Raw genomic sequence first — 72,089 nt, forward strand, 5'->3', positions numbered from 1 at the left:
CGACAATCAATATAAAAAACAAGTCTTTTTTTTTTAATTAGGGAAGAGAAAAAATGTGAATCCTAAGTAGTATTGACTCTATACTACATTTTAAACTAATTTTCCCTAAACCACTGTATTGTAACAATATTTGTCAATACTTATTATACATTGGTCATAACTTTATTTTCCAATTCTTATGACAACATATTTAATTTTGAATATATTATTCAAGTGTGGCTCACAAACACAAAATTTTCTTCTTGTTCTTACCACTTTATATTGGAAGTGATGTTGTATGTTTGGTTTTTTTTTGTTTTGTTTTACTAATTTCTAGAACCACAATAGTATAGCTTTGATAATATTTATCTAATTATCTATAGTAGTTTGACTTTATAATTATAGTCTATTTAACTATTTTTAAAATTTATCATACCATTTCCTTCCAAATTATAAACTTCTTTCTATGAAAGGTCCCACTTTGTGAAAAATACTTTTTTCTTGCTAAATCTTCAAAAGTGAAAATAATGGGTCCAAGGGAATAATTATTTTTTGATGTTTATTTCTTATCAAATTGATGAGTCATGTACATTTATAACATAACAAATAGATATATATGTGTGTGTGCACAGTTTATGTGTATACGAACCAATTCATAAAATTGGTATATATGATTTTATGCTTTTTATTTTATTGAGTTAGTAAATGATGAGTCCTCATTGTAATTGCAATATATATTTATTCATTTAGTTTCAATTGATTTTGAAAATTTTCTTGTGTGTGTGCTATATTAACATTCTTGTTTTGGATTTTTTTTCATGCTACACTTACCCATTTATTATTTCTGATCTTTATATTTTTTACATATTTGACTTATTGATATATTTGACCTTTAACAATTTATTCTTAAAAATCCATTAATTCTCTTATAGTTCAATGCTGTGGCCATAAATTACACATTTGAATTTACACAACTTTCACTGAGTAATTTTGGTTATTAAGAAATATTATCACTCCACATAATTTGTTTTGTACTTTCATTTATCTTTTTACTGGTTGTTTTTGTCTTTTAAATGTAAATTAGAATTACATTTTCAACTAGATTAAAAATATTTTATCTTTGTGTCTACATATAGTCCTGCAGCTGTATTTAATAAGCAATAAATTGTCTCTCATTCTGAAAAGATACTTAATTAGATATTATGTTCTCAGCTAGACCTGATTCACCACAGCAATGAAAGTAAATATAATTGTTTTCCAGAGATAACAACTGTTCTCATTTTTATAGTTTTATAATATACTCTAATATTTGAATTTTTTTATCCCTGCTTATATTTTTAATAAACACACTCTATTAATTGCATGATAATGGGTCCTATGGAGATTTTCAGGAGTAAGTAATGATTCTTCAATAGAGAAACTCTGACAGGAGATGTTTAATAAATAGAGCAAAAATAAACTGAAATGAATGTAAAAAGTGTGCATGTAAAAATTATTTCTTTGTTTTAGGTGACCATCTTTTTTCACTTAGTTATTTAAAAGAGAATTATTTCTCTTTTCTCACTTTTCTAGTTAGCCAATATTTTCAAACTGTGATTTTTTCAGGTAACAAAGCACCAGAATTTCATAAACTAATATACATTAAATTGTCCCAGTATTTCAGTCACCCTATAGATAAATGTTTTACCTCTCCCATAGGTTTAGCCTATCCCATAGCATATCTGGACTCTCTACTTCAGGAAAATGAAGTATACAAATTGGGTATATTGAACAGATAACCCCTTGTTGCAATATTTCTGGTAACCACACATCTGTATATTCAGAAAATACATCTCCTTCATTTTCATTGTCAGGGTCTTGACTTGTCTGTCCATCACAATATCCTAACCCTTAGTGATATGTGCAAACACGTGATTCAGGCCCAGACAATATTGCTCCATCTTTCTGGCCACAAATACTGACCCAGCAATGTGCATACATTCAAATCAGGACCACCCATTCTCTTCCTTTCGATTTTTAGAAGTTAATCTAGTTGGCAAATCAAGAAGTAACAAATTTCTCTTTCAGGTGAAATATTCAACTTAGCAAAGACTTCTGTTACTCTTCATAGTGTTTGAGAACCCATTGAATCAATATTTAAAATTAGTTGTCACATACAAATATTAATACTAATAGAAAAATCCCTAGATTTTGAAATAACAAACATACATTTTCCCATGGATTATCAGATGGAGCTGAGCCACTCCTGTGTTTCTCACCCAGGAATGGCTTTCTACCATTGGCCACCCTTCTCAACTGTACATTTTCATTTATGTGCATTAGCAGACAGGTCTCTGTGAATACTGAATTTGCTATTCGTTTAAAGAGAAGACTTTATTATGTCCTTAGTAACCATTCATATAGTTTAACTAGGGAGTGCTATTATATGTATAATGTTAAGATTTTTGATACCTATGTACAGGAAGACTGAAATTGTATATGGATTTATAATCCATTTACCAATGTACAAGAATGTGCATTCTCTTTCCTGCTTTGCTAACGTTGTCCAGTTAACTTAAAAAATATTTTACTTACCTTGTACCAATGATAAGAAATTTTTAAATGCATTTTTCTACATTTTAACATTGTGTTCTTTTTTTTTTTTTTTTTTTTTTTTTTTTTTTTTTTTTGGCGGTACGCAGGCCTCTCACCGTTGTGGCCTCTCCCGTTGCGGAGCACAGGCTCCGGACGCGCAGGCTCAGCAGCCATGGCTCACAGGCCCAGCCGCTCCGCGGCATGTGGGATCTTCCCGGACCGGGGCACGAACCCGTGTCCCCTGCATCGGCAGGTGGACTCTCAACCACTGCGCCACCAGGGAAGCCCAACATTGTGTTCTTGAACTTAATCAGTCTTTATATTAGAGTGTTTGTATCTTTTTGACAGATTATTTTTTTAACATTGAGCATATTAAATTATTTTGTATGCATATGAGAATTGTGTTTATTTTTTCTGCTACCTCATAGTATTTCATGCGTCAGAATTTGGAAGTAGCAGAGATAAAAGCACTGGATTACAAAAATAGTAAGTTGTGTTTATTATGCATATAAAAATGGTTCATTATCTAGGAGCTTTTAAACTAACAATGGAATGAGGCTCAGAGGAATATTGTTATAAGACAACTTATAGAGTGGGAGCACAGAGGCTCTTTATTATTTACAGTGATTGGTTATAAAATTAGAGCTTTCCAAGAGGTAGATAGAGGATTGGTTAAAGTGGTTACCTCATAGCTATTTGGGGGAACAGTTTGTTTTGGTTATGATTTCCAGAGGCATTTAAAAGAAGTGGTCTATGATAAGTTTTGCTTGTTGTACAGAATAAGCTAAATTAAGTTTTGCATGTATGTCTTAATTGGTTTTGCCTGCTCAGGTAATTTTCAAGTCTGGTATCTATTTGTACTTGATTTTAACACTTGGTTTGACTTCAGATATGGACATAAGGCCACCAAAATATATTTACAAGTTATTACAAAGAAATAGCTTAAGAAATAAATAAATGTGAGCTTAAGAGATTCTCTTTTTACCCATAACTTAGATATAAAGAAAGAAGAAAATATCAAACCTCAAGAAGAGATTGCTGAATTTTAACTATCACTTTACAATGCCACCACTAAGTGAACACAAAAAAATTATATGCATTCATGCTTAACAGTGTGGGCACTTAATTGTATTTAAAATGTTAACATTTAATCACACTCTGAGTCATATCATGTAGGATGACCAGTGTTCAACATATGTTCAAATTAAGATTTATCTCTCTGGAGAGTATTTTGTTCCATTTAGTTTTTAGTATCTTACTGTTAATTTATTTGGATATGTTTTGAAATTTCTCTTCTCTAATTTGGATGTTGACACATCTGCTTTTGCTATTATTTATTTTTGTTTTATGAAAGGCTATTTACCTAGGTACAGCTTAACTATGACCCTTTCATTTTTATATATTGCTTGGAATTAACTCCTTAGTCCATAGATATGTAACTATGCCATTAAAAGTTATTACTCTTCTACTAGAAAACTTTTACAGAGAGTTTTTAATTTTTAAGATATTGACAACTTTAAACTTCAAAGTTTTACTTGGGAGAAATGTTCACCATGTTTCTGTCTATTCATGCAGTTTCTAACTTTACAGAAAATAATGTGACATGAATTATAATAATTTGTTGAGAATTTGGAAAAAATAAACAATTCATTTTTTGTGAATATTTCTTAGATGTTAGAAAATATACAACTCCCATTATTTTACAAAATGCTTATGATTTATTATTAATTTTGTGTATCACTTAAAATAAAAGGTATCTTAATTAAAAAGGAAGAAATAGAACTATCATTATTTGCATATGACATGATTTTATATATAGAAAACCTTAAAGACTCCATCAAATACTATTAGAAATAATAAATACAGTAAAGTTGCAGAGTACAAAATGAATAAAAATCTGTTGCATTTATATATACTGATGATGGTATAGCAAAAAGGGAAAGTAAAATCCCATTTACAATCACAACAAAAAGTATAAAATACCTAGGAATAAATTTAGCCAAGGAGGTGAAAAACTTGGTCACTGAAAACTATGACATTGCTGAAACAGATTTAAGAAGACACAAATAAATGGAAAGATATTCTATGCTCATGGATTGGGAGAAGTAATATTGTTAAAATGCCCATAGTATCTACAGATTCAATGCAATTCTTATCAAAATTCCAAGAATATTTTTCAGAAAAACAGAAGCAAAAATTATAAAATTTATATGGATTCACAAAACACCCTGAATATACAAAGTAATCACACTCCCTGATTTTAAGCATATTACAAAGCTATAGGAATCAAAATAACATGATATTGGCCAAAAAAAGATATACAAGTTAATAAAACAGAATTGAGAGCTCAGAAATAAACCCACACATATATGGACAATTAGTTTATGATGAAGGAGCCAAGAACATAACGATGAAGACAGGATAGTCTCTTTAATAAATGATGTTAGGAAAACTGGACAGCCACATACTAAAAAATAAAACTAGACAACTATCTCACACCATATACAAAAATCAACTCAAAATGGATTAAAGCCTTGAATATAAAACCTAAATTTTAATTTTTAACCAAATATAAATTGAAAATATATGTATCTGTTCTGTCTTGTTTCCTTCTACTTAACATTTTGCTTGTGAAGTTTTCCCCAAAGTTTTTATTTTAATTATAATTTATTTTTTACCTTTATAAAGTTTTATAGCATTAATATACATAAATTATTCAACTTTCAAATGTATTGGACTTTGGAGTGTTTTCTGTTCTTAACTGTTGTGAACAACTTCACTATCAATACTCGTATACATATATCTTGGTACAAATAGACATGAATTTTAAAAAATTATGCCTGTGAGTAGAATTGCTAGGGAGAAGGTACACACATCTTAAAATTTATGATGTGTATTAAATTTCTAAGGTTACCATAAAAAATCAACACACACTTTGATGAATTAAAACAGAAATTTATTCTCTCACAGTTCTATAGGCCAGACATTCTATTTCAAGTTTTTGACAGGGCCAGGCTACATGTAAAGGTCCTAGTTGGCTATCCTTCTTAGACTCTTTCAGCTTCTGATTGTTCCTCATGTTCCTTGGCTTGTGCAGCATAACTCCAATCCGTCCTTTTCTTCACATGGTCTTCATTCTTCTGTACATTTTAATGTGTCCTTTTCTCTCATAAAAACATTACTCATTTGATTTAGAACCCACTCTAAATCCAAGATGATTTCCTCTTAAGATCCCAAAGTAAGTACATATGCTAAGCCCTACTTCCAAAGGTCCCATTCTCATGTTCTGAGGGAACATGAATTTTGGGGGGAAATATTTCAACCCACTATACTAGGTAATATCAAACTAGTTTTCTAAATTGTTTTACTAGTTCAACACATTCTAGCATGAGTTCCTTTTATTTCACAACCTTAAAACATGCATGATTTTTAAAATAATATATTTCTGCCGATATAGTGAGTGTATTTGTATGATATTGTTGCTATTTATTTTGCCTATTTTTGATTACTAGTGAAGTTGTGAAATTCCTCACATGTTTACTGTATGTTTTTATTTCATTGTTTCAGAGTTGCATTTTAAACAGTTTGCCTCTTTTTATGTTTTTTATTCTTTTTTAAGTTTTTAATTAATTTTTATTGGAGTATACTTACTTTACAAAGTTGTGTTAGTTTCTTGCTGTTCAGCAAAGAGAATCAGTCATACATGTACATATATCCACACTTTTTTAGATTTCCTTCCCATTTAGGTCACCACAGAGCACTGAGTAGAGTTCCCTGTGCTATACAGTAGATTCCCATTAGTTAAATATTTTATACATAGTAGTGTATATATGTCAGTCCCAATCTCCCAGTTCATCCCACCCCCTTCCCCCCTTGGTAACCATAAATTTGTTCTCTACATCTGTGACTTTATTTCTGCTTTGCAAATAAGTTCATCTCTATCATTTTTCTAGATTTCATATATAAGTGATATTATATATTTGTTTTCTCTTTCTGACTTACTTCACTCTGTATGACAATGTCTAGGTCCATCCAAGTCTCTGCAAATGGCACTATTTCATTCATTTTTATGGCTAATATTCCATTGTATATATGTACCACATCTTCTTTATCCATTCCTCTGTCAGCTGCTTCCATGACCTGGCTATTGTAAATAGTGCTGCAATAAATATCAGGGTGCATACATTCTTTCAAATTATGGTTTTCCCAGGATATATGCCTAGGAATGGGATTGCTGGATCATATGGTAATTCTATTTTTAGTTTTTTTAAAGGAATCTCCCTACTGTTCTCCATAGTACCAATTTACATTCCCACCAACAGTGTTGGAAGGTTCCCTTTTCTCCACACACTCTCCAGCAATTATCGTTTGTACATTTTTTGATGATGACCATTCTGACTTGTGTGAGGTGATACCTCATTGTAGTTTTGATTTACATTTCTCTAATAGTTAGTGATGTTGACAATTTTTTCATGTGTTTGTTGGCCACCTGTATGTCTTCTTTGGAGAAATGTCTATTTAGGTCTTCTGCCCATTTTTGGATTGGGTTGTTTGTGTTTCTTTTGATACTGAGCTGCATGGGTTGTTTGTATATGTTGGAGATTAATCCCTTGTCAGTCACTTCATTTACAAATATTTTCTCCCATTCTGAGGGTTGTCTTTTTATTTTGTTTATGGTTTCCTTTGCTGTGCAAAACCTTTTGTTTCATTAGGTCACATTTGTTTATTTTTTTTAATTTTCATTACTGTAGGCAGTGGGTCAAAAAAGATCTTGCTGTGATTTATGTTAAAGATTGCTCTGCCTATATTTTCCTCTAAGAGTTTTATAGTATCCAGCCTTACACAAAGATCTTTAATCCATTTTGAGTTTATTTTTGTGTATGGTGTTAGGGAGTGTTCTAATTTCATTCTTTTACATGTAGCTGTCCAGTTTTCCCAGCACCACTTATTGAAGAGTCTGTATTTCTGTAGTGCATATTCTTGTCTCCTTTGTTGTAGATTAGGTGGCCATAGGTGTATGGGTTTATCTCTGGATTTTCTATCCTGTTCCATTGATCTATATCCCTGTTTTTGTGCCAGTACCATAATGTTTTGATGACTGTAGCTTTGTAGTATAGTCTGAAGTCTGGGAGCCTGAGCTAATCTCCTTTAAAATGTATGTGTCTATCTATGTGTGACAAATACTGATAGAACTGCAAGGAGAAATAGGTGAATCCACTATCATAGTTGGAGGTTTTCCATGCCTGTCTCAGAAAGGGAAAGGTCCAGCAGGCAGCAAATCAGTAAGGACTTAGTTGAACCCAACAACAGCATCAGTCAACTGGATATAATGGATATCTACTGATTACTTCATACAACAACAGCAGAATACACATTTTTTACAAGCTCATATGGAACATGAAGCAAGACAGACCACATTCTGCGGTGTAAAACACACATAAGCTAGGGCTTCCCTGGTGGCGCAGTGGTTGAGAATCTGCCTGCTAATGCAGGGGACACGGGTTCGAGCCCTGGTCTGGGAAGATCCCACATGCCGTGGAGCAACTAGGCCCGTGAGCCACAAATACTGAGCCTGCGCGTCTGGAGCCTGTGCTCCGCAACAAGAGAGGCCGTGATAGTCAGAGGCCCGTGCACCGTGATGAAGAGTGGCTCCCGCTTGCCACAACTAGAGAAAGCCCTCGCACAGAAACGAAGACCCAACACAGCCAAAACTAAATAAATAAATAATTTTAAAAATATATTTAAAAAAACACACATAAGCTAAAGAAAGAAGTGCATATTAAATCCAAAGTAAGCAGAAGAAAATAAATAATTAGAATCAGAGCAGATGTCAATAAAATTGAAAATAGAAAATCAGTAGGAAAGGTCAATATAACCAAAAGCTGGTTCTTTGGAAAAAAAATCAATAAAACTGATAAGTCTCTACTTAGGCTAACTAAGAAAAAATAGTGATACAGACATTATTAATATCAGAAATGAAAGAGCGTAGGGCATTGCTGTAGAGTCTATGTACTTTAAAAGAAGAATAAAAGAATACTATGGACAACTCTATGACCACAAGTTTAATAACTTAGATGAAATGGGCCAATTCACTAAAAGTCACAATTTGTCAAAACTCATAAAAAAAAGAAATCGACAGTCTGAATAGACTTATCTTTGTTACCGAAATTGAATCAATAATAAATAACCTTTCGAACTACAAAGCATCAGACCTAGACAGGTCTGCTGTTGAAGTCTCCCAAACATTTAAGGAGTAAATTAGACACGTTCTCTACAATCTCCTTTAGAAGGTAGAAGCAGAGATGATACTTCCGGGGACTTCCCTGGTGATGCAGTGATTAGAAATCCTCCTGCCAATGCAGGGGACATGGGTTCCATCCCTGGTCCGGGAAAATCTCACATGCCATGGAGCAACTAAGCCCATGTGCCACAACTACTGAGCCTGTGCTCTAGAACCCTTGAGCTACAACTACTGAGCTCATGTGCCACAGCTACTGAAGCCCACATGCCTAGGGCCCGAGCTCCACAACAAAAGAAGCCACTGCACTGAGAAGCACACGCACTGCAATGAAGAGTAGCCCCTGTTCACCACAACTAGAGAAAGTCCACACGCAGAAATGAAGACCCAATGCAGCCATAAATAAATTAAATAAATAAATAAATAAATAAATAAAAAGTGATGATACTTCCTACCTCATTCTATGAAGCCAGCATTACCCTAATACCAAAACCAAAGATGCTACAAGAAAAGAAAACTTCATATCTCATGAATATAGATTCAAAAATCCTCAAGAAAGTATTAGCAAATTAAACCCAACAATGTATAAAAAGAATTATACATCATATCCAAGTGAGCTTTTCCCAATTTATGTAAGGCAAGTTCAACTTTTAAAACATAGTTGATGTAATCCATCATACCAACAGGCTAAAAAAGAAAATCACATGATCATATCAATAGATGTGGGGAAAGTATTTGACAAAATCTAACACCCATTCATGATAAAAACTCTCAGTAACTAGGAATACCTTGACTTGCAGAATACCCACAAAAACCTACAGCTAAAATCATACTTTATGGTGAGAAACTTGAAGCTTTCCCAGTAAGATCAGGTATTAGAAAAATGACATCCCCTTTCACAACTTCTTTTCAACATTATACTGGAATTTCTGCTTAATGCAATAAGACAAGATAAGGAAATAAAAAATATCAAGGAAGGAATAAATAAAAATACATTTGCTACAGATGACATGATTGTCTATGTATAAAATCTGAAAGGACTGACAAAGAAAACCTTTTGGGATGAAGAAAGGTTTTTAGCATGGTTACAGGATAGAAGATTGATATAAAATGTCGATTGCTTTTTATATACCAGCAGTCAGCAAGGAAAAATTAAAAACACAGAACCATTTACATAAGTACCCAAAATGATATACATGGGTATAAATCTAACAAAATATGAACAGGAAGCCTACAAAACTCTAATGATTAAATCAATGAAGAACTAAATAAATGGAGTTATTCCATGTTTGTGGGTAGGACTACTCAATATTGTCTTGATATTAGTTTCTTTCAACTTATTTTCTAGATTCACTTAAATTTCGATCAAAATCCCACCAAGTAATTTTGTAGATATCAACAAACTAATTCTAAAGTGTATGAGGAGTGACAATAACTTTATGGCAGTGTAACACATTCATCCTTTTTGTTCCCCCTATTAAACAAGTAATTCTACATCTATCTGCAAAGGAATGTGCTCCTGTGGGTATTATGAAATCCAGCACCATATGCCAAGGAACCCAGGAGGAGTCTTGCCCACCTGTGCATCCAATAATAGGCAGACAGAACTCAGTACAGGCTGCAGAACCAGTGGAGTCAGAAAACACCTCAACCACTCTCATTCACAGTTGGGAAAAATTTGGAGAATGCTGACTTGGGAAGATACCTATGGATGAGGCTTTGTGGAAGTCCAACTTTACTGAAGGGATATTCCAGCACAATATGGAGCAAAACATGTATAAGTATATTACACATTTGTATATGTATATATACATATACATAAATATATATATATTTGAATGCTATATATATATATATATATATATTTGAATGCAATGGAGAGAGTAAAAATGAGCTTTGCCAGTAAAAGGGAGCACTTACTATAAGCCAGGCAATCTTCTATGCTTTTTACATTTATTTACTCACCAACTCTAAAAAGAATGATTTGAAGTTGGCACTCTTATTATCTCTCACTTACAGAAAAGGACACTGAGGCAGATGTATGTTAAGTAAGTCATCGTATTCTAGGAGTAGAACTAATTTTGAAACCCAGGAAATGGGGCTTAGAGTCTTTATCCTTCACTGCCGATACTGCCTCTAATTCCAATGACAGGAAAGATAAATCACAACCCAACTACTGATTCTTCTCAAGACACAAGTTCTTAAGCTCCTGCTAAAACCTTAAAGGCCCCAAATGGACTCCATGAATAACCATTTCATAGTATTTATATGCAGAATACTTATCTACTCTTTATCTCAAAGATACACTTCACTCATTTGATCATTATTCTTGAGGTAGTGTTAAAGTATCTGAGTAGATAAGTAATGTATGAGGCGATAAAGTATTACTAAAGCAATATGCACATAAAGTTAATCTCTCCCCCCACCCTCTCTCTCCCTCTGTCTCTGTCTCTCTGTCTCTGTCTGTCTGTCTGCCTGTGTGTGTCTCTCTCTCAGATAGGTCTGGTAAAAAAGACATTTTATTTCTCTTCCAAAATACTATATACTGCTTGAGGGGAAAAATTCACAAAATTTTATAACGGATGATACAACCTGAATGCAATAATTCACATACATGTTCAGAAACCTCTAATAAATTGCAATTCCAAGAACATATCACATTCAAAGAAAATTATGTTTGAGGACACAAACCAGAAGTCTTACAGGGAGATACAGAGGAGTAGATTGAAAACATCTTGGGCTACAGTCTCAATCTCCCCTGTCACAGTCCCTTAGCCAACAAGATACAATCACAAGATCTTAGAAAGCTCACTTACCTTTACATAGTTTTCTTATCTAAAATGATAATAGTCAAACTACTTTACAGATATGTTTTAATATTTTATTAATATGAAAGAAAGTTGGTAAATATAAAAGTTTATAGGTATGTTACATAAAACTTACGTGACATACAAATGGAATGGGAAAATAAGCCCATGAGACTAAGCATTCTAGTCTAGGAAAATTCTGAAGGAAAAAGAAAAAAGTCTAATGAGGAGAAATTATCCTTAACATATATCCAAACATACACTAAAAATATAATAACTAAAACATGACCATTGACAAGGCATTTGGGGTTGGGGAGTGTGGATACCTAAATTACTCCATTCACCAAAACTAATTACAAATCAAATACTTAAAAACGTTAAAAACTACAGCCATTATAAGAAAGCATGATCATTGTTCAATACATCTCTCTCTCTCTTTCTCTCTCTCTCTCTTTTTTTTTTCCTCATCATCTTGGATTTAGGTAGATCTCACTAGGCAAGTTGCAATTTTTGAAAGCCATATTGTTTTTCAAATCTATACTATAGAAAGATGACTAACAAAGTCTAAAGAATAATGTCAGTACTAGAGAAATTCAACATGAAAATTGAAAGGCTACCTTGTTTAATATGTTTTTCAAAAATGGCAAGAAAAGATGTAACAAAATAAAAGAAGGTAATGCTTGAAGAGCAGTTCACAGAAAAACAATTATTTACAACGTGACTTAAAAACATCAGAATTGTTCTCACTGATGATTGAGTATATAAAATTAAAATGTAGATATAAAGATATTTGCTTTTTTAGATATGTAAATATTTAAAGGTATGATATATACAGAGATGGGAAGTGTGGGGAAATGAGCCCATTAATTCTTGATAGGAATTTAAATTGGTATAGTATCTTCGACAGGATCTTAGAAAAGATAATTAATTGCGAATAACATATATTTTGACATTCTTCATGTTATTTTAACAAAAGAAATATCTATCCTCCATAAAATTACATGTTTAAGTTACATGTTTAAATTACATGTTTTTTTTGACCCATTAATTCTGCATATTGAACTATTTCCTGCATTTATTATTGCACAACATGTAATATAAATCCTCCATAATCTTCATTATAGCATTGATTGAAATGGATAATACTCAGAAACAATGTATATGTCCAAAGTTATTGAAATGATTTTATAAACGATTTAATAAATACGCCTTATGAGCTGGAAACAAACAATGACTAAATGAAAATAGTATATGTTATGTGGCTTCACTTGGAAATTTTTCCCAAAATCTTATTAATTTCAAACAAGGAGAAGGCAAAATATAATATATAGTGAGATTTTATAATAAAATCTCATGTTTGATAAAAACATGATAACCCATGTTTTTGGTCACAGAATCTCTCTATATATGAATATTTACATTAAAATAGAAACAATATCTAGAAGTATATAGACTGAACTGTCAAAAAGACTCACTTCTAGAGCATGAGATGGAGTTTAAGGGAGACTTTAATGTTTACCTATCCTTCGTTTATAAAGTAATAATCAATATTCATGAGTCATTAAGAAATTAGAAAAAAAAGAAATTAGAAAAGAATACATATACATGTATGCATATAAGATATGATATTTAGGAAAATTCCCTATGAATGATTTTCTGTCTTTTAAAAAAATCTCTTAATATATCTTTTTAATTTTGTTATTCCCTCTTTACAGAAATCATTGCCTCATTGCCCTTAAGTGTTTTTTTTGTTGTTGTTTTGGGTTGTTTTTGTTTTTTTTTTTTGGTAATTATCAAACTGAAAGGGAGAAAAGTAGGAAGAAAGACAGGAAGTTAGGAAAGAAAAAAGACTGAAAGGAATTTTCCATCTCCATAGTAACACCAGTGTTTTAAAACAAACTGCTGCACAATTTCACAGTCTTAAAACTGTAAATCCCGTGCAACACGAGAAAATTGAGAATGAGGAGCTGAAAATGAGCCAAATGCAGTGAAAGGGCATGAGTTTGGTTTTCAAAAGAACTGGAGTTCCAATCTCCGGAATCGTTTTCACAACTTTGATGTGGAGGTGAGAATGGCTTCTTCACGGGAAGGTTTGAGACAATTGAAAGAAAACGTTCTTGCTAATAACTCACAGCTTGCCAGGTTTTAACCAAGGTGTTGCCCCTTTTCTCCTCTTGGAACAAGACTGGAGCACTTGTCTTAGCCACTGGGGATCTGGGATGGATGTTTCTAGTACACACCTCTGTCCATGGAAGAAACCTGTCTCTCAGATGGGATACAGAGTACCTTCACTTTCTAAATGGCCCTGGGAAGGGACAAATAGTTTCTCCCCTTAAATTAAAACTTTGGAAGGAATATAATCAGTTTTCTTTTCTCTGTTTGAGGTCCTTCTCAGCATACTGTTCTAGTATTAACAGTCTCCCCACCCTTTCCACTTCTCCACCTGCAGTTTACACTTCATAAGTACCTTCTATAGTCCCTGTGAATATCTTCATATTTAATTTAATTGTGTACTTGTTCTTGCACACAATGAGTTTTACTGTATGTCATGTGGATCTGTCATCACTCTCTTGGTGAGGGGAGAGATCGGGCAATAACCATTCATTCATCTTATGTACATGGGCATAGCTTGGAAGCTCAAAGAATGAACTATTAGGGACTTCCCTGGTGGTCCAGTGGTAAAGAATCCGCCTTACAATGTAGGGGACGTGTGTTCGATACCTGGTCGGGGAATTGGGATCCCACATGCCACAGGGCAGCTAGGTCTGCACACCACAACTACTGAGCTCGTGCACCGCAACTAGAGTCCACATGCCGTAAACTACAGAGCCCATGCGCTCTGGAGCCTGTGCGGCACAACTGCAGAGCCCACACGCCCTGGAGACTGCGTGCCACAACTAGAGAAGCCTGCACACTGCAATTAAAGAGAAACCCATGCACCACAATAAAAAGCCCGTACGCCCCAACGAAAGATCCTGCATGCCTCAACGAAGATCCCGCATGCCGCAACTAAGACACAACACAGCCAAAAATAAATTAATTAAATAAATAATAAATAAATCTTTTTTAAAAAAGAGTGAACAATTAATTGCTTAATGTGGTAGTACAAGTCTTCTCAGCCTTGGGGAAACACTTTCTCTTCATTGCTCAAAGTTAGAAAAACTGAAAGGCGGTAACAAGTGCTAAACTGGAGAGATCTGAGCTCTCCCCCCACACATGGGCAATGACTCATGGAAAGGTCAGGAAATGAATCCAATGACTGACAACTCACAGCTTTTCAGATATGATTTTGCATGAGTAGGAGACAGCAGAGCAGATCACCTGCATTAAGACTATTGATTTGTAAAACATTTAATTTGTGTATTTAGGAAAGTGTGTGCTAACAGTGTACCAAAAGGTAAACTTTATTTTCCCTGTAGATGCTGGTCAGAGTGTGAGCACTGTTGTCCCCAAATGCACCATTCCACCTCAGAAATGCCCACACTCAAACAACAAATCAAAGAAATTATTTTGCATTGGTAAATTTATTGCTTTCTTGTGATTAAAAATATGAGTTTTATGTATGTATTTGTCTATAAATTTGTGTCTTGGTATATCAGTCATAATCCACAAATTTTCCAAGAGCAAGGAGGATGTTTCCCATTTTCTATTTTTCTATTTCTTTGATGCATTTCCTATGTTTTTTAAACTTAACAAAACAACAAAGAAGTGCAAACTTATGAGTAGAGCTCCTTTTATGGAGGTTCTGAGACCCAGTTTCCAACATGGTGGATGGGGAGGGTCCCCACACCAACAAACCTTGGACAGCAGCAGTGTGTCTAAGAGTACAACTCAATTCTGACACTAACTACCCAGGCAAAGTATCAGATTCCACAGGTTAAGTGTTCAGTCCTATAAGATTTCCTCAACGCCCTAACCACTTCAGAAGCCAGTTGCAAACCCAAGCTGTTACCTGTGCTTCTGACCAATTGGCTACAGACTGGAGGTTCTATCAATCCCCTCCTTGGACTTCAGATTCCAGCCACAAGTCCAGGTTGTTACCTGTGCTTCTGAGCAGCTGGCTATAAATCAGAAGTTCCCATGACCCCCTCCTCAGGTTAGATTAATTTGTTAGAGTGACTCATAGAACACGGAAAAACATTTTACTTACTAGACCACCAGTATATTTTAAAAGGATATAACTCAGGAACAGCCAGGTGAAAGAGGTGCATAGGGCAAGCATGTTGGAAGGGCATTCTCCTTGTATCTCTATGTGTTCACTGACCCAGAAGCTCTCCCAAACCTGTCCTTTTGGGGTTTTATGGAGGCTTCATTCATAGATATGATTGATTGATTACATCATTGTCTACTGGCTATTGATTCAACCTCTATCCCCTCTCCCCTCCGCAGAGGTCTAGAGGTGAGACTGAAAATTCCAGCCCTCTAATCACATGGTTGTCCATTGGCAACAGTCTCCATCCTTAGGTGCTTTCCAAACTCACCTTGTTAATATAACAAAAGACATCTTTATCACTCTCAACACTTTGGAAATTCCAAGGGTTTGGGAGCTGTGAGCCAGGAACTGTGGATGAAGACCAACATATGTGAGAAATATATGTTTGGTCATCTGAATGACCAAACATATATTTCTTACAAGTCACAATATCACAGCTCCTAAATCCAGAAATCTACTCACCGTTTTTACTTGTATGCCACCAGGTATCATTAAAAATCAGAAGCCAAAATGTGTGGATCTAATGGGAGGATTTCCACGGGATTGTGTGATCTCTTCTTCCCTCCTGTGTGCACACAGGTGGTCCAGCCAGGTGCAATTCCTGATGTGGGAGGAAATGAAGGCATTTCTCCTGGTCTTGACCCATTCCTCTATAAATGAAAGGGGCCATGATATTTGTGCAGAGGAGCATATGGCAATGACAGTAAAACGCAGCTCTCCTGAGGAAAGACTGAGAGGGACCCTGATGGTGGTTTGGGTTTCTCAACAGCCCCAAGCTCTGGTGAAACTTCTAAACCCACAGGGGTCATTAGTACATACACTGACGTGTGCTGTAGGTATACATCACAACAAACTCTATGATCTCCCCTAGGGTCCAGACAGAAAATGAGCCCCATGAAAATTTGTCCCTTGATATGGAAAGAATTTATTACTTCATGTAAGTAAAATCAGGGACTCAATCCATTTTTGTTCTATAAACATAAATACTGATGGATCATTTGCTTCCTTCCTCTTTTCCCAAGAATTATTATGTAACTAAAAAACAACTGAGGTATAATCAGTCCCATCCCACTTGGAAAGAATCACTTTTTTTCCCCTTAGACCTACTGAAAATGGGGCAGAAGTATTCAGACACTGTTTTATTAAGACTTTTATGTATTAAAAAGAAAGAACCCATTGTCCTAGATAGTTGAAAAATTGTTTAGGTGCATCGATCAATTGAAAGTTTATTACTAATTTAAGAAAATGACAGGGACAACAATTTTGCTTTATTTAGTTAGTTAGTTAGGATTTATACTTTAGTTTCAAAACCTAACTAGAGGGGAATTGAGCAAGTATCATGAACTCCTAATTTATTAGACTGTGTATATATGACTGTGTTTTTAATGCTCTTACAGAGGCATGCCAAGGCTGAAACAGAAAACGAACAATAATAGATAAATGAATACAAATTGAGTCCCTGCAATCAGCCATGCAATATCAGAGAAAAACAGGCTAGCTTGAATCAATTGGCTAAGAGATTTATCAAAATAATTATTGGGTTCTTTGGAATACACACAGTTACAGAGTCAAGGAGTAAAAATTTACCATATAGGTAAATGTTTAGAACTTGTAGCTTTGTGGAATATGTTTTTTATACAGACATATATACATATATGTGTTTATATGCCAACCGCCTCCATCCTTCCCTGTTATAATAAAAGAGTAAATCCACAGAAGACCCCAGAAACACACAGAAAACATGCATGGAGGGGTCGGTTCTCGGAGAGCAGACAGATTTAATAAATCCCAGTGTTCCCAATTTCTCTGCCCTTTTGGGGCAATAAGTGTCAAATCACCACTGTAAATTAGCTCAGTTCCTTCTGCCTGCTGATGAAGCTATTTTACTTCCTGTTCCCAGCCAGCCCCACATATCACCCTCCTCCTAGTCCCCTTCCTTCAGGGCCTTTCCATCATGCTAGGATAGCTAGTTTAGTTAGTTAATTCACTTGACAAATCAGTCACATGATTGGGTGGTGGGGAAAATGATCAAATTAGTTATTTGAATAAATCAGCCAGTCTTTTGGTAAACTATAAACATAGCTCTGGAGAGTTACAGCTTCGGAAAAACTAATGTTTGAGAACAACTTTTTAATCATTCTTTATGATTTTAGTCATTCTTTATAATGATTTGTGCTAGAAAAAAGTCCAGCTGTAACAGAGGGATGCCTGGAAGAAAGGGAGCGATGCTGGGGACAGCAGACCAAAGACATCCTGTAGGGAGAAGAGGTAGCTCTACCTTGCAGTTAAGAGGAAGAGGGGTTCATAAAGCATGAAAGAGTCAATTTCTATAAAATTTTTATTCCATATAATTTTATATAACTTTCCCCACATTCTTAGTGAGTATGAGAATTTGCATATGGAGTGCATACAAGGCAACGCATGAGTCAAAGGTGTCGTATGGCCATAGGGAATCAAAGCTACAGGAGGCTCAGTGGAACCATTCCTGGGCACAGCAGTTCATCAAGTCATGAGAATCATTACCTCTATTCAAATTTCCTCTATTCAAATTTAGCCTTCTATTCAAATTTCCTCTACAGTTAAGCATTGATTTTATTCATTTAGAACTTGACATTAAGCTTTATGTCAGTGGTAGTCTAGTTATAAATTAATAATAATACCACTATATTACATTTCACAAAATATTTTCAGACCCAGAATTTATTCTGTCCACAAAATGTTAATCATTTATTTATTCAACAAGTATGCATTGAGTGATAACCACATACAAACCAGTACTTGAGGTGTTTGAGATATGTCAGATATATCATTATCAATAGACAATGATCCCTCCCCTCAGGATGCTTACATTCTATCCAGAAAAGGCAAAAGCAAAAATAAATAAATAAATAAAAATAAACCCAATAAATAGGATAACAATAAAATATATTAGAAGCTGATAAGTACTATATTGAAGAAAAGAGCCTCCATTGGGCCCAGTGAAGGGGAGTGGGAGGGTAAGCTCTGGGTGGTTCTGGGGTAGGTCAGGTTGTATAGTTTTGAGAAGCTGGATTTGAGCAGGCTTAAAGAAAGAAAGGGAATGAATTAAAGAAGCATCTGGGAAAAGGAAATTGCAGGTAGAAGGCACAGCTGGGAGAAAGGCCCAATAGTAGGAAGTGCCTGGTGGTGTAAACCCAGCCAGGAGGCCAGAATAGATGGAGAATAATAAAAGGGGAAGTAAGGGGAGGGAGTCAGAATCAGAGTAGGAACTTGTGCTCAGATCTTCTAGCGTCTGAGAGTTTGTTGTAAAGATTTTGGCTATAACTATAAGTTGGATGGAAGGTAGCTGCAATGGTACTACAATCTTGGGTGCTAAAAGGATCAGTCTGGCTGCCGCATTGAGAAAGGACACAGAAGTGGCCGAGGTAAAGCCAGGATTATTGTTAGGAAACTAATGTAATAACCCAGAGGGAGAGGATGGATGTTAAGACAATGGTTTTAGCAGCAGAGTGGTTAGGTTAGCTCTGGCTGAACTCTAGATATATGCTGAAGGTAGAGCCAACAGGGCTTACTGATGGACTAGATATGAGAAAGTAAAATCAGGAAAGGAGTTAGCCAGATTGTGGAGTCTTTATCCACTGGAAAAGATTCTGTGTATTGTGTATGAGTGAGTGTGTGTGTGTGTGTGTGTGTGTGTGTGTGTGTGTGTATGGAATTGGGAAGGGAAGGAGTAGGGACCATAATAGGAGATGCACAAAGCTTTGTGAAACTTGGAATGCAAGGGATGAAGAAAGATTTAAGTTGGTTTAGTAACTAACATACCTCATGATAAGATGCACATTGGGATAATAGGATTAAAGGGTGACAGTGGAGACTAAGATGTTAGCTTTCTTGGTAGGGAGGAGGCATTCGTGGGATTCCCTTTTCGCCCCTTGAAGAGGGTAGCAGGCCTGAGGCCATGAGGCTTCCTTGTCCTGGTGAATGGGTGGAGCCCCCAGGGGTGACATGATCTGAGACCAGTGACCCTGTCCCTCTTGATCCCTATGGGGAAGGGGCTCTACTGCTCTGAGTGTATGTTCTCTGTCATGACTCCTCTCATAATTGCTGGCCCTATAGTGACATGGACACTCAAGTGTTACAACAAGTTGCCATGCCTCATTTAAGCCCTGATCATGGGGAAGCATGAACTGAGACCCACTGCATGAGCCAGTTTCTACTTAGTTCATGAACAGAAAAGGCCTAGAGAATTCATGGTATATAAAATATCAACAAGAGGGATGTAAGGGTACATTATTATTACCTCTGTTTCCAAAAGAGACAAAGAGGGGAATTGTTTGTTCATGATCAAACATACATGTATCAAATATGAATATACAGAAATCTTTGTTTAATACAAGTCCCCTTCAATAAAATATGTAGAGCCATCTGGAAATACAGTTTGATAAAATTTTGCTATTTCTAAAATTATTATACTCCATAATGTTCCTCCAAATGTAAAAAGTCTGAAAAGAAATATATTAATAAATATAGAAAGAAAACTATATTAGTAATGTTATTGCAAAGTATGTGAAAGATTTTAGTCAAAGAAATCTCTCTAGATGAGAAAAGCTCCTTAAAAGTCAAGGTAGGGGAAGAGATATGGGAACATATGTATATGTATAACTGATTCACTTTGTTATAAAGCAGAAACTAACACACCATTGTGAAGCAATTATACCCCAATAAAGATGTTAAAAAAAAAAAAAGTCAAGGTAGGGTTAAAGTAGAGGATTAAAGTCTTGGCGGATTATTATCAGGATTAGGTTATCTAAATTTTCTATTAATTAATAATTATTTAGCATTTAAGCATTTTAGCATTTGGTTAGCAATTATTTATTAGACATAGATACAGAGAAAGATGGTAGCAGAGTTAGCTTTCAATAATTTTTAAGAATTTTGTTGGACATGTACAGAATATACTTTTAAAATAAGTCAAATATTATTATCATTTCATCATTCTGGTCATTTTTACATTGTATTTGAGTAGTAAAGTTGAATTTAAACCAATCATATAAATCACAACCTTACTTATTTCCCAAAACATTGGGAGGTCAATATCATTGTTCCATGTACAGGAATCATACTAAGTAGCTGAGACTGAGAGAGAGAGGTTGCTTGTTTGAAGTCTTACAACTAAGTAATGACTAGGTCAAAGAACTAGTTGAATCAGAATTCTGAGAAATTTCTACTCTAAAAAATGTATCGATGCTGTACACCTGAAACTAACACAATACTAACACAAACTAACACAAAATCAACTATGCTTCAATTAAGAAAAATGTATCCAAAGATAAAGGAAAAAGTTGTAAGGGATAAGGCATGAGGCTCAGTGATATTAGAATCAGAGGAATGAATTTCATCATTCTCAAAAATTGACCCCTGAGTGAAGAGGATTTAAAGGGTAATTGAATAGTCATAGGAATCATGAATATATAAAGGGATGGTTCTGAATATATTAATCTAGAAGGAAATGGAAGGTTAAACAATAAGGGGTATAAAGCAAGAAAAGAAGAAAGAAGCAATAAAGAGCAAAAGTGAGAGAGACAGAGACAGAAAGATGCAGAGGCAGAGAGACAGAGAAAGAGGAGAGAATAAGAGAAGGAAAATAAGGAGGAGGAAAAAGAATTACGGAGCTGATGCTAGAACAATATTGGACTGTTCTGAACCAATTTAAGAATTGCCATTTCTAATTCTTAATATATGGAAGATTGGAATGAAGAGATATTAAAAGGAATGAGACATTAAAATAAATGTATAGATATCTTTGTTTAATATGAGGGCCATTCATTTGAAGAAAACACATCAAGAAAGTATGTGGAGCCATTTGGGAAAGGAGTGGTAAGACTGCTCCATTTCTAAAATTACTATTCTATACAATCCTTGTCCAAACACAAATATTTTATATTTTCTCTTTTGCCCCTATGGGAAAATGTCCATAGTGACAAGGAATGAAGTGCTGACCTAAATGGGGACATCTGTTGAGCCTTCACATATGTATACCCTCCATTCTACTCCAGGAAACTTTGCTAGGCTTGGGGTGTATCTTAGCAACAGAATTTTAGGAAGGATCATCTCTAATGTTAGAAGCAGGGTGAAAATGACCCCTGGATGCCCAATTTTCTAACTCCACTTCTGTCATAGGTGGTAAGATAAGAGGAGCTGTGTCACAAATGAAAAAATAAGGTCGAAGAAAACCAGAGAAAAGGTGATTGAACGTGTAAATATAAGACCCATGTGTGATGTTGTAAAAGGAGATTTCACCTGCTTCATAGTCCAAGAAAATCCCAATGCAGCGAGGCCGTTCCAGGTGGAGGAGAGGAACTGATGGAGAGGCAAGGACCATGTACTCACTCCCTTTCAGTAGCCACATGGCCCAGACCCCGTTCTCAGGAGATGGTGTGGTTTCCCCCTTTCTTGACACTGTGTCTTGACAGACACCTAACCCCCATTCTGCTCTTTCTCCCACCATGACTTCCCAGTAATGCCTCCCTGATGAGAAGTTCTGCAAACCCAGGATACAAGGCCATGTGTCAAATCGCTCAGGGTTGTTGGGGACATCCCTCCATAGTTCTCCATCCTGCACACTGCGCAGGTCAGCAGTCAAGAGGAGGCTAGGATGTGCTGTGGCGGGATCCAGTTTTATGTCAACTGCAGAAAGAATTTTGTGGAACATGTAAAAGAACAGAAAAGACTGGTGAAAACTTAGGAAGCCATGATATTGAGAACTGTCACGCCATTCCTCACTCTCCCTCTAATAACTCCTGGAGATAACAAAATATGTATTTCACCTTGCAGGTCGATGAGTATATGCTTCATTGCTTTTGAGTGTATTCCACTGCTATGTCTGCATAATCCAGGACTTGTTACTGCCCCAGTTCAAACATAACCATTGATGATAAGACAAACCATGTGCATGACCATTTAGATTCCTTTTATGTCTATCCAGAGCACTTTGGAAGATCTTTGGTGCTCTTTGGAAGATCTGCATTTAAAATAAAATTTACAGCTCCCTTGGGATTTTTTTTTCTCCTCAAAGCCTATAGGAAAAATTCATTGGTATAAAATCCACCACTTTCAAAGCTATGTTACTATGGTGGGAAGAATTCTAAGATGAGCCTCATGACCTTCAGACCCTGGTGGTACTCTCATGATTCTGTTATATTATGTGACAAGAGGGAGATTATCTGAGTGGGTCTAATAAAACCACCTTTTAAAATCAGAGAGGTTTCTTTGGCTATCAGGCTGCCACCAGAAGTGAAAATCAGAGAGATTTGGATTTGATGTGTCATTGCTGCCTTTGAAGATGGAGTGGGCCACAGCTGAGGAGAAGCGTGAGTGACCCCCAACTGATAACCAGCAAGGAGATAGAAATCTCAGTCCCACAACTGCAAGGAACTGCTTTACATCAACAAACTGAATAAGCTTGCAAGTGGACTCTTCCCTGGATCCTTTAGAGAAGGCCAGCCTGGTCAACACCTTGATTTCTGATCTTATGAAATCTTAAGCAGAGATGCCAGCTGATCCCATGTGGTTATCTGATCTGAAGAACTGTGAGCCAATAAATGGATGTGGTTTTGGTAGCTAAGTCTGTGGTAATTTGCTATGCAGCAACAGAAAACTACTACTGATACTGTGAAGTCCCAGTGAGATTGATATGAAATTTTATTTGTACATATAATTAATAAATACATCTACAAATGAAATGACCTCAGTGAAGAAGGGAGGATGTAAAATATTCAGTGTCTTTTTTTTTGGTAAACATTCAAAATTAGTAAATTTCATTAATCATATTTTAATTTTTAATATACTAATAACAAATACTAATATGCTGACTGTTATTCTTATTTGTCTCTAAACCACTTCTAACCATCTTTTATTGATACTCAAACCTGAATGGGTCACATAAGTAGTACATCATCTATACTATCCCATGGAACCCCACCCTCAAGGGTGCCACTATCATCCTCATATTGTAGATGAGGAGACTCAGAGCCCAAGAGATTATGTGATTTTCCCAAATTATATGATTTTCCTGTCATAAATAATGGGAATTGAAAAGTGGGTCTCCGTGGAATTGTGTTAGGCCTATTTAACAGATTTCATGTCATCATGCATCATTCCCACTCCAGCACACTTATTTGCTCCATTTATAAGAAAATAAATCTGTGAAATAGTTGTTAATACATCTATCTCCAGTTCCTCTCCCTACCTCTTCTTTCTTAAACTCAGTTGCTCACCAAGATAGAATAATACCTTAAGCAAACTACTCCTTCTTCCCAGTGCCCCATGCATTGATAAATGATCAGTCCTTAAAGTTCACCTTAAATGACTTTTCTGTAGCACTCAACACTGTTGAGAATCCTTTTGTCCTGGGAAACTTCACTTCTCTTTCCCAAAGACACCAGTCATCATGCTTTCCCTCCCTCTCCACTGGCCTCCCCTTCTTGGTCTCCTTTGCTGTTTTCTCCTCTTCTCCTCCATCACTGCTATTCGAGAAGCCAATGGTCTCAGGATTGGGACCTCTTGCCTCTTTCTCAGATCACTTCTGATGTGTTCTGGGGCTGGCAGGCACATTGCATTCATTAAATTCCATTCATATGCTTACTAATTCCAAATATATATATATCTAGCCTAGACTTTTCTCCTGGAACTCCATATTTGTAAATTCATCTGTGTACCTGACATCAACATTTGGATATTTAACATTCATCACAGCATTGATGTGTCTAAAACCCATTTCCCTTTTTCTGCCTCACCTGCAGCTTTACCTGTCAATGTAAACAGCAATTTCATTACCCAATTCTGGAGATTTAAACCTTGGAATCATTCATGACTTTTCTCCTTCTCTGACACCTCATATCTAATCCAACAGCAGATCTTGCCAGCTTTGCCTTCAAAATACCAAGATTCTGTCCATTTCTCTGCACCTCCAGTACTACTACCCTTGTCCAATGGACAATCGTCTCTGATTGGATTATTACAACGGATCCTAACTGGCTTTCCCACATCAAGACTTCCCCTCTGTAATTTATTCTCAATAAAGCACACAGAGTGATCGCCACAAAACAGTAATCCAATCATCCTATTCCGCCATTTACAGCTTTTAACTGATGTTCTATTTCACTTGGAGGTAAAGCATTGCTCACAGTGGCCTGCCTGTTGGGTCCTGTGCTACTTGGACTTTTCTTGGCCTCCCCAGCTCTCCCCTCACTCACTCCACCACAGCCGCACAGAACTCCTCATAGCTCCTGGAATGCATCTTCCATATTTCCATCTCAGGCCTTGGCACTCATTTCTGATGCCTGGAATGCTTTCCTCGATGATCAAATTCCAAATTAGATGCCCTAACCCCAGAACTTCCAGCCACCCTTAATTTATTCTTTTTTTCAATATTCTGTATCATCTTCTAACATTCTGTGTATTTTGCATAATTTAAGCAAATATATGCAACATGAAGCTGTAGATTTGTAAGTTGATGTTATTGTTCAATTTTATATTCTAATGTTTAGAAGAGTTGCTGTCATAAAATACACAATATTTGTGGAATTGATTAGTTAATTCAGTAAAAATAAGTGGGAATATGGAGACACTGATTATGAGAGTGTAGTAACTTGCAACATTTCATGCAGTTAGTACATATTACTTTGCCCATCAGAACATTGATTAAATCATTGAACAGGACTGATAAGATGGGTTTTCTCATCATGGGACAAAGTGGTTTCCCTGTAAGTAATAAAGCCACTATTTAGCCACTGTCTGTTTTCATTACTTGGTATAAATTGAATATAAAAAAGAAATTAAAAGTATTGAACCGTTACTGTTTTAAAAAACAACATAATAGGACCAAACAAACTAATTATAACACCACAGAGCCTACAGAGAGTACTTAAATATAATTGACTATTTTTGGCTTTATTAACTATCTAATTTAAGAAATTCATCAAATTGCCAGATAATAAAATAATCCAAACCTTATATTACTTGATACACTGCAATGCTTTCATATATTGATGATTTTTTGTTTTCAAATGTTTCATTTTGTCCTCCAAACAATACAATTTTTTAGCATTTTATAAACAAGGAAATGGAGATTGATTAGAAGTAATGTTACTTATATCACAGCTAATATCACTTTCAAGCCCACCATTCTAACCAAATGTAGCTTATATGGGTGTCAGTGACTCTGATATTCTTTCAGACTATTCAGAAGTATCTCAACATTCTTTTTTTTTTATTCTGAGCACGGTGCTCTCTCCCTTCCTCCCTTATAGTTTGGCATAAACGTGTGACTCACTTCTATCAATAAAATCCTCAGGAAAGCCCTGTGTGCCACTTCGGAGTAGTGCATGATTCATCATAATCTTGCCCTTTTCCATGGCTACCAGCAACAGGAAGGAGGTGGGGCTCTGTCTGCACGGGTCCCCAGAGTGAGATTATGTGAAATTAAAGCCTCCACAATCTAGTAATCAACCTATAACATGATCTCGAAATAAAACCTTTCTGATTTTAGCCACTAAACTTTGGGTCCTGTTTGTTACTATAGCCTGACTGGTACAGTAACAAATTGCAATAAGAGCCAAATTCCAGGTGTCATAGTTCCTCGAGCTCTAAAATGCAGCCTACCTTGGAACTTTCTCAACATTTCCCTCATCCCAGGGATGCGACACATTGTCTTCAGCTCCATGGGGATGGTCTCCAGATCCAGCCGTGTGACACTCTTACTTCTGAGAAGAGCGCAGAACCCACAATTCTCAGTAGGGTTATCCACCAACCTCCCCAGCCTCTCCCAACCCATTCTTTGATTCAGAAAGTAAACATACCGGCTCAAGGCTCCTCCCGCACCCTGAAAGTGAAAGAGAAACAAGTAGGTGTGAGTTAGACCTCTGAACTGCTTTTGACAGACTGGGGACACACCATGAACATCTCTTTAGGAATTATTGGAAATCATTAACTATTAAGGTAAAACTATAAGAAACATGACTCTCAATAAAAGCTAAAAACAGGCTGTTGTTGAGTTTTCTCATGAATTTAAAATAATATAATCAGTTTGCCTCTATTAAAATAAAATCAGACCACACAAAGTTTAGGTTAATTCCTATAATATCTATTGGTTTAACTATTTTCTGAATTGATAATTCTGACATTTCAATATTTTAGTAAAGAGTTACATTCTGTGAATGCAATTAGGGTAAAAACAGATTCTAAGTATCTTCAGAATTTATTTGAGTAACAGTGAAAGGTTAGACATAAAATGTTGCTCTCAATGTCCTTTTAAGAAAACCCTAAATTCCTCATTCTTTGAACCAACATACCATGTCTAAATTACCTAAGTGGATAAAAATAGAAGTCATTAATATCTAGTAACATTTTATCTCAAAGTAGATTATTAAATAAATCACCTGCATTGCATTTCCCCTCTCCCTCTAAAAAATAGCTACCTGTTAGATTAATTTTGACAGGGCATAAAAACAGGGAAATGATTAGCTTTACTTTTCATCAGAATGACAGGCCTTGTTTTTGACCATTGCGGGTGAAATATAGCTTACTGGTACTGAGAAAGAAAGGGAAAAGAGGGTATAAAAATGAAACTAAATTATTTGAGAATATATTCCCCCTAAGATTTATAAGACATTTTAACATTTCTTCAGTGCTAATAAACGATAACTTTATATACACTGTGTTTTGAGATATGGTAAGATGAGACAATGAATATTATTGAAAATGCCAGAGTTCTTGTGTTTATTTACTGTCTGAAATTCAGAAAATTTATTCCTTTCTGACAGTTTGCTCACTAGGAAGTGGGCATAGCAATACTAATAAAAATAATAATAAAAATACTAATAACAACAACACAAGTTTTACTGATATATAGATATATTGAAGACAAAATGGGACAAATTAAATAAAAATGTTTCGTAAATGCATTCATTTAATGACCCCCCCACTCTGTAACCAGTGCTATTTATCACAGTACTTACATGAGGATAGGAATTACTTAGTTCAGAAATCCCTAAATGAGGCACTGGGGATGAGATACAATGAAGCGTGCCCAGAAAATTTCCATTGCAGTGAGTTCTATCATGATAGCATGCATCCAGCAACAACGATGACTTTCTCAATTCACTTGGGATTTAATGCCTTCAAGGAGGATTAAAAGGAAATATTTCCTTTTCCCTGTTATTTGTCTCTTTGTTCTATAATCTCAAATATAGCGTGGGCAAGCTGCATGGAGCCCAGGCAATTTCTCCCTACCACACCTGGAATAGTCATGCAATATGGGCTAGAAAATTAGCATTTGTCTTAAAAATTAACGTGCGAATTTCAAGGTGGACAATTTAAAATATTACTCATACTTTTGGTTATTGACATTTAAATGGGTTAATAAGACTTTTTTGGATTGGCCATCACTGAAATACAGCAATATCATCATCGACCGATTTTGAGGTTATAGATTGTCCTTTTTCTGTTTAATCATCTGTAAATCATTAAATTGATTTTAGTTTTAAAAATATTTAAGTTTTGTCTTTAGTATGAACTATTTTATATGATTCTCTAGGGTCCCTTCAGATTCTGATGCTAGGATTAAGAATTAAGATGCTTTTCAAGTAAATTCTAGGGTGCCCTTTCCCTAAAGATCATAAATGCTTAAGCTCTTTGTCTCTGAAAGCTGCTATTTGTCCCCCTGTTCTCAAGTCTACCCATTCCTCCCCTCCCAGGCACCCAGCCCCACCTCCAGCAGACCCAGGGCTGGGCGCTGGCACCTCTCCTCCAGCTCCTCTGCCAGATCCTTCAAGGCTCTGCTCTGCTGAACCAGCCGGTTCTTGCTCTCCCGCAGTCTCTGCAGGGTGGCTCGTTCCTCCTCCTCCAGTCTTCTAAGCTGCAGTTGCTCCTCCAGGGCTAGTAAGCCACGATACTTTTCAAACTCCAACCTGAAGCGTTGCCTCTGCGTTTCCACTTTCTCCTGGAGTGACACAGTGCATCGAATGATCAGCAGTTGGGGCAGAGCATTTGGCCTCCACCTTCACGGATGGGATGACGAAGCTGGAGAAGGCAATGTCTGGAGTGATCTCATCTTCATAACTCTATGAACGGACCCACTGCATTTTAACAACATGCAGAAGCCAGAGACTACTCATGAGAAGTGGCCTGCTAGAGTTTTCAAACTTAGAGTTTGAGAAATACTGTTGGATTTGGGATCCCATTTCCATGGACTTGAGGACAAGGCACTTTCATATTCAAGTTTCAGTACCATATATAAAATGGGGGAAAAGAAGGGTCTGGGAATTAGAATTAAATATCAAACTGTTGAGCACAGTGACTAACATAGAGTTGTTGCTCAATAGAAGTTAAAATTTACTATTAGTCACTGGAATGAGAACTGTGTGGAAATAACTGAATTATGAAGAGAGATTAGAGAGACCTGGATTTGTAAATGTGAATAAGAAAATGTTTATAGAGATTAGAAAATATTCCTCAATAATGTGGTAATCATGAAACTATATAAGGCTAACATTCTCTGCAGAGCCAAGAAAGAAATGTTATTCTCAGGTCACTTATTGCAAAGCTTCAGGGAATTCATCTTGATTTCTACCCAAATCTCACCTCTATAATTTTTTAATAGACCTAAGGAACACATTTCGATACAGCATTAATATATCTAAATTTTATTCTCTGGAGACTGGTGTGTGGAAAAGTAGCTTTAAACTAAGAATAAGAGGCAAATTGCCCTCCCATAGTCTCTCCACATTTTGAATTCTCTGGTCCATTATTAAACATTATACCATTTTGGTTCGATTTAAGAACACAAGCTAGTGCCTTTAAAAGAATTCTAATAACGATTTTCCTCAAATTTCATAAGATTCAACTCTTTCCTCCAATTTCCCATTTCTACCTCCTTCTGCTACTTTCTAAACAACTAGATTCATATAATTCTGACCTCTTTAAAGTCAACCAACTGTGAATTCCATATTCTGATCTGAAAGGTACAACTCATTGAATTTCTCCCCCATTCTCCACGTTGGAGGCTGTGCTATTGAGGAGTGGTGCTAATAACTCAGTCATTGAAAAACAGTGGAATTATATTTGGGTCATAAGAGATAACATGGTCCAGAGAGTTTTAGTTGCAATTCACTCTTCTCTCGTATCATCCTTCTGAGTACTACAATTATATCTACAGATACAGAAAGGCTAAGGGTTTTCACAGAATTTAGAGTTTATTGAAGCCCATGCTTGTTGCTTTTGGCTCACATAGATACATTTTCAAAGGTAAAAATCATGCTAGTTTATTTGGCCTAGGACAGGGATCTTAGAATCATCTCTACTTTAGAATAATCAGCGGAGGGTTCAAAAAATGAAGGAACCCATATCTCAGATATGGAATCTCTGATTTTGTAAATTTGTGGTCAGGTCAGGATTAAAAACAATTGACTTGGATTGTTAGCATAAAAAGAATAAAAATTATCAATAAACATCACTATCAATGAACTTTACATATAATATACATAACTATGGGAAAAGATAAGACTTATCACAGAAGAAAAATACAGCAGAAATAATCCTTATGAAAATATTGTCAGAAAACAGAGCACAAGACAAAATTTTTGAGAAAAGAAGAAAGAATTATAAAAATAAAAGGGTTCCTTGGAGAAGGACAGAGAAGAGAAATATTCTATAAAATAGATTCTCTATATATTATAATACATATTATATAAATAAAAACACCTACGTAATTTCCATATACAGCTTCTCAATATTGACCCTATTGACATTAGACCAGGTGATTCTTTGCTGTGATTTTTTGGGGGGGAAAGGTGACTGTCCTGTGCATTAGGGTGTCTAGCAGCATTTCTGGCCTCTACACATGAGTTGCTAGGAGAGCACCCACCCTCTCCCAGTTGTGACAACCAAAAACATCTACACATATTACAAAATATCTCTTGGAAGGCAGCACTGCACCAGGTTCAGAATCACTCTGTGTATGTTTGTGTGTGTGTGTATGTATAAATAGGTAAGAGAAAAAAAGAGCTCATGAGGGGCTTCCCTGGTGGTGCAGTGGTTAAGAATCCACCTGCCAATGCAGGAGACATGGGTTTGAGCCCTGGTCCGGGAAGATTTCACATGCCATGGAGCAACTAAGCCCATGCGCCACTGAGCCTGTGCTCTAGAGCCCGCGAGCCACAACTACTGAGCCCATGTGCCACGACTACTGAGGCCTGCATGCCTAGAGCCCATGCTCCGCAACGAGAAGCCACTGCAATGAGAAGCCCGCACACCGCAACAAAGAGTAGCCCCCACTTGCCACAACTAGAGCTGTGCCCATACACAGCAACGAAGACCCAACACAGCCATAAATAAATAAATAAATAAATAAGAGAGCTGATGAGGTATAATAAAGATAAAAAATATTTATGGATGACTGAAAAAGACTGAAAATTCAGACTGTCTTTCTATATGTAAGATGATGACTATTAACCTGTATTTCATATATATAAGTGATGTGAAATATTTACTATTTCATTCATCTAACAAATATATATTTTTTAAACTAGTACTGACAGTACAAAACTCTGTTCTACGTGATGCAGTGAGTTAAGATGAGTAAAATCAAGTGAGTGAGTAAGATCAAGATCAGTAAAGTTTATTTACAATTTGGATTGGGGTCATATTAACAGAGATAAAAAGAACACAACTGTACAATATAATTTGAGGGGATGAGGTGATCCAGGGTGAAACTGAGATTTTTTTTCTTGAGTACCTATGTAGATGGAACAAAAGTACTGGAGTGCTGGTGGAAGAATGATTTAGTGACCCAAATTTGGATCCTTCAAATAGGCTAACCTCCTGAACCCCAATATTCTCTCACCTTCCAAATGACAGTTTTCCTTCCCACACTGGCTTCCTGAGTCAAGGCTTCCTCCATCTCTTTCCTCACATGTTCCTGGGCCATCTGGAGCTTTACCTGTTTGGGAAGATATGCGGCAGCCATTACAGATACCCTCATTCAGTACTTAATATTGACTGGGTATGGGGGGAAATACAAAGATCAGCTAAAACAGGCCCTAGAAAACATATAAAAATGTTCGACCTCGTTAATAACTGTTAAATATGTTTTTAAATGTTGATGCCAGATGGAATCAAAGATGTATCTAAAAGTGTGTTCATTGTATTTTAAATAGTAAAACTGTAATTAACCAAAGTGTTAAAAATACGGGAGTGAGAAAATTTTATTTTCACAGGATGGAATTAAAATAAGGCGTTGCACAATATTTAATGACAAGAAATACAAGTATAAAGAAAATTAAAATAAGTATACTTCATGCAACTTTGCACCAAGTTTGAAAAATAAAAATGCTTATGATGAATATATAAAAACTAGGCAGAGACCAATGAAAATATATTCAATAAACAAAATCTCATATGCTAATTCTTGGTTGAAAAGTGATGCTATTCCTTATATCTATATATTTCAACTGCTTACAGTTATTTATTACTTTATAATCAGAAGTGTATTTATTATATTTGGCAGAAGAAAACTTGTAAGTTAATATTTACTAAATGAAAAAGAAATACAGAATGTCATAAATCTTACAAGGGGTAGAAAAATAATTTAATGAAAAGTAAATCTCTTTCAACCCTAGGACCCCTGCTAGAGGTAAACACATGTATTTTATTTACAAAGAACACACACAAAGATAGACACATACACACATTTTAAAACTCTTCTCAAAGTCATTCAATAAGTCTCAGAAAAAACAAAACAAAAACTAACAAACAAAAAATGAAATTCTTCCCAAAGTCACTGAACAAGTCCTACACATCAAGGTTGTTCTTTTTTAAAGATAACATTCTAAGGTAGAGCACATAAAATAGCAATAGAATCCATGGAGGCATTTAAAAAGATGAAGAAACTAGCAATTTTTTTGGTGTTTGGAAGGAATAGAATACTTCAACACTTATGGACAAAAGAAATTGTAAGCAAAAGCAAGGAGGTAAAAACCTGTGGCATGTTTGGGGACAACAGTGATTAGGCTAGTTTTGCTGGATCGAATGATTGGTTTAGACAAGAACTATAGTAAGAAAACTTAGGGCCTTAGAATGTCTTGATTGATAGGCTAAGGAGTTTAGAAGATATTTATTTGGTATTTAGTTGAAGAGCTACTGAAATAGAGAAAACTTCCTTAGAAATATGACATTATCCATGCAATATATAGTACCTTATGGATTAAAAGAAAAAAAGGCAGGAATATATTTCAAAAGTCTAGCTAGAAAGTAGCTAGCAACTGAATTTTGCAGAAGACAACCAAAATCAAGAAGAAACACTAAGAAAGATATTTCTTGGTAGGTCCAGAGGGAAGTTGAGGGAAAAAAAATCACAAACCTTGATTTAGAACAATCAAAGTTAAAATAATAATAATAATTACTAATTATTTTGTTATTATAAATTATAGTATATAATATAAATATACTAAATATTATACATTATTAATAATAATTTGTTAATTAAATTTATTATTATTTTAGAAAGTTGATATTTGCACTTCATTTCATCGTGCTAGTACTTCAGGTAAAGGTCGATAGATTAAAGATGACTTTAACCTCCTTTGTGCTAGCAGCCGTTCCAGATATTGAGAATTTAAATGTGTTCAGGATATGTCTAAAAACTTTTGATGAGCACCAGCAGGGAGAATCTTATTCATAGGGTTTCACAGATGCCACTTTTGTGGGCCAGGCACTCCAATATGAGTCACCTTTTCATTGAGGATGCTTACATCATAAGTCCACAAATACGTGTTGACTAGAGAAGGGCCTGTGTGCTTAGCTACTGGATTTCTACTTCAGAGTAACATGCGTTGGCAGGTTTTAAAGGTGATCAGAGCCCTGTGCCCATCCAGAAACTATTCTTAGCAAATGTTCAAACATGAAGGTTGCTTTATGCACCCCAATGTTCACTGCAGCACTTTTACAATAGCCAAGACATGGAAACAACCTAAATGTCCATTGACAGATGGACAGATAAAGAAGATGTGGTACATATATACAATGGGATATTACTCAGCCATAAAAAAGAATGAAACAATGCCATTTACGGCAACATGGATGGACCTAGAGATTATCATACTAAGTGAAGTAAGTCAGACAGAGAAAGACAAATATCATATGATATCACTTATATGTGGAATCTAAAAAAATGATACAAATGAACGTATTTACAAAACAGAAATAGGCTCACAGACTTCAAAAACAAATTTATGGTTACCAAAGTGGAAAAGGGTGGGGGAGGATAAATTAGGAGTTTGGGATTAACATATACACACTACTACATATAAAATAGATAATCAACAAGGACCTACTGCATAGCACAGGGAACTGTACTCAATATTCTGTAATAACCTATATTGGAAAAGAATCTGAAAAAGAAGGGAGATATGTATATATATAATTGAATCACTTTGCTGTACACCTGAAACTAACACAACATTGTAAATCAACCGTACTCCAAAATAAAATAAAAATTTTTTAAAAATGAAGGTTGTTTTGGTGACAATATTAATTAACATAGAGATAAACACTATGCAAAAGCAAGACATTATACAAATGATAGTTATTCGGAAGTGTTTCCAATAACTATGCGCACCTGTAACTAAGAGCCCATTGGACAACACAGCCCTCTACACCAGAGCTCTAGCTGTGGAACCCAGATTACCAACATCAGGAAAATTAAGACCAGCATGAAATTAAATGTCCAGGGAGAATTTCATGGGAGAGGAGGGCAACCTAAAATAATGGTATGTCTGAGCTCCTGAACAGGGGTCCCTAAAGGTGGGGTGTGCACGGAGCAAAGGCATGGAGACCTCAAGGTGAATGTGAGCCAGGAGGGTGGTTGGTGCGGAGGGCACAGGTCATTCAGATCAGGTGGTAGCATTTGGCTCTGTCCCTAGCAAGGCACTTTTCACACCTCTGACTCAGTCGGCTCCTCTGTTACAGATCAGCATTTCCAGACCCAGGAATTGTGGCCCTCCACGTGCCGTGGTAACACCTCTCACCTGGTAGCACCTGGCGGCCTCCTGCAGCGGTGTTGTGCGGTGGCTCCTGTGCTCTGGGGTGGTGTCACAGACCCAGCACAGAGCCTCCTGGTCCTCCTCACAGAAGCGGCTCAGCTCCTCGCCGTGCCTCACACACAGGCGCGCCCCCGAGGGCCCCGCGCCGAGCCCCAGCTGCCGCACGCTGTCCACCAGGCTGGCCAGCTGCCTGTTGGGGCGGAAGCTCTCCAGCCTGAAGGGACCCCGGCACTGCGGACAGGCATAGAGGCCGCTCTGTGCACTGTCGGACTTCTCGCAGAACTCGGAGATGCATCTGAGGCAGAAGCTGTGGCCGCAGTCCACACTGACCGGTTTCTGCAGGAAATCCAGGCACACTGGGCACCTAGCCTCCTCGCACAGCCGCTCCCCGGGCCCCCCCGAGGCCATGGCCGGCCGGGCCTCGCCCGGCCCTGCTGATAGCAGAGCCGCCTTCCCCAGCTGCCTGCGCTATCTCCCCTGGTGGTCTGGCACAGAAGGGAGGAACCCCACAGCGTGAGAAACAGACCCAAGATGGGTTTTATCCGCTGGCTAGAGTCCAAATGAGCTACTCCCAGGGAAAAGTTGTAACTCAGGCACCCTCAACCACAAGGATAAAATTAACATTCTAGTTACCCTAGCCTCCTAGGAAACTGATCATTTCTAACGGAATCCCTCATAGTATACCTTATTGGAACCCGAATTCTCATGTTTTCACTGTCAGTAAATTTGGAGAATTGCTTAGCTCCTTCCTTCCATTATTTTCTAACTACCCCATGACCTTCTTATCCTTATACGGCATAATGATTTCTTAAAGTCTTTTTTTTTCCAAACTTTATTTTTTCTACCTCCTGTTAATTAGCCCATGATAAAAAATTTGGGTAGGTGGGTTGCTAGGGAGATCCAAAAAAAATGTGTGTATAATAACGATGGGTCTATAGCCCAACAACAATGCAAAGCATTTAAATAAATACCTGGCCCAGTTCAGTGAGTCCTATAATGACTGCACACATGTTGTGATTGTTGCAAAGCATATCTTGGAGGTGGCAAAGCTGTAGGTTAAGGCATTGGTTATAAGAAATAATTCAAGCATATGTGGCACCTGTGAGGTGGCGAAGGCTGAGAAAGATATAGAAGAAGAGAGATGATTTGACAGAAAGGATGTGATCCCTACTTGGGATGAATATGGTGAGGTCATTAGGTCAGCCAGAAAGTAGACAAATGTGGAAAGTGTCTGTCATCTGCACAAAATGTAATTTTCATTTTGTTGAGTTTGAAGCAAAGATGCGCATGGCATGCCTGTAGCAAATCCTTCAGTCCTTCAATATGTGTTCCTCAGCACAAACTGCAAGTCTCAGACACAAGGGTAAGCAAAAGACAAATGACCCAGCTCTCAAGGGAACCTTAAGATGCATCAGGAGAACTCATAAAAGTATAAACTAATACCTGGGAGAAAGGACACTCACCAGTGCTGCAAGAATATAACAGGGCTTTGAACTAGCCTGTGGGGTTGGAGTTTGGCCCTTGGGACTCTCTGAGTTAATAACTGAAGGGTGACTACAGGCTGAGCATAGGAAGGAGACTCTATCAAGCAGAACAGTCAGAGGGCACAGGGTACACAAGATGAACTGCTGCTGGAGGGAGCAGGTTTGCCCCAGGACATGAGGCAGCCAAGCAGGCTGGTATGTGTTCGAGGTGAGGATGAGTGGCAGTGGATAAGGTCCCAGTGGGAGGCAGGGACAGATGACTCAGGTCCTTGCAGCTCCTGTGTGGTTTGTGGGTCCTCATTCTAAGGCCCAGGGCTTGGCCTGGAGCTTTGGTGGAGGGCAGGGCCTAAAGGGTTTTGAAGTTGTCTACCTAAAGGTTAGGTGGATAATTAAAACAGACAGATTCTTTGAGAACAAGAAGAGACAGTTATGAGCAGAACATCAAAGATGTGAATTTAGAAAAGAAAGGAAAAGGGCAAGAGTCTCAACAATAGAAAAGCAGACCCTGGTCCCAGGCTGAAGACTGTGCCACTTGCTAGATAAGGGGCTTTAGACAAGTTTCTCTACCAAACTTCCTTTAAAATACTAGGACATTGTTAGTGCCACTCCTACAGGGCTGTTCAGAGGACTGAATAAGCTAATAGATGTCACACATTTGATACAGGTTCTGGCATGTAGTATTTATATTTAATTAAAGAAAAAGAGAAGAAATAGCAAAATAAATGGATAATTAGAATGTAAGCAGGAGATTTTTTTTTCTATTTTCTTCAATATTATATCCCTAGTAACTTGAAGAGTAACTGACACATCAGACACCCAATGAATACTGGTTGAATAAATGAGTGTGGGAATGAATGAACAGAATCAGTACAGTTTATCCTAGATGCTAATGGAGGATAAAATTTCAGTGACTATGTCAAATGTGAGATCCATATTTTTCTACATTTTACATATATGATTTTGACTTATATTGCTGTGACTCTCTAAGATGCTAGAACACATTTCTATGTTATTTGGAGACATAATAAAGCATCATATTGCTCAAATGTATAGAGGAATTAATAACTCAGCTCACTTGAATGCAGATTTCCGAGTGCCTAAAAGGCTAAGGGAAGGTCACTGACCTTGGATGTGGGGGTCAAAGTGGTTTTCAGGAGGGTGAGATGGACTGGGTGAGCTGACATCAGATGGCACTTCTTCCCTGACTGGTTCTAGGGTCACTGAATTTAAGCTTGGCTTTGTCTCTAGCATTGGGAGGCTAGGAATGACCTCTGTACCGCTGTTCTTAAAAAACCAAATTTTCCTTCCAGCGCATTTGTGCAGGTAAGTAGTGGACTGGATTATAAGTAGATGTCACTGTATTTACAAATGCCTTCCTGAGCACTTTCTTGTTTAATACGATTGGTCTAAATTAAATTTGTGTTTTCTCATGATCATTCTTCTGGGGTGAATAAAACACATCTTAACCACATTTTGGTGCACCCACTCCTGGATCCTTACCCTGGCTCCTTTCTCTGATTCATTTGCAGAGTGCATAGTTCTAAATCTTTTAGTTAATATCCTCACCCCTTGCCATCATCCTTCTCTAATACTCCACTTCACATGTGTTCTGCCTTCTCTGACACAGGATTCTCCTCCTCTGACCATTCCTCCCTGCTCACCTTTCCTAACTACTTTGACATGGTGGCTTTGGGCTCCTGAACCATCTCTCCAGGACATCCTTATTTTCTTTCCTAGCCTGAGTCTTTTTCAGCAAGGTTCTCAGATCTCTTGGCCACATCTTTGCCTCAGCTTCGGGAATTTATAATCTCCTAGCCCCAAGCTCAGCCCACTCTGTAATGAAAACAACAAAAAAACAGCCAGCACAAACCTCAAAAGCAACTGACACAGCACTTTCCTTCCTGCTTGTGGTTTTTAAAAAGATCTCTATTGGTTGTTTTTTTTTTTCTCAGTTTTTCCTCCTTTTTTATTGTTTTTTAATTGAAGTATGGTTGATTTACAGTGCTGTGTTAGTTTCTGGTGTACAGCAAGGTGATTCAGTTACACATACATATGTGTGTCTATATAAGTGTATACATATGTATTCTTTTTTATATTATTTTCCATTATGGTTTATTACAGGATATTGAATATAGTTCCCCGTGCTATACAGTAAGACATTGTTTATCTATTTTATATATAGTAGTTTGTATCTGCCAACCCCAAACTCCTAATTTTTTCCATCTTTCCCCTTGGATAACCATAAGTTTATCTATGTCTGTGAGTCTATCTCTGTTTTGTAAATAAGTTCATTTGTATCATACTTTAGATTCTATGTATAAGTGATATCACATGGTATTTGTTTTTCTCTGTCTGACTTACTTAACCTGATAATTTCTAGGTCCATCCATGTTGCTGTAAATGGCATTATTTCGTTCTTTTTTATGGCTGAGTAGTATTTCATTATCTGTTGGTTTTCATTTCAGCAGTTGTATCCTGCATTTTTATTGTTCCTTTTCCCCTGAGTCTATATTGATAATTCACTGAGCTTAAGGTTGTCTAATGTCCTCTGTAGACACAGCTTCAGCTTTCACTGGCTATGTAAGGGGTACTTCTATGGAGGGGATTCAGAGAAAGTTTGGGGCAGAGAAGGCTCCTTGTGTCAGTGAGTGATAACTGAAGGTCTCTAAGACACTGATCAGTGCAGTGGGAATAATGCTGGCCCTTGGCCTTTTTCCCATGCATATGAGCTCCAATCAGCACATGTACATGTTAATAAAAGTAGATTTATTCAGTAATGTTATATTCAAAATGAATTTACGTTAAGAATTTTTTAAGTGATTTGATGGGTTCAAGGTTCTTATTCAAATTTTACTCCAAAGTACCTTCACTCTGAGCCTGCATAGAGTAAGGGGCCACTATAGCTTCTGGAATAAATTAATACATGCAAGGTCCTGTGTGAGATTTATAACACTCTCTGAAGGAGGTGTTGTAAACCACATCCATATATTAAATGTGAGAAATTCGAGATGTGAGCAAATGCAGGGTTGTAGAAATGAGCCCTGTCTTACCTCTAGTTCTAGGTCTTGTGTTTGATGATGCTTCTGGTGTGCTCGGCAGGCCCTATAAGGACTCTCATATTCTTTCTGCAGACATGTAGGAATTACAAGATCTGGATTTGGGATCAGATATAAAAACCCTACCCCAAAGAGTGGACTATCATGCAGTCCATAAATGGTATTTAATTATTTTTCCAAAATTCAACAGCACGAGAAAAGACCTATGATGCAAATTAGCTGTAAAATTATCTGAAAAAACAGGCCAAGATACAGGCTAAAAAAATTACCTGCACATATGCCAAGCTATAGGCTATAAGTAGTAATGCAGTTATACTACCCCACGTGTGGGACACACAAAAAAAAGTTTGGAAGGTAAGATATGAGACATTTAATTCAGGGAGACAGTACAATAGACATTTAAAAAGATATATATATATATATTTTTTAAAGATGTATCTTTTCTTTTTAATTAATTAATTAATTTATTTTTGGATGCGTTGGGTCTTCGTTTCTGTGCGAGGGCTCTCTCTAGTTGCGGCAAGCGGGGGCCACTCTTCATCGCGGTGCGCAGGCCTCTCACTATCGCGGCCTCTCCTGTTGCGGAGCACAGGCTCCAGACGCGCAGGCTCAGTAGCTGTGGCTCACGGGCCCAGTTGCTCCGCGGCATGTGGGATCTTCCCGGACCAGGGCTCGAACCCGTGTCCCCTGCATCAGCAGGCAGATTCTCAACCACTACGCCACCAGGGAAGCCCTAAAAAGATATATTTTTGTCTGTATTTTCTTCTCCAAGTTTCCTAAAAATATATATACACATGAATCATATTATTTTGAAATCATATTATGATGAATATATTTTTAATTATATTAATTAAATCAAACATCAATATATAAGGAATTATGTCAGCCTACCTCATCAGGCTATAGTGTTTGATTCACTGGTGAATCCCAATGCATGGATGAGCCCCAAGCACATAGTAGGTGCTAAATGCATATTTGCTGACTAAATGGATCATCAAAAACTATCCAAAATAAATGCAATTTTAATTTTTTAAAATTTGTTCAATCGTTTAATATTTTATTTTAAATTAAAAGAGACAAATTTCATTTAACTAGAAATATTAATAAATTTGGTCTTTAGTTAGACAGACTTCCATACACTTGAATTTTTTTTTTAATCCTGCTATATTATGGATGGGTTAAGAACTTTTTCTTTTCCAATTCATCTCCTAATTCTCAAATTGCATTTTTGTGTTAGATCGACAGATTAACACTCAGAATGAGCTTGGGTACAGATTGCTTTAATTGAATGAATGAATGAATTTGCAGTCATGAGTTTTTAAAATTTAGTCTCACCTGTGATTAAAGCTTGGAGAAATGCCATTCAACAAAAAACAGCTGTCATACATTCAGTCCTCAGGGTAGCCACTCACACTAATTACATGCTTGCTAGATTTAAAAAAGACACTTTTTAAATTGATTTAATTTTTAGTTAAATATCATTGGGACTGATCTTAAGCTAAATTTTAAAATTATACTTCCAAAAGAATGTAAGAATTGCATCTATCCCGAGTGTTACCAACATCTAAGCCTCAGTGGGAAGAGTTGAATCTCAGAAGGTTGGTTCCATGGTTTACTAATTTGATTGGCAAATTACAGAAGAATGTCTGGGGAACAGGATTCTCGGAAGAGCCAAGTCCTCAAGAACACATAGTTATTGAAAGGAGAAGTCTGCTTTCGCAGCATCCAACGCCAGCAAAAGATGGCAAATTCCTGCTCTCAAGAAAAAAAGCACAGTCCGCATTTGGGTTACAAGAGAGCAAGGCAGATCCTGGATCCATGATTTAGGGCTCTTCATGCTGGGGAGACTGACAGGTAGGGGAGGTTCATGTGGACAGGCTCGAAGTTTCTCAGAAGGAAATCCAAATGGTGTGTGTTTTAGTGTTGATGACACAAATTTTGTTATTTTGGTTGTTGTGGCAAGGCAATTTTAGCCTTTGCTGATGCTCTATCTACTTGGAAACAAATTAAATTATCTTGCCTAAATTATTTAGCATATAAAACTGTAATAGCTAAAAAGTAACCAAAAAAGAAATCTTGAGATGCCAAAGCTCATTTAGTTGACTCTAGGAAAGACTGCATATAAGGACAATAACATTCTAGATTATATTTATTTTCACATGTATATAATTTGCATAATAAAGCTACAGCATTAGATCTGAGGTTACACTGGTTATTCTAGTACTGAAGTAAACTCAGCACAGCATTTTAGGAATCAGAATTTTTTTTTAGCTCAATGTAATTAAGGTAATTCTACCACTTGGAAATAATTAGTAAATAATCAGTATTTCATTAGGTGAGTTTCTTATTTCTGAAAGTATTTAAGCAAAGAATGGTGATTAGTAGAGTTTGGTTTCCTTGTGCACTTGAATGTGCATTATAGGAGAGATTTTAGATGACTAGGAAACTGGGCCAAATGCCTGATAAACTTAGTCTCATGATACAATGCTGTTTTGCTTTCCCTGTGGGCTCCCAAACAAGGTCCTTATTGTTCTCCATGTTTAATTATTTTTTTAATCTATTCATTGTTTATTTTAAATCGAGTCCCATGGTATATGGGTATATGGGACTCTCACATAACAAAAAATGAGAGAAGGCAGGCAACAAAGGATCATTTTCCAAAATGGCTTTGTGACTTTACTAAGAGAATTTGTGAGCAATGCTGTCTCAGGAAATCTTCCATCATATCTCTCTTTCTGAACAAATCAATCAATCAAGAAAACAATCAATCAGAATCCCTCCCACAATGCAATTCAAGTGCTCAAGGAAACTGAACTTTTCTTAAATACTTTCTGTAATGAGGAACTCACCATCTATTGAAATAATTTAAACACTGATTATTTCCAAATGCTAGAATTACCTTAATTACTTTGAGCTTAAAGGATCAATCTTTTTTATTAAATAATAATATTCTAGTATCCTTTAGTTGTTCATTCAATGGCTTCAAGTCAGAACTTTTGGAATATTCTGTCTTTGAACCAAGATACACACAAAAAATTTATCTTGAATTGATGTCACAGGCTCCCAGAATGATGGTAGAGTAGTCAGGGAAGGCATCATGGAGAAGATGGTATCTGAGAAGAATGGAAGAACATGATATATGAACCATTTAGAAATGTGCAGGGACAATATCCCAGGAAACTGGGATGTGTTGAATAGAAAAGGAGGCAAGACCTGTGTAGTTTGAACAATACTAAGGAAGACAGAGTGTCTGGAGCAGAATGAGCAAGGAGGAACATAGAGAAAGAGATTGGAGAGGCAGTGCATAGAGAGAATAAGTAGGGCCTGGTAAACTGTGAAGGCTTTGGCAATATTTCCCTTTCTAAAGCTTTAAGAAATTTCATACCATACAGTTCAGTATATATTTATACGACAAATCCTTTAATGTGTTCCTGGTAACAAATGCATAGATTTTGTTAAAATACCATTTTTACTCTCCCTGAATTTTTCATTGTCAAATGAAGATAAGATTCCTAGTGATCTTACCCAAGTACAAGAGGAGAAAACAGAACATAGCAAAAATAGAGGACTAAAATAAAAACAATGAATTAGCAGAACAGTGGATTTGTGACATATGAAGAAGCTGATTGGCCACATTGTTTTATTTACTTATCAAGAAGATTTCACAGTACATTTATATTCCCTGTGTAAGTTGGGTGTTGCACTGGGCTTTAAGCAGAGGAATGGCATGCTCTGTTCTAAAAGTGTCACTCTGGCTGCTTTACTGAGTATTTACTGAAGAAGGGCAGATGGATGTGTAGGGGCTGCAAGGAGACTATTGAACAATCCAGGTGAGAGGAGTTGGAACTTTTTTTTTCCCAGGGAGGATGCAATGTTGTTGTTAAATGGTGATCAGCTTCTGGATATATTTTCAGGTGGAGCCAGGCAATTTGGGTAAGAAATCAGATACTGGGTGTGAGAGAAACAAGAATCAAATTCCAGAGCAAGTGGGAGGATGGAGGGACCCAATGAGATGGGAGGAGACTTGCTAAGGGGAGGCTGGTGGGTGAGGCAGGAATGCAGGATAGTTTGTGTTGTTTCAGATGCTGATTAAATGTGTCAGTATGCATTTCAAATAGGGCGGTTGTTCACATGAGTTTTATATTCAAGTTTGATTCACACTTTAGGGTGTTGAAAGCCAAGTGATGGCATTTAAAGTCAAAAGACTGCATGAAACCATGAAGGAAGTGAGGTAGATTGAGAGGTATTCAGCCCCGAGGTCATACATATGCAGGTTGGAGGATGTAGAGCTGCTAGAAGAAGAAATGGATAAAATGTGAAAAGACAAGCCTGCAGTTGAACTCAAAGAGCATGTAGTCATGCACGTTGATCAACAAGAGTAGATCCAGGAAGAGGGAGGAATCAACTGTGCAATGCTGACAACAAATCAGGATGATTAGGAATGAGGATGGATGATTGAAAGGCAATGGTCCAACAGAGTGATTTTGGTGTAGTGGAGAGGGAAAACAATTCAGTGGATTCAAGTGGGAATACAGGCAACTAGGAGACACAACACTTTCAAGAAGGGAAGGAGTAAAAATGAGCAGAAAAATGCAGGAGAACAGAATAACAACAAGACTTTTTTTTCTCTGTTCTGTCATTTTAAAAGGGAGAGAACCAGCCTGTTGACATGCTGAGGAAATGATCCAACAGAGAGGGGGCCATTATTTATTCAGGGGCATAGGAGGGTGTAGTACCTGAAATACCTTCAACTATGTGAGAGGGTATAACACCAGAAGCATATGTGGAGGGATTTCCCTTAACCTGGACAAATAGATGCACAGGAACTAATGGTAGGTAGTTGGGGATATTAGTAGCCTGAGGGTCTGGATATTCCCATTGGAGGATTTCAGTTTTGTTTTTCTGGATTTGTTGTTGTTGTTTAATAGTACAATAGGTATATTGCTGAGGGTATAGATACACAGCAAGGAAGTGTTGGAAGTTTGAAATGAGAAGAACATCATGAAATAATCATTGAGAAGAATGGAAAGTGATTAGATGAAGGAAAGGTAGAATGGTTGCTCCAAGCAATAAGGACACACTGGAATTTACTGGTTGTGAATTTTAAAATGGCTACATTGCTGTCTGTCACCTCCTTTACTGGATGGAAGTTCATGTACGGCAGATGGATGTTGACTAACCAGAACTGGGTTTGACAATGAAGTAAATGAAAGCAAAGGAAAGATTTATTGTTGAATGTATACAGGAAGGAGTGATTACAATGGCTGAGCATGGTATCTGGGCAAGAAAGTACAACAATGGAGGTACAGGTTATCTCAGCACAGGGCTTCACACACACGTACATGCAAACACATGCATGTGAAGAGCAGGTTATCCTTAAATATTTTTTGAGGGGAGAATGAATAAACTTTCCCAAGATATTTTAGGATTTATGCTGCATCTGACTTCTTTTTCAAAGAAGCCAATTATGAGAAAAGGAAGGTATTTGCTTCCTTATGTGCTTGACTTTTTTTTAAACTTTGTTGTTATTGTTGCTTTCTAAGTTTGCTTTCAATCAGAGTCCTTTTTGGCCTCTATCTTTCGACCTGAGACCACTTGTAGAGGTCAGAGAATCCAACAAATGGAACTGGCTGAAGTTCTTTCCAAAACCTAATATCCGTATTCAGCTTCTGATATCAAAATGTTTTTTTTTTTTTTTTTTTTTTTTTTTTTTTTTTTTTGCGGTACGCAGGCCTCTCACTGTTGTGGCCTCTCCCATTGCAGAACACAGGCTCCGGACACGCAGGCTCAGCGGCCATGGCTCACGGGCCCAGCCGCTCCGTGGCACGCGGGATCCTCCCAGACTGGGGCACGAACCCGTGTCCCCTGCATCGGCAGGCGGACTCTCAACCACTGTGCCACCAGGGAAGCCCAAAATGTATTTTTTAAAAGCAAATTGAAATTATACATTTGCTCCTCTAAAATGCAGTACATAAAGATCTGAACTAATTTAAAAAAATTAGTCTCTGAAGTTCCAAACATCATTAGTTATATTTTTATGCCTTATGTACAGTGATTTTCCAGAATGTTTTTCTCCTCTACAGGCAAAGGAGTCCCAAAATGTGTCCATTGTTACTGAGTTTCAGCTGCTAGGATTCCAGAATGTTCTTGAATGGTGGACGTTGCTCTTTGCCATTTTCTTGTTCATCTACTTCCTCACAGTCACAGGGAATATTGTCATTATTATAGTGGTGAGCCAGGACCAGCGACTGCACTGACCTATGTACACATTCCTCAAACACCTCTCCTTTCTGGAGATCTGGTATACATCCACAATTGTGCCCCTTCTCCTAGCCAACCTGCTCTCCCAGGGCCAAGCCATCTCCTTCCCTGACTGTATAGCACAGCTCTACTTCTTTGCGTTCTTCGGGGCTACCAAGTGTTTCTTCTGGCCATGATGGCCTATGGCTGGTATCTGGCCATCTGTAGCCCACTGCACTACTCTTTCCTGATGAGTCCTGAGGTCTGCACCAAGTTGGTGGCAATCTCCTGGTTGACAGGGATCAGCACAGGATTCCTGCCCTCCTTGATGATTTCCAAGTTAGATTTTTGTGGGCCCAACCAGATCAATCGTTTCTTCTGTGACCTCCCTCCCCTCATGCAGCCCTCATGTTCCAATGTTTATATCACTGAGATGGTCATCTTTACCCTGTCAACTGCTGTGCTGTGCATTTGCTTTTTTCTTACACTTGTGTCCTATGTTTTTATTGTGTCCTCCACATTGAGAATTCCTTCAGCCTCTGGCCGAGTGAAGACCTTTGCCACATGTGGCTCCCATTTGGCTGTTGTCACTATCTACTGTAGAACCACGGTCTCCATGTATGTTTGCCCCAATCCCCACCTGTCACCAGAAAGGTTATTTCTGTCTTCTATACTGTGGTCACCCCACTGCTGAACCCTGTTATCTACAGCTTGAGAAACAAAGACTTCAAAGACACTGTTAGAAAAGTCGTGAGAAGGACTTGTGGCATCTATGGAGTAAGAGCGAAGGCAGGTTTCTTTATTGGATAAAGAAAATCAACACACAGAATACAGAGTGGATTAAGTTCAGGGATAAGTGAGGGGCAGGTTCAGAGCCTTCAAACCTAAATGCCATCACTGGCATTACTTTAAATTCCACAAGCCATAATAAAACAGCTTCTTTATGGACCCTTGCCAACAACTGCTCAGAAGATAAATTGCCTCTATCAAAAAGTTTTGGAGACAACTTTGTCCTGGACACTTTCATCTTCTGATGGGAATCTGACTTTATAATTCCAGGGCATAATGTTTACATACACAATATTTTCAGATTGTATGAAAGGATTACTGTTGAGTTCATAAAGCCTATGTACAGAAAATTATACATCTTTTAAGTACTGTTAGGAGACTTGTCTTGTAGACTCAATTCCTGGTGCTCTCAGTGCTTGTTAAATATCTGTGGAATGAATGAATGAAAAAAAGAAAAGATAGGGCTTCCCTGGTGGCGCAGTGGTGAGTGTCTGCCTGCCGATGCAGGGGACGCGGGTTCGTGCCCTGGTCCGGGAAGATCCCACATGCCGCGGAGCGGCTGGGCCCGTGAGCCATGGCCGCTGAGTCTGCGCGTCCGGAGCCTGTGCTCCATAACGGGAGAGGCCACAACAGTGAGAGGCCCGCGTACCGCAAAAAAAAAAAAAAAAAAAAAAAAAAAAAAGAAAAGAAAAGAAAAGATAACTGAAATATGTGTTGACCAGAATTATCTTTTAGTGACAGGAAAAAACAAAGAAGGATTTTTGAAGTGCCAAAGATTTAGTATAGTCACTTGGAGGGTTTTGTTTGTTTGTTTGTTTTGTAAATTCTAAGAAAGAAAAGAAAGAAGGAAGGGGGAGAGGGAGAGAAGATAGGTGGAAGGGAAGTAACTGGTGTAAGGAGAAAGAGAGGGAAAAAGACAAAAGAAAGAAGGGAAGGAAGAAAGGAAGGAAGGGAGGATGAGAGAAGGGAAGGGAAGAAGAGGGAAGAGAAGGGAAAAAAGTGAAGGGAAAGAAAAGCCCAAAGTATTATATGTTCTTGTGAGCTCTAGGAGTCAAAGTCTCTATATTAAAAGGCTTAAAACACTTTTATATTTTAAGTCAATCAATATTTAGAAGACCTCTACTAATCCTGCCCACTATTCTATTCACTAATTCCACAAATATTTTCAGTCCCTTGATATATGCCAATCTCCTTGCTGCAGTCTGGGTTACTCAGGAAATGGCCAGGGAAGACTTTGCCTTAAGGGAGCCTATAGTCTTGAGGGAGAGAGAAATATGTAATGAGTCATCAAAGGAATAATTTATTTCTTTATATTTGTGATGATTGCTATGAAATAAAGTGTAAGCTTATACATTAATATAGAACAATAAGGTCTAAATCATCATTTAGCATTCATTTAGCATCATTTAGCATTTAGCATCAATAGTAAAGCATTCTATATTTATGTAGCACTTTAACCTACAGTTCCAGGATGAGAAGGATAAGAATGGAAATAGTGGTCCATGAAGAGAACATGGCATAAATGGCAGAAGCAACCAGGGGAACCTGGGGATGGAGGAAATAGATGAGTCTGGAGAGAAAGGCAGGAGCTAGTCCATGTAGGTCATTCAAAGCCCTGTAGGGTTTTTGGATTTTACACTAAAAAAAAAAAATCATTGATTATCAAAGGGTATCCATTTGGAAAGACATGATATATATATATATATATATATTTATTTATTTATTTATTTATTTTATTCACTTATTTATTTTTTTTGCGGTACACGGGCCTCTCACTGTTGTGGCCTCTCCCGTTGCGGAGCACAGGCTCCGGACGCACAGGCTCAGCGGCCATGTCTCACGGGCCCAGCCGCTCCGCGGCATGTGGGATCTTCCCGGATCAGGGCACGAACTGGTGTCCCCTGCATCGGCAGGAGGACTCCCAACCACTGCGCCACCAGGGAGGCCCCCACATGATATATTTTGCATGTGCAAATCCCACTACTGTTTAGAGAAAAGACTGAAAGAGAACAAGAGATTCTGGAGCCATTGCAGTAGCCCACACAGAAGAGTTGGGTTTGATTTAGATTTGATAATGTAACCTATCATAGAAATGCCTCACAATGATGAGTTCAGGAGTGGAAAATCTAGGATCATTTATTCCTGTGAAGTGGCACCAGTCTGTAGTCTCTTCACAAACTTGTGATATGCTCCACATCTACCCCTGAGCTTCAGGGGTAAGTGCAGTTTGACTCTTTAGCTCATATAATTTCATCTCACCACCTGTCCTTGGTTCTTCTTACCTTCCTTCTCCCAGTGCTCAAGTTCACACTTCCTCCTGGAACTTGACTTGTGAGGACTGTTGTTAGTCCTCATCAGATCCATCTGGTTCAAATACTGGGTAGAAGGAAAGCAATGTACTGGAATCTGAGATAGGATAGGAAATGGGTGATATAGGCTGGAAAGTATCATTGATCTGGACCTTTGGACAGAGTATCCAAAAACAATCAAATATCTTATCTTGCAAATCTTTGTCTCTGATTATATTGATTGTGCCTTACATTTAATAAGACTTAAGTTATCTTACCAAAAGATCCTTTCTAATTTTAAACATGATGGGTGCCTGGCTCTGCATATGGGGAAAAAAGATTACTGACCCACATATGAGGATGCTGAATGGACATTTGGATGTATGGATCTGGAGCTCAGAGGAGTAACCTGACTGAGAGGTAAAAATTAGGAATTTTTTAAAACACATAGATCACATTCAAAAATATGGAAATGAATAAGATTTCCAAGAGAAAGAGTGTAAACCAAAAAAAAAAAAAAAGTGAAAGAGCATGGAGGATTTTCAAAATATAACTCCATAACTTTTAAGTAGAGGAGAGGAACCTGAAAAGGGACTAAGAAGGAATAACCACAGAGGTGGAAGGGTTATTGTGAAGTGGTTGTATAGACTCTTCTAAGGGAAGAGAATGTTCTGGAAGGAAGAGGCATTGAGCATGGAAGGTGAGGATTAATATGTTTTTCTCAAAGTTCTCAACACAGAGGGTACTGTTGTTCCTGGGAAAGGCAGCATCTTTGGACTGGGGAGAGTGCACATCAGACTGATAACAGTGGGGGAGGGACTGGCTTGTAAGGAAATGCAAGCATTTGTGTATATGCAAAAAATTACCCTGAGAAATGCAATTGTGAAAGAATGAGATAAATATACCTATATTGGAGGGGTTGTTGTATTTTTGTAAGATGTAAGATTTTAGCATCTGATTAAGTTTTGAATACTTGTAACAAGGGTCCACTAGTGAGCAAAAATTTGAGGAATAAATATAGAGACTAATTACTGAAGGCTTGAGGTTGAAAAGTAAGGGATCTGGGGGCAAATGTGAAGATATCCGCATTCAATAGGGAAAACATTTTATTTAGTGTGAGAGGCAGAAGGGAGAGAATAATTTTAATCTGACGAGGGTTCAAAGAAATAGAGTTAGGAGTTGGACAAATTCCCATCCAAGGACTTATATGGCTTGTGTTTCTGAGACAAGGTCAGCAGCTCTTATTTATCACAAAGAATGTAGGTTAAGGTTTGAAGAAAGTGGTAAGGCATTCCAGACTCATTTTTTAAAATGGGATTGATAGCTGGCTGAAGACAGGTGGATTTGAGAGCAAACTTGAGTTCCTAGTTGAAGTAGGATATCACCAGTTTAATGTGATACTGAGCTACCTGTCTGTGTATTCTGCTTTAAGACCACTCAGTTGTTTTAGCTCAGTCCTATTCGGTGAAGGACAAGGTTCACCTTGAATTCAGGCTCAGCTCTATGGATACAGCTGAAGATAAAGGCAAGGAAACAATGGACTTTAGAGTCTCAGATTGTCAACAAGGGAAATAAATACATGGGAGGGAAGTGAAGGAAACACTGACCATAAGTCCAGAGTTTAAAAAAAAATGCAGTTGTAATAGGTATTTGTGCTATGTGGATTGATAGGAAGTGATACATAGATGTTTAGTGGTTCAAAATAGCAGTGTAATACAGGGTTTAGTTTTGGATCACAGAAAAGTCAAAAGTATAAGAAAAAGTGAGATAAATCAGGTCATGAGAAGAAAGATGAATTGGCCACATGGCTGAGGTCCAGAATTCTGGGAGGAAAGAAAGTCATAAGCCTGCATCACCTGTAAATGAGAGGGAGTGCTCAGTAGCTTTAGTGAATTGTCTCAACGAGGGGAGAGTGGGTTCTGTATTCCCCTAGCATGAGCCTTAAAGGATTTTTTTTTTAAGGAGTGGGATAACAATAGCCAGGGCAAAACATTAAGTAGCAAGGAATGTATCATTCCAGACTGACTCTGAATCAAGGGGAGGGAGATGTGAAGCAATTCCACTTGAGAGAGTTACTGCTCAGTTTCCATTCAAGCAAGGAAGTGGGGTAAGATTAATAAAAATGTGATGACTAACCAAGGAACATAAGTTCCAAAGGGGGGAATGACTATGATTGACCCAGAGCTATCAGAGCTTTTCAAGACCTCTCCTGGGCTGGAGTTATCCCTGTCCTCTAAAGCTGTTACTCCAGCTTTGAGTGGAATCTGCCAGGTGTGATATCTCTGAGTCTCTGATGAGTAGATTTAACATGTTTTAAATTAAACACAATTTAATTAAGTTCCTTTTAAAAGGGTCTCTAGACCACTGTGTTATAAAGATAAAGGAACCAATATTATGTTTTGTTGATTATTTCTATTCTCAGTTGTTTAAGAATTAAGTATCATTTTTGAAGGAATCATTTCATAAATTTGAAATGGTTTTGTCACTGTATGGACTAGGAAAATCGTATGGAAGTTTCAATAAATCCATCACTACTACTGTGAATAAATTCCTGCAACTGCATGTTTTACCAATGGAACAAAACAATACATCATTTTTATGGTTGTTTTTTAAAACTTTGAATCATGTGATTGATCTATTAAGTGTACAAAATTTAAAAAAAATACATTTTATATGACATAAATATCTTTTTTTATTAAATATACCACCTTACAAACAGTTTAATAATGATAAAGAAAAGGCAGCAGTACAAATAAAGAAGACAATCCATTTTCATAAAAATTATGGAAAACTGATGTTATTAACATCCCTTTTACATTTACTCTTCATAACTACCAAGTAACATGTTTTATTACAAAAATAAGAAAACTGAATGGGATGTGAATCCAAAGTCTCTGTTGGACTTCTATCTCTTCTCTTACTCATAACTTTGTGTGTTTGGTTTTTTTTTTTCTTTTCCATTTTTATTATTACTTTTAAAAATTTCTTTATTATTTTATTTGTATTTATTTATTTTAACATCTTTATTGGAATATAATTGCTTTACAAAGGTGTGTTAGATTCTGCTGTATAACAAAGTGAATGAGCTATATGTATACATATATCCCCATTATCTCCTTCCTCTTGCATCTCCCTCCCATCCTCCCTATCTCATCCCTCTAGGTGGACACAAAGCACTGAGCTGATCTCCCTGTGATATGCAGCTGCTTCCCACTAGTATGTATTTTACATTTGGTAGTGTATATATGTCCATGCCACTCTTTCACTTTGTCCCAGCCTACCCTTCCCCCTCCCTGAATCCTCAACTCCATTCTCTATGTCTGCATCTTTATACCTCTCCTGTCGTTAAGTTCTTCAGAACCATTTTTTTTCTTTTCTTTTTCTGATTCCATATATATGTGTTAGCATACGGTATTTGTTTTCCTCTTTCTAGCTTACTTCACTCTGTATAACAGTCTCTATATCCATCAACCTCACTACAAATAAACCAATTTCGTTTATTTTTATAGCTGAGTAATAAGCCATCATACATGTATGCCACATCTTCTTTATCCATTCACAGCCCTACGAAGAAGCCTGGGTTTGGAGGCACTACTGCCCCCATCTTAAGTCACATCCCTGGGGGCCCTGACTGGAAACAGCGAGGAACCACCGCCTGTGGCAGCTTTCCCCAACACAGGAAACGGAAAGCTCCAGCCTTTGCCTCTGCGCCAGGCCCCCCAGCATCGGGCGGCCCCGCACAAGCATCTTCTGGGGTTTCATCGTCCACAAATTCCACCGTGGGCACCCATGCCATCACACAGCTGGGTTTGGGGAGCACAGCGGCTGCCCTAGATCTGAACTGCATGTTTGCAGCTCTCAGCATTACAGCAAGAACGAGGGGGCCCCCGTGCACCACACACAGCAATGGGGGCAGCGTGGGCCTGAACTCCTGGGGCCCTTCTCACCAGAGCCACCCCATGGTGACCACGGGAACCGGCCCTAAGAAGAAGCCTGGGTTTGGAGGCACTACTGCCCCCATCTTAATTCACATCCCTGGGAGCCCTGATTGGCAGCAGCGAGGAACCACCGCCTGTCGCAGCTCTCCCCAGCATAGGAAACGGAAAGCTCAGGCCTTTGCCTCTGCTCCAGGCAAACTAGCTTTGGGCGGCCCCGCACAAGCATCTTCTGGGGGTTCATCATCCACAAATTCCACCGTGGGCACACATGCCAGCACACAGCTGGGTTTGGGGAGCACAGCGGCTGCCCTAGATCTGAGCTGCATGTTTGCAGCTCTCTGCATTACAGCAGGAACGAGGGGGCCCCCGTGCACCACACACAGCGATGGGGGCAGCGTGGCCCTGAATTCCTGGGGCCCTCCTCACCATAGCCACCCCATGGTGACCACACGACCCAGCCCTAAGAAGAAGCCTGGGTTTGGAGGCACTACTGACCCCATCTTAAGTCACATCCCTGGGAGCCCTGATTGGCAGCAGCAAGGAACCACCGCCTGTCGCAGCTCTCCCCAGCATAGGAAACGGAAAGCTCCAGCCTTTGCCTCTGCTCCAGGCCCACCAGCTTCGGGCGGCCCCGCACAAACATCTTCTGGGGGTTCATCATCCACAAATTCCACCGTGGGCACCCATGCCAGCACACAGCTGGGTTTGGGGAGCACAGCGGTTGCCCTAGATGATCTGAGCTGCATGTTTGCAGATCTCATCGTTACATCAAGAAAGAGGGGGCCCCCGAGCACCACACACAGGAATGGGGGCAGCGTGGGCCTGAACTCCTGGGGCCCTCCTCACCAGAGCCACCCCATGGTGACCACGGGACCGAGCCCTAACAAGCAGCCTGGGTTTGGATGCACTACTGACCCCATCTTAAGTCACATCCCTGGGGGCCCTGATTGGCAGCAGCGAGGAACCACCGCCTGTCGCAGCTCTCCACAGCATAGGAAACGGAAAGCTCCAACCTTTGCCTCTGCTCCCAGCCCCCCACCTTCGGGGGCCCCGCACAACCATCTTCTGGGGGTTCATCATCCACAAATTCCACCGTGGGCACCCATACCAGCACACAGCTGGGTTTGGGGAGCACAGCGGCTGCCCAAGATCTAAGCTGCATGCTTGCAGATCTCATCGTTACATCAAGAAAGAGGGGGCCCCCGAGCACCACACACAGCAATGGGGGCAGCGTGGGCCTGAACTCCTGGGGCCCTCCTCACCATAGCCACCCCATGGTGACCACACGACCCAGCCCTAAGAAGAAGCCTGGGTTTGGAGGCACTACTGACCCCATCTTAAGTCACATCCCTGGGGGCCCTGATTGGCAGCAGCGAGGAACGACCGCCTGTCGCAGCTCTCCACAGCACAGGAAACGGAAAGCTCCAGCCTTTGCCTATGCTCCCTGCCCTCCAGTTCGGGCGGCCCGCAGAAGCATCTTCTGGGGGTTCATCATCCACAAATTCCACCGTGGGCACCCATGCCATCAAACAGCTGGGTTTGGGGAGCAGAGCGGCTGCCCTAGATCTGAGCTGCATGTTTGCAGCTCTCAGCATTACAGCAGGAACGAGGGGGCCCCTGAGCACCAAACACAGCAATGGGGGCAGCGTGGGACTGAATTCCTGGGGCTCTCCTCACCAGAGCCACCCCATGGTGACCACGGGACCCAGCCCTACGAAGAAGCCTGGGTTTGGAGGCACTACTGACCCCATCTTAAGTCACATCCCTGGGGGCCCTGATTGGCAGCAGCGAGGAACCACCGCCTGGGCAGCTCTCCCCAGCATAGGAAACGGAAAGCTCCAGCCTTTGCCTCTGTTCCCGGCCCCCCACCTTCGGGGGACACGCACAACCATCTTCTGGGGGTTCATCATCCACAAATTCCACCGTGGGCACCCATGCCAGCACACAGCTGGGTTTGGGGAGCACAGCGGCTGCCCTTGATCTAAGCTGCAGTTTGCAGATCTCATCGTTACATCAAGAAAGAGGGGGCCCCCGAGCACCACACACAGCAATGGGGGCAGCGTGGGCCTGAACTCCTGGGGCCCTCCTCACCAGAGCCACCCCATGGTGACCACGGGACCCAGCCCTAAGAAGCAGCCTGGGTTTGGAGGCACTACTGACCCCATCTTAATTAACATCCCTGGGAGCCCTGATTGGCAGCAGCGAGGAACCACCGCCTGTCGCAGCTCTCCCCAGCATAGGAAACGGAAAGCTCCAGCCTTTGCCTCTGCTCCAGGCCCCCCAGCGTCGGGCGGCCCCGCACAAGCATCTTCTGGGGGTTCATCATCCACAAATTCCACCGTGGGCACCCATGCCAGCACACAGCTGGGCTTGGGGAGCACAGCGGCTGCCCTTGATCTGAGCTGCATATTTGCAGCTCTCAGCATTACAGCAGGAACGAGGGGGCCTCCTAGCACCACACACAGCGATGGGGGCAGCGTGGGCCTGAACTCCTGGGGCCCTCCTCACCAGAGCCTCCCCATGGTGATCACGCGACCCAGTCGTAAGAAGAAGCCTGGGTTTGGAGGCACTACTGACCCCATCTTAAGTCACATCCCTGGGGGCCCTGATTGGCAGCAGCGAGGAACCACCGCCTGTCGCAGCTCTCCCCAGCATAGGAAACGGAAAGCTCAGGCCTTTGTCTCTGCTCCAGGCCCCCCAGCTTCGGGCCACCCCGCACAAGCATCTTCTGGGGGTTCATCATCCACAAATTCCACCGTGGGCACCCATGCCATCACACAGCTGGGTTTGGGGAGCAGAGCGGCTGCCCTAGATCTGAGCTGCATGTTTGCAGCTCTCAGCATTACAGCAGGAACGAGGGGGCCCCCGAGCACAAAACACAGCAATGGGGGCAGCGTGGGACTGAATTCCTGGGGCTCTCCTCACCAGAGCCACCCCATGGTGACCACGGGACCCAGCCCTACGAAGAAGCCTGGGTTTGGAGGCACTACTGACCCCATCTTAAGTCACATCCCTGGGGGCCCTGATTGGCAGCAGCGAGGAACCACCGCCTGTCGCAGCTCTCCCCACCATAGAAAACGGAAAGCTCGAGCCTTTCCCTCTGCTCCAGGCCTCCCAGATTTGAGCGGTCACGCACAAGCATCTTCTGGGGGTTCATCATCCACAAATTCCACCGTGGGCACCCATGCCATCACACAGGTCGGTTTGGGGAGCAGAGCGGCTGCCCTAGATCTGAGCTTCATGTTTGCAGCTCTCAGCATTACAGCAGGAACGAGGGGGCCCCCGAGCACCAAACACAGCAATGGGGGCAGCGTGGGACTGAATTCCTGGGGCTCTCCTCACCAGAGCCACCCCATGGTGACCACGGGACCCACCCCTACGAAGAAGCCTGGGTTTGGAGGCACTACTGCACCCATCTTAAGTCATATCCCTGGGGGCCCTGATTGGCAGCAGCGAGGAACCACCGCCTGTCGCAGCTCTCCCCAGCACAGGAAACGGAAAGCTCCAGCCTTTGCCTCTGCTCCCGGCCCCCCACAACCATCTTCTGGGGGTTCATCATCCACAAATTCCACCGTGGGCACCCATGCCAGCACACAGCTGGGCTTGGGGAGCACAGCGGCTGCCCTAGATCTGAGCTGCATGTTTGCAGCTCTCAGCATTACAGCAGGAACGAGGGGGCCTCCTAGCACCACAGACAGCGACGAGGGCAGCGTGGGCCTGAACTCCTGGGGCCCTCCTCACCAGAGCCACCCCACGGTGACCACGCGACCCAGTCGTAAGAAGAAGCCTGGGTTTGGAGGCACTACTGCCCCCATCTTAAGTCACATCCCTGGGGGCCCTGATTGGCAGCAGCGAGGAACCACCGCCTGTGGCAGCTCTCCCCAGCACAGGAAACGGAAAGCTCCAGCCTTTGCCTCTCCTCCAGGCCCCCCAGCTTCGGGCCGCCCCGCACAAGCATCTTCTGGCGGTTCATCATCCACAAATTCCACCGTGGGCACCCATGCCAGCACACAGCTGGGTTTGGGGAGCAGAGCGGTTGCCCTAGATGATCTGAGCTGCATGTTTGCAGATCTCATCGTTACATCAAGAAAGAGGGGGCCCCCGAGCACCACACACAGCAATGGGGGCAGCGTGGCCCTGAACTCCTGGGGCCCTCCTCACCAGAGCCTCCCCATGGTGACCACGGGACCCAGCCCTACGAAGAAGCCTGGGTTTGGAGGCACTACTGACCCCATCTTAAGTCACATCCCTGGGGGCCCTGATTGGCAGCAGCGAGGAACCACCGCCTGGGCAGCTCTCCCCAGCATAGGAAACGGAAAGCTCCAGCCTTTGCCTCTGTTCCCGGCCCCCCACCTTCGGGGGACACGCACAACCATCTTCTGGGGGTTCATCATCCACAAATTCCACCGTGGGCACCCATGCCAGCACACAGCTGGGTTTGGGGAGCACAGCGGCTGCCCTTGATCTAAGCTGCAGTTTGCAGATCTCATCGTTACATCAAGAAAGAGGGGGCCCCCGAGCACCACACACAGCAATGGGGGCAGCGTGGGCCTGAACTCCTGGGGCCCTCCTCACCAGAGCCACCCCATGGTGACTACGGGACCCAGCCCTAAGAAGCAGCCTGGGTTTGGAGGCACTACTGACCCCATCTTAATTAACATCCCTGGGAGCCCTGATTGGCAGCAGCGAGGAACCACCGCCTGTCGCAGCTCTCCCCAGCATAGGAAACGGAAAGCTCCAGCCTTTGCCTCTGCTCCAGGCCCCCCAGCGTCGGGCGGCCCCGCACAAGCATCTTCTGGGGGTTCATCATCCACAAATTCCACCGTGGGCACCCATGCCAGCACACAGCTGGGCTTGGGGAGCACAGCGGATGCCCTTGATCTGAGCTGCATATTTGCAGCTCTCAGCATTACAGCAGGAACGAGGGGGCCTCCTAGCACCACACACAGCGATGGGGGCAGCGTGGGCCTGAACTCCTGGGGCCCTCCTCACCAGAGCCTCCCCATGGTGATCACGCGACCCAGTCGTAAGAAGAAGCCTGGGTTTGGAGGCACTACTGACCCCATCTTAAGTCACATCCCTGGGGGCCCTGATTGGCAGCAGCGAGGAACCACCGCCTGTCGCAGCTCTCCCCAGCATAGGAAACGGAAAGCTCAGGCCTTTGTCTCTGCTCCAGGCCCCCCAGCTTCGGGCCACCCCGCACAAGCATCTTCTGGGGGTTCATCATCCACAAATTCCACCGTGGGCACCCATGCCATCACACAGCTGGGTTTGGGGAGCAGAGCGGCTGCCCTAGATCTGAGCTGCATGTTTGCAGCTCTCAGCATTACAGCAGGAACGAGGGGGCCCCCGAGCACCAAACACAGCAATGGGGGCAGCGTGGGACTGAATTCCTGGGGCTCTCCTCACCAGAGCCACCCCATGGTGACCACGGGACCCAGCCCTACGAAGAAGCCTGGGTTTGGAGGCACTACTGACCCCATCTTAAGTCACATCCCTGGGGGCCCTGATTGGCAGCAGCGAGGAACCACCGCCTGTCGCAGCTCTCCCCACCATAGAAAACGGAAAGCTCGAGCCTTTCCCTCTGCTCCAGGCCTCCCAGATTTGAGCGGTCACGCACAAGCATCTTCTGGGGGTTCATCATCCACAAATTCCACCGTGGGCACCCATGCCATCACACAGGTCGGTTTGGGGAGCAGAGCGGCTGCCCTAGATCTGAGCTTCATGTTTGCAGCTCTCAGCATTACAGCAGGAACGAGGGGGCCCCCGAGCACCAAACACAGCAATGGGGGCAGCGTGGGACTGAATTCCTGGGGCTCTCCTCACCAGAGCCACCCCATGGTGACCACGGGACCCACCCCTACGAAGAAGCCTGGGTTTGGAGGCACTACTGCACCCATCTTAAGTCATATCCCTGGGGGCCCTGATTGGCAGCAGCGAGGAACCACTGCCTGTCGCAGCTCTCCCCAGCACAGGAAACGGAAAGCTCCAGCCTTTGCCTCTGCTCCCGGCCCCCCACAACCATCTTCTGGGGGTTCATCATCCACAAATTCCACCGTGGGCACCCATGCCAGCACACAGCTGGGTTTGGGGAGCACAGCGGCTGCCCTTGATATAAGCTGCATGTTTGCAGATCTCATCGTTACATCAAGAAAGAGGGGGCCCCCGAGCACCACACACAGCAATGGGGGCAGCGTGCGCCTGAACTCCTGGGGCCCTCCTCACCAGAGCCTCCCCATGGTGACCACGGGACCCAGCCCTAAGAAGCAGCCTGGGTTTGGAGGCACTACTGACACCATCTTAAGTCACATCCCTGGGGGCCCTGATTGGCAGCAGCGAGGAACCACCGCCTGTCGCAGCTCTACCCAGCATAGGAAACGGAAAGCTCCAGCCTTTGCCTCTGCTCCAGGCCCCCCAGCTTCGGGCGGCCCCACACAAGCATCTTCTGGGGGTTCATCATCCACAAATTCCACCGTGGGCACCCATGCCAGCACACAGCTGGGCTTGGGGAGCACAGCGGCTGCCCTAGATCTGAGCTACATGTTTGCAGCTCTCAGCATTACAGCAGGAACGAGGGGGCCTCCTAGCACCACAGACAGCGACGAGGGCAGCGTGGGCCTGAACTCCTGGGGCCCTCCTCACCAGAGCCACCCCACGGTGACCACGCGACCCAGTCGTAAGAAGAAGCCTGGGTTTGGAGGCACTACTGCCCCCATCTTAAGTCACATCCCTGGGGGCCCTGATTGGCAGCAGCGAGGAACCACCGCCTGTGGCAGCTCTCCCCAGCACAGGAAACGGAAAGCTCCAGCCTTTGCCTCTCCTCCAGGCCCCCCAGCTTCGGGCCGCCCCGCACAAGCATCTTCTGGCGGTTCATCATCCACAAATTCCACCGTGGGCACCCATGCCAGCACACAGCTGGGTTTGGGGAGCAGAGCGGTTGCCCTAGATGATCTGAGCTGCATGTTTGCAGATCTCATCGTTACATCAAGAAAGAGGGGGCCCCCGAGCACCACACACAGCAATGGGGGCAGCGTGGCCCTGAACTCCTGGGGCCCTCCTCACCAGAGCCTCCCCATGGTGACCACGGGACCCAGCCCTAAGAAGCAGCCTGGGTTTGGATGCACTACTGACCCCATCTTAAGTCACATCCCTGGGAGCCCTGATTGGCAGCAGCGAGGAACCACCGCCTGTCGCAGCTCTCCCCAGCATAGGAAACGGAAAGCTCCAGTCTTTGCCTCTGCTCCAGGCCCCCCAGATTCGGGCCGCCCCGCACAAGCATCTTCTGGGGGTTCATCATCCACAAATTCCACCGTGGGCACCCATGCCAGCACACAGTGGGTTTCGGGAGCACAGCGGTTGCCTTAGATCTGAGCTGCATGTTTGCAGCTCTCAGCATTACAGCAGGAACGAGGGGGCCTCCTAGCACCACACACAGCAACGAGGGCAGCGTGGGCCTGAACTCCTGGGGCCCTCCTCACCAGAGCCACCCCACGGTGACCACGCGACCCAGTCGTAAGAAGAAGCCTGGGTTTGGAGGCACTACTGCCCCCATCTTAAGTCACATCCCTGGGGGCCCTGATTGGCAGCAGCGAGGAACCACCGCCTGTGGCAGCTCTCCCCAGCACAGGAAACGGAAAGCTCCAGCCTTTCCCTCTCCTCCAGGCCCCCCAGCTTCGGGCCGCCCCGCACAAGCATCTTCTGGGGGTTCATCATCCACAAATTCCACCGTGGGCACCCATGCCAGCACACAGCTGGGTTTGCGGAGCAGAGCGGTTGCCCTAGATGATCTGAGCTGCATGTTTGCAGATCTCATCGTTACATCAAGAAAGAGGGGGCCCCCGAGCACCACACACAGCAATGGGGGCAGCGTGGCCCTGAACTCCTGGGGCCCTCCTCACCAGAGCCACCCCATGGTGACCACGGGACCCAGCCCTAAGAAGCAGCCTGGGTTTGGATGCACTACTGACCCCATCTTAAGTCACATCCCTGGGGGCCCTGATTGGCAGCAGCGAGGAACCACCGCCTGTGGCAGCTCTCCCCAGCATAGGAAACGGAAAGCTCAGGCCTTTGCCTCTGCTCCAGGCCCCCCAGCTTCCGGCGGCCCCACACAAGCATCTTCTGGGGGTTCATCATCCACAAATTCCACCATGGGCACCCATGCCAGCACACAGCTGGGCTTGGGGAGCAGAGCGGCTGCCCAGGATCTGAGCTGCATGTTTGCAGCTCTCAGCATTACAGCAGGAACGAGGGGGCCCCCGAGCACCAAACACAGCAATGGGGGCAGCGTGGGACTGAATTCCTGGGGCTCTCCTCACCAGAGCCACCCCATGGTGACCACGGGACCCAGCCCTACGAAGCAGCTTGTGTTTGGAGGCACTACTGCCCCCATCTTAAGTCACATCCCTGGGGGCCCTGATTGGCAGCAGCGAGGAACCACCGCCTGTGGCAGCTCTCCCCAGCACAGGAAACGAAAAGCTCCAGCCTTTGCCTCTGCTCCCGGCCCCCCACAACCATCTTCTGGGGGTTCATCATCCACAAATTCCACCGTGGGCACCCATGCCAGCACACAGCTGGGTTTGGGGAGCACAGCGGCTGCCCTTGATCTAACTTGCTGTTTGCGGATCTCATCGTTACATCAAGAAAGAGGGGGCCCCCGAGCACCACACACAGCAATGGGGGCAGCGTGGCCGTGAACTCCTGGGGCCCTCCTCACCAGAGCCACCCCATGGTGACCACGGGACCCAGCCCTAAGAAGCAGCCTGGGTTTGGAGGCACTACTGACACCATCTTAAGTCACATCCCTGGGAGCCCTGATTGGCAGCAGCGAGGAACCACCGCCTGTCGCAGCTCTCCCCAGCATAGGAAACGGAAAGCTCCAGTCTTTGCCTCTGCTCCAGGCCCCCCAGATTCGGGCCGCCCCGCACAAGCATGTTCTGGGGGTTCATCATCCACAAATTCCACCGTGGGCACCCATGCCAGCACACAGTGGGTTTCGGGAGCACAGCGGTTGCCTTAGATCTGAGCTGCATGTTTGCAGCTCTCAGCATTACAGCAGGAACGAGGGGGCCTCCTAGCACCACAGACAGCGACGAGGGCAGCGTGGGCCTGAACTCCTGGGGCCCTCCTCACCAGAGCCACCCCACGGTGACCACGCGACCCAGTCGTAAGAAGAAGCCTGGGTTTGGAGGCACTACTGCCCCCATCTTAAGTCACATCCCTGGGGGCCCTGATTGGCAGCAGCGAGGAACCACCGCCTGTGGCAGCTCTCCCCAGCACAGGAAACGGAAAGCTCCAGCCTTTGCCTCTGCTCCAGGCCCCCCAGATTCGGGCCGCCCCGCACAAGCATCTTCTGGGGGTTCATCATCCACAAATTCCACCGTGGGCACCCATGCCAGCACACAGTGGGTTTCGGGAGCACAGCGGTTGCCTTAGATCTGAGCTGCATGTTTGCAGATCTCATCGTTACATCAAGAAAGATGGGGCCCCCGAGCACCACACACAGCAATGGGGGCAGCGTGGGCCTGAACTCCTGGGGCCCTCCTCACCAGAGCCACCCCATGGTGACCACGGGACCCAGCCCTAAGAAGCAGCCTGGGTTTGGAGGCACTACTGACCCCATCTTAAGTCACATCCCTGGGGGCCCTGATTGGCAGCAGCGAGGAACCACCGCCTGTGGCAGCTCTCCCCAGCATAGGAAACGGAAAGCTCAGGCCTTTGCCTCTGCTCCAGGCCCCCCAGCTTCGGGCGGCCCCACACAAGAATCTTCTGGGGGTTCATCATCCACAAATTCCACCGTGGGCACCCATGCCAGCACACAGCTGGGCTTGGGGAGCACAGCGGCTGCCCTAGATCTGAGCTGCATGTTTGCAGCTCTCAGCATTACAGCAGGAACGAGGGGGCCTCCTAGCACCACACACAGCGATGGGGGCAGCGTGGGCCTGAACTCCTGGGGCCCTCCTCACCAGAGCCTCCCTATGGTGACCACGCGACCCAGCCGAAAGAAGAAGCCTGGGTTTGGAGGCACTACTGACCCCATCTTAAGTCACATCCCTGGGGGCCCTGATTGGCAGCAGCGAGGAACCACCGCCTGTCGCAGCTCTCCACAGCATAGGAAACGGAAAGCTCGAGCCTTTCCCTCTGCTCCAGGCCTCCCAGCTTCGGGCCACCCCGCACAAGCATCTTCTGGGGGTTCATCATCCACAAATTCCACCGTGGGCACCCATGCCATCACACAGCTGGGTTTGGGGAGCAGAGCGGCTGCCCTAGATCTGAGCTGCATGTTTGCAGCTCTCAGCATTACAGCAGGAACGAGGGGGCCCCCGAGCACCAAACACAGCAATGGGGGCAGCGTGGGACTGAATTCCTGGGGCTCTCCTCACCAGAGCCACCCCATGGTGACCACGGGACCCAGCCCTACGAAGAAGCCTGGGTTTGGAGGCACCACTGACCCCATCTTAAGTCACATCCCTGGGGGCCCTGATTGGCAGCAGCGAGGAACCACCGCCTGTGGCAGCTCTCCCCACCATAGAAAACGGAAAGCTCGAGCCTTTCCCTCTGCTCCAGGCCTCCCAGCTTTGAGCGGTCATGCACAAGCATCTTCTGGGGGTTCATCATCCACAAATTCCACCGTGGGCACCCATGCCATCACACAGGTCGGTTTGGGGAGCAGAGCGGCTGCCCTAGATCTGAGCTTCATGTTTGCAGCTCTCAGCATTACAGCAGGAACGAGGGGGCCCCCGAGCACCAAACACAGCAATGGGGGCAGCGTGGGACTGAATTCCTGGGGCTCTCCTCACCAGAGCCACCCCATGGTGACCACGGGACCCAGCCCTACGAAGCAGCCTGGGTTTGGAGGCACTACTGCACCCATCTTAAGTCATATCCCTGGGGGCCCTGATTGGCAGCAGCGAGGAACCACCGCCTGTCGCAGCTCTACCCAGCATAGGAAACGGAAAGCTCCAGCCTTTGCCTCTGCTCCAGGCCCCCCAGCTTTGGGCGGCCCCACACAAGCATCTTCTGGGGGTTCATCATACACAAATTCCACCGTGGGCACCCATGCCAGCACACAGCTGGGCTTGGGGAGCACAGCGGCTGCCCTAGATCTGAGCTGCATGTTTGCAGCTCTCAGCATTACAGCAGGAACGAGGGGGCCTCCTAGCACCACACACAGCGATGGGGGCAGCGTGGGCCTGAACTCCTGGGGCCCTCCTCACCAGAGCCTCCCCATGGTGACCACGCGACCCAGTCATAAGAAGAAGCCTGGGTTTGGAGGCACTACTGACCCCATCTTAAGTCACATCCCTGGAGGCCCTGATTGGCAGCAGCGAGGAACCACCGCCTGTCGCAGCTCTCCACAGCACAGGAAACGGAAAGCTCCAGCCTTTGCCTCTGCTCCCGGCCCCCCACAAGCATCTTCTGGGGGTTCATCATCCACAAATTCCACCGTGGGCACCCATGCCAGCACACAGCTGGGTTTGGGGAGCAGAGCGGCTGCCCTTGATCTAACTTGCTGTTTGCAGATCTCATCGTTACATCAAGAAAGAGGGGGCCCCCGAGCACCACACACAGCAATGGGGGCAGCGTGGGCCTGAACTCCTGGGGCCCTCCTCACCAGAGCCACCCCATGGTGATCACGGGACTCAGCCCTAAGAAGCAGCCTGGGTATGGAGGCACTACTGACCCCATCTTAAGTCACATCCCTGGGAGCCCTGATTGGCAGCAGCGAGGAACCACCGCCTGTCGCAGCTCTCCCCAGCATAGGAAACGGAAAGCTCCAGGCTTTGCCTCTGCTCCAGGCCCCCCAGCTTCGGGCGGCCCCGCACAAACATCTTCTGGGGGTTCATCATCCACAAATTCCACCGTGGGCACCCATGCCAGCACACAGCTGGGTTTGGGGAGCAGAGCGGTTGCCCTAGATGATCTGAGCTGCATGTTTGCAGATCTCATCGTTACATCAAGAAAGAGGGGGCCCCCGAGCACCACACACAGCAATGGGAGCAGCGTGGGCCTGAACTCCTGGGGCCGTCCTCACCAGAGCCTCCCCATGGTGACCACGGGACCCAGCCCTAAGAAGCAGCCTGGGTTTGGAGGCACTACTGACCCCATCTTAAGTCACATCCCTGAGGGCCCTGATTGGCAGCAGCGAGGAACCACCGCCTGTCGCAGCTCTACCCAGCATAGGAAACGGAAAGCTCCAGCCTTTGCCTCTGCTCCAGGCCCCCCAGCTTCGGGCGGCCCCACACAAGCATCTTCTGGGGGTTCATCATCCAGAAATTCCACCGTGGGCACCCATGCCAGCACACAGCTGGGCTTGGGGAGCACAGCGGCTGCCCTAGATCTGAGCTGCATGTTTGCAGCTCTCAGCATTACAGCAGGAACGAGGGGGCCTCCTAGCACCACACACAGCGATGGGGGCAGCGTGGGCCTGAACTCCTGGGGCCCTCCTCACCAGAGCCTCCCCATGGTGACCACGCGACCCAGTCATAAGAAGAAGCCTGGGTTTGGAGGCACTACTGACCCCATCTTAAGTCACATCCCTGGGGGCCCTGATTGGCAGCAGCGAGGAACCACCGCCTGTCGCAGCTCTCCACAGCATAGGAAACGGAAAGCTCAGGCCTTTGCCTCTGCTCCAGGCCCCCCAGCTTCGGGCCACCCCGCTCAAGCATCTTCTGGGGGTTCATCATCCACAAATTCCACCGTGGGCACCCATGCCATCACACAGCTGGGTTTGGGGAGCAGAGCGGCTGCCCTAGATCTGAGCTTCATGTTTGCAGCTCTCAGCATTACAGCAGGAACGAGGGGGCCCCCGAGCACCAAACACAGCAATGGGGGCAGCGTGGGACTGAATTCCTGGGGCTCTCCTCACCAGAGCCACCCCATGGTGACCACGGGACCCAGCCCTACGAAGAAGCCTGGGTTTGGAGGCACTACTGACCCCATCTTAAGTCACATCCCTGGGGGCCCTGATTGGCAGCAGCGAGGAACCACCGCCTGTGGCAGCTCTCCCCACCATAGAAAAGGGAAAGCTCGAGCCTTTCCCTCTGCTCCAGGCCTCCCAGCTTTGAGCGGTCATGCACAAGCATCTTCTGGGGGTTCATCATCCACAAATTCCACCGTGGGCACCCATGCCATCACACACGTCGGTTTGGGGAGCAGAGCGGCTGCCCTAGATCTGAGCTTCATGTTTGCAGCTCTCAGCATTACAGCAGGAACGAGGGGGCCCCCGAGCACCAAACACAGCAATGGGGGCAGCGTGGGACTGAATTCCTGGGGCTCTCCTCACCAGAGCCACCCCATGGTGACCACGGGACCCAGCCATAAGAAGCAGCCTGGGTTTGGAGGCACTACTGACCCCATCTTAAGTCACATCCCTGGGAGGCCTGATTGGCAGCAGCGAGGAACCACCGCCTGTGGCAGCTCTCCCCAGCACAGGAAACGGAAAGCTCCAGCCTTTGCCTCTGCTCCAGGCCCCCCACAAGCATCTTCTGGGGGTTCATCATCCACAAATTCCACCGTGGGCACCCATGCCAGCACACAGCTGGGCTTGGGGAGCACAGCGGCTGCCCTAGATCTGAGCTGCATGTTTGCAGCTCTCAGCATTACAGCAGGAACGAGGGGGCCTCCTAGCACCACACACAGCGATGGGGGCAGCGTGGGCCTGAACTCCTGGGTCCTCCTCACCAGAGCCTCCCCATGGTGACCACGCGACCCAGTCATAAGAAGAAGCCTGGGTTTGGAGGCACTACTGACCCCATCTTAAGTCACATCCCTGGGGGCCCTGATTGGCAGCAGCGAGGAACCACCGCCTGTCGCAGCTCTCCACAGCATAGGAAACGGAAAGCTCAGGCCTTTGCCTCTGCTCCAGGCCCCCCAGCTTCGGGCCACCCCGCACAAGCATCTTCTGGGGGTTCATCATCCACAAATTCCACCGTGGGCACCCATGCCATCACACAGCTGGGTTTGGGGAGCAGAGCGGCTGCCCTAGATCTGAGCTGCATGTTTGCAGCTCTCAGCATTACAGCAGGAACGAGGGGGCCCCCGAGCACCAAACACAGCAATGGGGGCAGCGTGGGACTGAATTCCTGGGGCTCTCCTCACCAGAGCCACCCCATGGTGACCACGGGACCCAGCCCTACGAAGAAGCCTGGGTTTGGAGGCACCACTGACCCCATCTTAAGTCACATCCCTGGGGGCCCTGATTGGCAGCAGCGAGGAACCACCGCCTGTGGCAGCTCTCCCCACCATAGAAAACGGAAAGCTCGAGCCTTTCCCTCTGCTCCAGGCCTCCCAGCTTTGAGCGGTCATGCACAAGCATCTTCTGGGGGTTCATCATCCACAAATTCCACCGTGGGCACCCATGCCATCACACAGGTCGGTTTGGGGAGCAGAGCGGCTGCCCTAGATCTGAGCTTCATGTTTGCAGCTCTCAGCATTACAGCAGGAACGAGGGGGCCCCCGAGCACCAAACACAGCAATGGGGGCAGCGTGGGACTGAATTCCTGGGGCTCTCCTCACCAGAGCCACCCCATGGTGACCACGGGACCCAGCCCTACGAAGAAGCCTGGGTTTGGAGGCACTACTGCACCCATCTTAAGTCATATCCCTGGGGGCCCTGATTGGCAGCAGCGAGGAACCACCGCCTGTCGCAGCTCTACCCAGCATAGGAAACGGAAAGCTCCAGCCTTTGCCTCTGCTCCAGGCCCCCCAGCTTTGGGCGGCCCCACACAAGCATCTTCTGGGGGTTCATCATACACAAATTCCACCGTGGGCACCCATGCCAGCACACAGCTGGGCTTGGGGAGCACAGCGGCTGCCCTAGATCTGAGCTGCATGTTTGCAGCTCTCAGCATTACAGCAGGAACGAGGGGGCCTCCTAGCACCACACACAGCGATGGGGGCAGCGTGGGCCTGAACTCCTGGGGCCCTCCTCACCAGAGCCTCCCCATGGTGACCACGCGACCCAGTCATAAGAAGAAGCCTGGGTTTGGAGGCACTACTGACCCCATCTTAAGTCACATCCCTGGAGGCCCTGATTGGCAGCAGCGAGGAACCACCGCCTGTCGCAGCTCTCCACAGCACAGGAAACGGAAAGCTCCAGCCTTTGCCTCTGCTCCCGGCCCCCCACAAGCATCTTCTGGGGGTTCATCATCCACAAATTCCACCGTGGGCACCCATGCCAGCACACAGCTGGGTTTGGGGAGCAGAGCGGCTGCCCTTGATCTAACTTGCTGTTTGCAGATCTCATCGTTACATCAAGAAAGAGGGGGCCCCCGAGCACCACACACAGCAATGGGGGCAGCGTGGGCCTGAACTCCTGGGGCCCTCCTCACCAGAGCCACCCCATGGTGATCACGGGACTCAGCCCTAAGAAGCAGCCTGGGTATGGAGGCACTACTGACCCCATCTTAAGTCACATCCCTGGGAGCCCTGATTGGCAGCAGCGAGGAACCACCGCCTGTCGCAGCTCTCCCCAGCATAGGAAACGGAAAGCTCCAGGCTTTGCCTCTGCTCCAGGCCCCCCAGCTTCGGGCGGCCCCGCACAAACATCTTCTGGGGGTTCATCATCCACAAATTCCACCGTGGGCACCCATGCCAGCACACAGCTGGGTTTGGGGAGCAGAGCGGTTGCCCTAGATGATCTGAGCTGCATGTTTGCAGATCTCATCGTTACATCAAGAAAGAGGGGGCCCCCGAGCACCACACACAGCAATGGGAGCAGCGTGGGCCTGAACTCCTGGGGCCGTCCTCACCAGAGCCTCCCCATGGTGACCACGGGACCCAGCCCTAAGAAGCAGCCTGGGTTTGGAGGCACTACTGACCCCATCTTAAGTCACATCCCTGAGGGCCCTGATTGGCAGCAGCGAGGAACCACCGCCTGTCGCAGCTCTACCCAGCATAGGAAACGGAAAGCTCCAGCCTTTGCCTCTGCTCCAGGCCCCCCAGCTTCGGGCGGCCCCACACAAGCATCTTCTGGGGGTTCATCATCCAGAAATTCCACCGTGGGCACCCATGCCAGCACACAGCTGGGCTTGGGGAGCACAGCGGCTGCCCTAGATCTGAGCTGCATGTTTGCAGCTCTCAGCATTACAGCAGGAACGAGGGGGCCTCCTAGCACCACACACAGCGATGGGGGCAGCGTGGGCCTGAACTCCTGGGGCCCTCCTCACCAGAGCCTCCCCATGGTGACCACGCGACCCAGTCATAAGAAGAAGCCTGGGTTTGGAGGCACTACTGACCCCATCTTAAGTCACATCCCTGGGGGCCCTGATTGGCAGCAGCGAGGAACCACCGCCTGTCGCAGCTCTCCACAGCATAGGAAACGGAAAGCTCAGGCCTTTGCCTCTGCTCCAGGCCCCCCAGCTTCGGGCCACCCCGCTCAAGCATCTTCTGGGGGTTCATCATCCACAAATTCCACCGTGGGCACCCATGCCATCACACAGCTGGGTTTGGGGAGCAGAGCGGCTGCCCTAGATCTGAGCTTCATGTTTGCAGCTCTCAGCATTACAGCAGGAACGAGGGGGCCCCCGAGCACCAAACACAGCAATGGGGGCAGCGTGGGACTGAATTCCTGGGGCTCTCCTCACCAGAGCCACCCCATGGTGACCACGGGACCCAGCCCTACGAAGAAGCCTGGGTTTGGAGGCACTACTGCACCCATCTTAAGTCATATCCCTGGGGGCCCTGATTGGCAGCAGCGAGGAACCACCGCCTGTCGCAGCTCTACCCAGCATAGGAAACGGAAAGCTCCAGCCTTTGCCTCTGCTCCAGGCCCCCCAGCTTTGGGCGGCCCCACACAAGCATCTTCTGGGGGTTCATCATCCACAAATTCCACCGTGGGCACCCATGCCATCACACAGCTGGGTTTGGGGAGCAGAGCGGCTGCCCTAGATCTGAGCTGCATGTTTGCAGCTCTCAGCATTACAGCAGGAACGAGGGGGCCCCCGAGCACCAAACACAGCAATGGGGGCAGCGTGGGACTGAATTCCTGGGGCTCTCCTCACCAGAGCCACCCCATGGTGACCACGGGACCCAGCCCTACGAAGCAGCTTGGGTTTGGAGGCACTACTGACCCCATCTTAAGTCACATCCCTGGGGGCCCTGATTGGCAGCAGCGAGGAACCACCGCCTGTGGCAGCTCTCCCCAGCACAGGAAACGGAAAGCTCCAGCCTTTGCCTCTGCTCCCGGCCCCCCACAAGCATCTTCTGGGGGTTCATCATCCACAAATTCCACCGTGGGCACCCATGCCAGCACACAGCTGGGTTTGGGGAGTAGAGCGGCTGCCCTTGATCTAACTTGCTGTTTGCAGATCTCATCGTTACATCAAGAAAGAGGGGGCCCCGAGCACCACACACAGCAATGGGGGCAGCGTGGGCCTGAACTCCTGGGGCCCTCCTCACCAGAGCCACCCCATGGTGATCACGGGACCCAGCCCTAAGAAGCAGCCTGGGTTTGGAGGCACTACTGACCCCATCTTAAGTCACATCCCTGGGAGCCCTGATTGGCAGCAGCGAGGAACCACCGCCTGTCGCAGCTCTCCCCAGCATAGGAAACGGAAAGCTCCAGGCTTTGCCTCTGCTCCAGGCCCCCCAGCTTCGGGCGGCCCCGCACAAACATCTTCTGGGGGTTCATCATCCACAAATTCCACCGTGGGCACCCATGCCAGCACACAGCTGGGTTTGGGGAGCAGAGCGGTTGCCCTAGATGATCTGAGCTGCATGTTTGCAGATCTCATCGTTACATCAAGAAAGAGGGGGCCCCCGAGCACCACACACAGCAATGGGGGCAGCGTGGGCCTGAACTCCTGGGGCCCTCCTCACCAGAGCCTCCCCATGGTGACCACGGGACCCAGCCCTAAGAAGCAGCCTGGGTTTGGAGGCACTACTGACACCATCTTAAGTCACATCCCTGGGGGCCCTGATTGGCAGCAGCGAGGAACCACCGCCTGTCGCAGCTCTACCCAGCATAGGAAACGGAAAGCTCCAGCCTTTGCCTCTGCTCCAGGCCCCCCAGCTTCGGGCGGCCCCACACAAGCATCTTCTGGGGGTTCATCATCCACAAATTCCACCGTGGGCACCCATGCCAGCACACAGCTGGGCTTGGGGAGCACAGCGGCTGCCCTAGATCTGAGCTGCATGTTTGCAGCTCTCAGCATTACAGCAGGAACGAGGGGGCCTCCTAGCACCACACACAGCGATGGGGGCAGCGTGGGCCTGAACTCCTGGGGCCCTCCTCACCAGAGCCTCCCCATGGTGACCACGCGACCCAGTCATAAGAAGAAGCCTGGGTTTGGAGGCACTACTGACCCCATCTTAAGTCACATCCCTGGGGGCCCTGATTGGCAGCAGCGAGGAACCACCGCCTGTCGCAGCTCTCCACAGCATAGGAAACGGAAAGCTCAGGCCTTTGCCTCTGCTCCAGGCCCCCCAGCTTCGGGCCACCCCGCACAAGCATCTTCTGGGGGTTCATCATCCACAAATTCCACCGTGGGCACCCATGCCATCACACAGCTGGGTTTGGGGAGCAGAGCGGCTGCCCTAGATCTGAGCTGCATGTTTGCAGCTCTCAGCATTACAGCAGGAACGAGGGGGCCCCCGAGCACCAAACACAGCAATGGGGGCAGCGTGGGACTGAATTCCTGGGGCTCTCCTCACCAGAGCCACCCCATGGTGACCACGGGACCCAGCCCTACGAAGCAGCTTGGGTTTGGAGGCACTACTGACCCCATCTTAAGTCACATCCCTGGGGGCCCTGATTGGCAGCAGCGAGGAACCACCGCCTGTGGCAGCTCTCCCCAGCACAGGAAACGGAAAGCTCCAGCCTTTGCCTCTGCTCCCGGCCCCCCACAACCATCTTCTGGGGGTTCATCATCCACAAATTCCACCGTGGGCACCCATGCCAGCACACAGTGGGTTTCGGGAGCACAGCGGTTGCCTTAGATCTGAGCTGCATGTTTGCAGCTCTCAGCGTTACAGCAGGAACGAGGGGGCCTCCTAGCACCACACACAGCGACGGGGGCAGCGTGGGCCTGAACTCCTGGGGCCCTCCTCACCAGAGCCACCCCACGGTGACCACGCCACCCAGTCGCAAGAACAAGCCTGGGTTTGGAGGCACTACTGCCCCCATCTTAAGTCACATCCCTGGGGGCCCTGATTGGCAGCAGCGAGGAACCACCGCCTGTCGCAGCTCTCCCCAGCACAGGAAACGGAAAGCTCCAGCCTTTGCCTCTGCTCCAGGCCCCCCAGCTTCGGGCCGCCCCACACAAGCATCTTCTGGGGGTTCATCATCCACAAATTCCACCGTGAGCACACATGCCAGCACACAGCTGGGTTTGGGGAGCACAGCGGCTGCCCTAGATCTGAGCTGCATGTTTGCAGCTCTCAGCATTACAGCAGGAACGAGGGGGACAC

At 43.6% G+C, this 72,089-nt stretch overlaps 2 protein-coding genes across 2 annotated transcripts; one reads left to right on the top strand and one right to left on the bottom strand.

Moving 5' to 3' along the window:
- Positions 1 to 18,510: 18,510 nt before the first annotated feature.
- Positions 18,511 to 35,363, bottom strand: TRIM58 (tripartite motif containing 58). Its single transcript, XM_004318815.4, has 6 exons — positions 34,873 to 35,363; positions 31,692 to 31,787; positions 28,560 to 28,790; positions 26,650 to 26,672; positions 26,453 to 26,553; positions 18,511 to 22,477 (listed from the first exon to the last, which is right to left on the bottom strand). The coding sequence occupies exons 1-6, from the start codon at positions 35,293 to 35,295 to the stop codon at positions 21,888 to 21,890; spliced, it is 1,464 nt and encodes a 487-aa protein (XP_004318863.1). The 5' UTR covers positions 35,296 to 35,363; the 3' UTR covers positions 18,511 to 21,887.
- A 9,361-nt stretch (positions 35,364 to 44,724) lies between these two features.
- Positions 44,725 to 46,477, top strand: LOC101326821 (olfactory receptor 11L1). The gene is given in 4 exon segments (XM_019937350.3): positions 44,725 to 44,730; positions 45,511 to 45,850; positions 45,853 to 46,314; positions 46,317 to 46,477. Coding segments are annotated over 4 exon segments (969 nt in total).
- The last annotated feature ends 25,612 nt before the right edge of the window (positions 46,478 to 72,089 follow it).

Source organism: Tursiops truncatus, chromosome 3, assembly GCF_011762595.2.
Source record: "Tursiops truncatus isolate mTurTru1 chromosome 3, mTurTru1.mat.Y, whole genome shotgun sequence".
NCBI lineage: Eukaryota > Metazoa > Chordata > Mammalia > Artiodactyla > Delphinidae > Tursiops > Tursiops truncatus.

Bases quoted from the DNA above. Each gene is read 5' to 3' on its own strand.
- TRIM58 (XM_004318815.4), bottom strand. From the start codon at position 35,295: ATGGCCTCGGGGGGGCCCGGGGAGCGGCTGTGCGAGGAGGCTAGGTGC. The intron at 28,791-31,691 runs GTGAGAGAATAT...GTGTCACTCCAG, and splicing joins GGAAAACTGTCATTTGGAAG to GAGAAAGTGGAAACGCAGAG. The intron at 22,478-26,452 runs GTAGGCTGCATT...TTCTTTCTGCAG, and splicing joins AATGTTGAGAAAGTTCCAAG to TTGACATAAAACTGGATCCC.